Raw genomic sequence first — 72,089 nt, forward strand, 5'->3', positions numbered from 1 at the left:
AGTTCACTGCCATGTTCCACAGGAAGGCCTTCCTCCACTGGTACACAGGGAAAGGGATGGACGAGATGGAGTTCACCGGAGCCGAGAGCAACATGAATGATCTCGTTTCTGAGTACCAACAATACCAGGATGCCACTGCTGAAGAGGAGGAGGATTTCGGTGAGGAGGCAGAGGAGGAGGCCTGAGGGAGATAACCTACCACCTCAAGTCTTCTCAATTCTTCCAACATTTTCCCCCATCACCCTTTTCCCCTAAGGTTTGCATTTTTGGCCTCCATCCTCTTTTTTCTCTCCTTTGTGGGTGCTGAGCTCTCTGTCCTCTGTTTTTCTTTCCTTTTATGACCTATCACCTCAATACTTTCTTCCCCACTCCCAGATTTCTCTCCAAGAAGCAGAATGTCTCCAACCCCAGAGCCTCAATTTAGGAGTCTTTGTGTCCACTAAGTGCCCTGAACTAAAATGGTGACCAAGAGGAAAGGTCCACGACTCTTTGGCTTCCATTGATGAAGAAGGGGACCAAAATGTCATATTCCTACTGGAAAGAGTTCTCTTGGTGGGTGTTTGGGGGGAAGGGAGGAAATGGAATGTTCCATTCCATAAAAGTCTATTGGGGGAGCCAGGCTTTCTAATATAACTACCATCTCCATATTCCCCAACTTGTCATATTACTATCTTCAGGTGCCCCTTCCCCTTTATATCTCTCTACCCCAGCTCTGGGGGAAGTGTTGACAGTATTATTCCTCCCAGTTTTAGTTTCTCTCCTAAGTGTTTGTTTTTCTTTAGAGGGGTCTGTGCCTCACTCTGCCAAGTGGGCTTCTCCCCTCAGCTCTTTATCTTCCCCTCATTTTGGGACCCACCCACCCTTCCCCAGTTTGAGAAGTGAGAACTACTTCAACTCCCAAAATTCCAGATCAAGTCTCTCATTTGGGGAGGATTTCAATTTTCTTCCACTCCCCCCCAAATCAATTCCCTCCAAAAGAAGGGAGTAGGGGCAACAGGACACGTCCCTTCCCATAATCAAACCTTTTATTTTCTCTCATCTTTTCCACTTCTACAGTTTCTATCTTGGGCTCTTCCCCCTTCCCACTTCCTAGATTTCTGTTTTGTGTTGAACTTGCTGCTTTTTTTCATATTGAAAAGACGACACTCCCAAACCCAAAAATAAACAGGAAATGAGGAAAAAAATTGCAAAAAAAAAAAAACTTTCAACATACACTGTTGACATTTTCATTCTGTTTTCTTTCCTAGTGACCAAGATCATAATATACTCTGGGTTTTTTAAGACAAAATTCAATTTCGTTGGCTTCTTGTAAACTCTTTTTTGGCTTTTGATCCCACCCAGGTTTCTCCCTTAGCACAACAATTTATACTTTCTAAGTACTTTAATAAATGCTTTTTCATTAATTCTCCTGGAAATCCAGACTATGGCTGGATTGATAGCTTGTTTAGGTCTTCATAAATGTGGTTTAAAGGGTCATGCTCCTCTAAAACTATTTAAAAAATAAAAGATATGGGACAATTTTTATTTCATCTAAAAAAGAATACAAATAATAATAAGAGTTACATCTAGCATTTATACAGTGCTTCAAAGATTTGCAAAACATTTTACATGTTATTTTGTTTGGTCTTCGAAATAACCCTGTGAAGTAGAGGTGTTATTATCCCCATTTTATAGATACACATACATATATAGGTTATTTCTTCTCTTTCTATACAGGCCTTTTGATTCCCTGACAGGATTTGGTTAAACCACTTCCCTGCCCTGTTCCTACCCTCATATTACAAATGAAGAAATTGAGACCCAAGGGGTAGAGTGACTTGCTCAACGTTACAGAGGGAGTGGTAAAAAGCCAGGACTCCAATCCAGGTCAGCCATTAGATCCAGCACTCATTGTAACAACTGGTTACAATGGTCTAAATTTTGATGTTGTTGTTTGTTTGTTTGTAGGCAATGGGGGTTAAGTGACTTGCCCAGAGTCAAACTTCTAGTTAGTATTTGAGGCTGGATTTGAATTCAGGTCCTCCTGACTCCAGGGCTGGTGCTCTATCCACTATACCACCTACCTGCCCCAAGTTGGTCTAATCTTTAGCCTTCAAGGGATCTTCTCTCACCTAAGAAACTGGCAGTCCTCCAAAGTATTGGTTTGTAACTCAGCTGGAAAGATATTTTGTATTCAAGGCTGTTATAGAGCCAATGCCTCATTTTCTAGTGAGCCCTACACTTCCCCTAAGGTCCTACACAGCCATTTGACCTGACAGTAATAACCGAATGGATTATGGACCCAGATTCCCTCAAAGGGGGTACTTTTCTCTTTGGGGTTCCTGGAAAGCAACCATGAGACCTCACAGAACAACCAACTCTCAGTTGTAGGAGGACAAGGCTCTGCTTTGCTTCTCCGTCTTTTTTGGCTACTTCTCCATGTTCAGTCACTTGCTTGCTCTTTTTCTCATTATTCCATAGCTACCATCTTTGAGGTCATGTAATTGGCTCTCTCCTTTCAGTAGGAAGAAGCCAATCGACACTTTTGCTTCTCTGTACCTTGGATCAGTCTTTATCCTCCAGGGTGTGTGCTCCTCTTCTCTCCAAGCAGTTGGGTTCAAGAACTCAGGGCTTCTAAAACTCTTACCTCTTCTTTCTAAGAGGCCAGGTCTCAGACTTTCAAAGTGGTTCTCTGTCCCCTCCTTAGGCTTTATGGTTTCTTTTCCGTGGGCTCTACTCAAATGGCTTGAATTGTGTGGCTCTGCTCTACAACTGCCACTTCTAAGTCTTGAGAAGGGATATCAATTCTTAGGTCTGTAGTCTATACAAAACATTCTGAACCTCTGGCAGATCAGCTTGTCTTTTTTATAGGCTCAGGTCTCAGGCTCAGGGTGAGACTCTGCTCTAAAACAGACTGGTTTAACCACCTCAGAGATGGTTCAGGAAATATTTGGTCCAAAGTCACCACAACTTCAAGATTTAGCATTGAGATAATAGCATCTGTTAGGCAGACAAAAATAAAAGTCTTGAACAAAGGCATTAGCTTTAAAAAAAAATTTCATGTGTTTTGTTCATTAGAATGGCGGGTCCAAGTAACCAGACACTCTAAATATTTAGATTGCAAAAGAGGACTATTTTAAGAAAGTGTTTATACTCATCTCTTCAGAAAAGTTTCTGAAATCATAAAGAAGAAATCTTATGCTGTCAGGGAAATGTGTTATTTTTAATAATCAAACTAAAATTTGAGAAAGTATTAATTCTAACTGTCCTCATTTTTTGGTTGTCCAACAAAGCTGAACTCAGTCCATTCTTTTCATATGCTTATAAAAGAATTTAAAGGACAATCAAAAATCACTTTGTAACCTTGCTAAAATGATATGATGGCGCATGAAATTTGCCAAGTTTTTTTTTTTAATCGTGAGTCCTCTTGTTGTGGATGTAAATGCTGAGGTTGTGTAAAGACCAGGGTTCTGTTAGCTAATCTTTAAACTGGAAAAGTAGAAATAAACTAGTATTCAAGCACATCAGGATTACACAACATACTCACACACACATCACATAATCTGAAGGCAAAAATAACACCATTTAAAAACATTATCCAGCTATTTGCTAAGAGTCTTATACCCATAGATTTAGAGCTAGAGGGGCCCATAGAGGCCATTGAGTCTATTTTGTAGTGAGGGTGAAGAAGGCCAGTACTACATTGAAAGAAACTGTTCCTGATATTTGCTATCCACTTTATAATTGCATGCACTGTTACTGATGTGTCATGTAACAAAAAAGAAATAAATGTTTATTTGCTTCATGCCTTCTCCCTCCCAAACCTAAAGCTATGGAAAAGGTAAAAATAGCACAGATAGAAACAGCATAGGGTAAAACCATTCACTGAAGCCTTAGTGATAGATGCTGCCATGTTTTCAGTATAACAAGCTTTTTAGGAAACACAAAAAATTGAAAGGGCCAGAAATGTATGCTTCAAATATTTATCAGATTGATTGGTGTAGACAACCAATTCCACAAAAGTTGCAGGCTATCCTATTTGATTAAATATCTAACAGCCAAGTATCCCAAACATGCACTTATTTCCATTTCCCTTTCTTGGCCCTCCTCATGCAAAGAAAACAAAAATTCTTGTCTTCCCCAGAGTAGAAGTTTCCCTAAACAACCTGATTCTATAATGGGAAGCAAACAGGGAAGATCCTAACTGGCTTTCAGGGGGAAATGTAGCAGAGAGAAATGTTAATTAATTTTAAAACTTCTGTTTTAAGTCCAGGTTCTGTCCAATATAAATGTTTTTTTTAACAGTACTAAGAGATCACTCAATGGCTGCTGGCTGGCAGTGAGTCTACAGCCAGTCACTTCCCTGGTGCAGGCCACAGTTTCCTCACTAGTCAACTGAAGGGGTAGGATTAATTCCCCCCCCCCTCCCCCAGATCAGGCATTTATCTGTTTTTATTAATGGCCACTCCCACGACTGAAGGGTGAGTGGAGGGGCCTACCAAGGAAGGTGGATTGCCCAAGGTTTCATGGCCCACTGTGAAAACCAGAACTCACTCTTCCCTAACAAAGGCTGCTAGATGGCTCAGTGGTTTGAGTGCTGGACTTGGAGTCAGCAACACCTGAGTTCAAATGTGGTTTCTGACACTAGGGGTGTGACCCTGATAAAGTCATTTAACCGGTTTGCCTTAATCCATTGGTGAAAGAAATGGCAAACCGCTACAGTATCTTTGCCGAGAAAACCCCACCAATAGTATGGTACATGGGGTGACGAAGGGTTGGGCAGGACTTAACAATAATACACTTCCCCTTCAGGTTCTCCAAGCCATCAATAGCTGAGGGAGCGATGAGGCCCTGAGTTCGAATTCCAGTTCTGCCATTGTGAGGTCTTGAAGAAAGCACTCTTTGGGCCTTCGTAAAATGAGTTGGAGTGATTAAGCTGACTGACTGCTAAAGGCTCTTCAGGTTCTAGATCCAGGACTCCGATCTCAGGATCCAGGAGGGAAACTCGAGGGTTAGAAGGTTGGCAAGCAACTCCAGAAGTGATTGCACCTAGTGGTTAAACCAGTAAGGGAAAGCAGGAAGCGGGTATCGCGCTTTACGCAGGCGCAGTGGCCCATTCGCTGCGCGTGCGCCACGCCAAGCCCGTCTATTCTCCAGCGGGTACTAAATTCCCCAAGAGTGGCCCGGCTGACGGTTATATAGAGCGCGCATCCGCCCCTCCCCTCCGCCTCTTCCCCCTTCCGCCTTTCCTTCCTCTGGCGCCCCCAGCTGACGCCGGTTTCCGGTCAGTGGTAGCCGGCGCGAGGGCGTCCCGCCCCTTCCGCCCCGACAGCAGCGGTGGCTGCTCCTCCTCCTCCCGGTCTCCTGTCACATTCGGCGGCTGCGTCCCCTCGGAGGCTCCTCCGCGTGACCGGGAGCCGGGCCCCAGGGGTTGATGGCGATCAACTATAACGCCAAGGATGAGGTGGACGGCGGGCACGGGTCGAGCCTGGTGGTGGGCAGCCATGCAGGGCCCGGTAATGCGATTGGGGGCAGCGGGCCAAAGAGCAGACGACCAGACAACACGGCCTTCAAGCAGCAGCGTCTGCCTGCTTGGCAGCCCATCCTGACCGCGGGCACCGTGCTACCGGCCTTCTTCATCGTCGGCCTCATCTTCATCCCCATCGGCATTGGCGTCTTCGTCACCTCCAACAACATCCGTGAGTTTGAGGTGAGGGACTGAAGGACGGAGGAGGGGGGAGGGGTCGTGGGACACCCGAGGTCTTGGTCCCCACAACCACCTCCCTTGCCTGCCTACATGTCTGTTTATCTGTCCTTCCTCTCGGTCCTGGTCTCCTGTCCAGCTTGCTCTGGTGTCTTCCGGGATTCCCCCCAGTCTGTGACTAATGAGGATAATGATTGGATGAGTGTGATAGTGGAGGGGTTGTTTTTTCGGTTTTGTTTTTAAAGGGGATGAGGAAAAAAACCTCTTTATTATGAAAAGTGTATCTTGACACTTTGCTGATGGCGGATTTCTGAAGCCTTTTGACTTGACCCGGTGAATTTCTTGCGCTTTGTATGACAGCATTCTGCTGTTAACAGCCTTACTGCAGGAAGTGAAGAAAAGAAATGATATCTAGCTGGACGTGCAGAGGGAATTTGAAATGTCATAGTATAATTACCTGGCTGTAAGTTTGTCTTGGACACCAGGGTTAACAACTGGATTGTGGGAAAAAGGAATCAGAAACACATAGATACTGGTGATTTTTATCTAAAACATATAAATCAGCTGTTAGATCAAATGCCGGTTCATGAAAGAACATTGCACAGATAACCCCTGGGTTTGGGTAGAAACAGATCTTTTTAGTTATAAGTTATGAGATCAGTAAAACTTTGAAATGTCATTTCTGTTTTAAGGTTTTAAACGTTTTATAATGTAATTTAGTCCTCTTATTACTAGTCTTGTTCATCTTAACCCTCAGAGATATGATCCAAGTAGTTCTGCAGATTAAAAGAAGACTGGTCTTGTAGTGGGGAGAGAGCGTCATTTTCAAGCAATGAGATGACCACTGTTCTTTTGTTAGTAGTTTAGTAGCAAACTTTTATTGCTAAAACCGGATTATTTTCAGACAACCAAGAACCAATATCCCACTAATGACTTCTTTGAAAACAGTAATCAGTAAACTTTTATTAAGTGCCTACGATATGCCCGGAGCTGGGGATAAAAATAATAAAGCGAGATAGTCTCTGCCTTATAAATAAAGGATATATATATATATAATATAATATAATAATATAATATATATTTGAAAGTGGACAGTGATGTCAGGACCAGTACCAATTGTGGGAATAAGAAGGGGCCTTGTAGGAGGTGACTCCAGTTTAGCCTTGAAGGGAAGTTAAGGATTCCAAAAGGCATAAGTGAGATTGCAGCACATTCCATGGGGGAGTGGGAGGGAGTCTAACAGATAATATGTAAATCAAAAAATTAAGATATGGAATGTTAGAAAGGGGAATGGCAAGTGGGCCAGTTTGACTGGAAGATAGAATGTTTGAAAGGGAGTAATCTGAATAATTCCAAAAAAATAGGTTGGAGCTAGATTGTGCAAGATTTTAAATGCCTAGTGGAGAAATTTATATTTTCACCTAAAGGGAGTGGAGTGTTACTGAAGCTTTTTGAACAGAGGAGTGGTTTGGTCAGACCTGTCCTTTGGATGTTCAAGTTTGACAGTTGTATGGGACAGTTCAGAGAGATGCAAGGAGATCAGATCACTGTCTTGTGCCTTTACTTCTGGCTCTCTGTATTGGTAAAAATGGGTTTAAAGTGCCATTTTAGAATCTCCATTCTACCAGTAAATAAATTATATAACTGTCCATTCAACCATATGTTTTATTTCTGCCTATTTGAAATAATTTTGTTACTTTTAAAAGGAGAGGGATTGATGCAGCTAGGTGACTGGTTAGATGGAGCATTGGTCCCAGAGTCAGAAGGATCTAAGTTCAAATTTGACCTCAGACAATTACTACATGTGTGATCCTGGGCAACTCACTTAACTTTGATTGCTTCCCCCAAACAAGACCAAACCCAAAAAATAACAGGAGAAGGATGAATACTGAAGTTTTTTGACCCCCCCCCTTTTTTTTGTTAACTGCTTTATCTTAACCAATTTCATGAAAAAGTACAAACAGCAGTATAGTCCTTTTGTGTATTCTAGTAGGGATTAGGGTTATTCCTTTTTTTAAAATTGGTATATGCCTTATTGAATAAGGGCACAGGTGTTTGTTTTCATTGTAATTTTTTTCTTGTTTAATTGCTAGTGGAATTAACTGCTGAAGACAGGTTCCATATATGTGTGTGTATACACATATATTTAATGTTTATTTCTGTGTTAATAAAGTTCCATATATGTGTGTGTGTGTGTGTGCGTGTACACATGTATTTAATGCTTATTTCTGTGTTAATAAGATCAGCATTATAATATAGAGCAGTGTTCTGGGAGTCCAGAGTGCTGGGTTCCAGGACAGGCCCTGACACTAACTGGCTTTTTGACTTTGGAAAGTTACTTAAGGTCATTGTGCCTCAGTTGCATCATTTGTAAAATGCGGGATTATGAGGTTGCAAAAGCCCTTTACAGCTTTACAAGGATATTTCACAGCGTGTCAAGGAATTTTAAAAATCTTTTAAAAAATTATTCAAGTTTATTGATACAAATAATCCTTACATTTCTAGTGCTTTTAATTTTTATGAATGTTTTGCCTACATTGTCAAATATTCTTAAAATTACCCTCCAGGATTATTAATAGGTGAGATATAGCCTTTTTACAGATAGGAAACTAAAACCCATTAAAGGTAATAGCAAACTCATGGTACACCTGAAAAAAAAAAAAAGACCAAGATGTTTGAATTTCTAGACCAAGGCTCTTTCTCATACTTTGAAATTTTATCTAAAATAACTATCTTTGGCTAGAAAATAGAATTTCCTAAAATGTTCCAGAGTCATTGAATTCAAGATGATGGGCAATAACTTTATAAGAACATATGTTAGTTATGTTTACTAGTGGTATTAAATTTTTGTTGAGAAGTAATTATAACTACCATGATTATGAAACTAAAGTTCTATTCCTATTTCTTAGTGACTCTTGGAGGTGACTTGCATCCTAGAATGCATGTGAGACCTTAAGGTCTAGGTATTTGGCTGAGAACTTGGTTACACAAATTCAGAAAGGTCCATTGTACTTCCTAGGGTCAAAAAAATCATTACTAGGTAGGCAGGCTTCTGGTAATGAATATCTTTGGTCCCCAAAACTCATGAATTTATTTGTGTCAGGGACAGAGAAAGTACCAACATTAGTGAAAATAAGTAATAGAGATAGTGAGTAAGCAGAACTGGAACTTGAACCCAAATCTATTCATTTCAAATCCAGGTCTCTTTTATTATAGTATGAAAAAGTTACCATTTTAGCTTTGGTTTTGTAGAATGAGAAAGTTGAATTAAATGATCTCTAACAGTTATTTTAATTTTAACATATTGTGATTCTAATTTTTAGCTCTCTTTTACAGATTCTTTATTTTAAAATTTTGTTATTTTTGGAGACTCGAAGAAATGATTATGTAAAACAAAACTGTCTTCAATCTCTTTAACATAAAAAAAAATCCAGATAATTTCTCCAAACACTGCCCATTATACCCAGGGTTTTAAATTTGTTTAACCAAGTGTGTAGCCCAAAGTATGTTGTGTTTTCATGCAGCTATATAACAGGAAGTTCTTGTCATCAGTAAGAAACTGTAAGCCTCCCACAACTTTTAAGTTTATTTCCCCATTTCTCAATTTCTTTGTCGTCATTTTGTTGTACTGTACCAGAATACCAGGGCAAAGTAAACTTGGCACTTTTATATAGGGTTTCATTTGAAGATTAGGATATTCTTGCATTCTGCTTCAGATTTTCAAGTCTGAGATAAAATCAGTTGATAATTATCTGCTACCAAGGAATGTTACAAAAAGAGTAATTAATTGTCTGTACGTTATCTTGAACTCCCCTGAAAAAGGTGCTTGTTCTTTCTGTGTTCATTCTAATGCTTGTACCTGACAGCCTGCTTTTTTAAAACTCCCATCAAATCAATCAATCAATCTATCTATCTATCTGTCTGTCTGTCTGTCTGTTTTGTGAGGTTTTTAGATTTGCCTAATATAAATAAAAGAAAATTAATAGGAATAGTGCAATTCTTAATTTATCTGCGTTCATATTTTGAAGTATATTTGTCAATGGATCTGTGTTTTCATCAATGTATAGATACTCTAAATAACCAAGCTGATATGACCCTTTTTTATATCCTCCAGTAAATCCTTTGCTATCTCTACTTCTCTTGCACATTTATTGATTGGTACTTTTTGTAATCTACTTACACCCACCATATAACTCTTCATAACCCTTTGAGTGAACCTTATCTTAATTTGTATAATTGAAAATGTTTTTAATGTTTAATCATGTCACAAAATTTTGAAATATAGCAGAGAATAAATTAATATTTATAATATATAATGATAGGTGGGAGATAATTAAACTTTTGTTTAACGAAAGTAGCTTTTTTTTTAGGCCAAGGCCTTAGTGTAAGTTATGGCTCAAGAATACTGAATTTGTAATATAAGCTGTATTGAGCTAACTTGGAGGAGTCTAAGTGAGAATATTCTTGAGTTTAATGTAGATATTAACTGGGACATGGTCATGTCCTTGAATGTAGTCATTTTAAGTTACTGTCTGCAACAAGATTAAAAAGACATCAAGCAGTATTATGGTATCTTTGTAGATTGTGGTATAAGTGGAAAGAGTATTGGAGTCAGAACACTTGGGTTTGAATTGGAGCTTTGTCACTTGCTGCCTATTTTACTTTGTTAAAATCAGTTAACCTTTCTGGACCTCACTTTCTTCCTTGTGCAGAGGTAGGACTAAACATATGAGGTCACTTGCAGCTCTAAATCTTTGATCCTACGAAAACTTTGAATGTATTCTGAATTAAGATACCATTTTGACAACCTAAATTTTTGTACCTTTTTATCTTCAGAGCTATTTAGCCTTAAAGGGCTAGTTCTACCTGATTGTAATAACTTTTATAGACCTGCCTCCATGATCTCAAACTAATCATAATCTTCTTTCTCTCTTGTAACACGCCCACATGTTTATTATTGGTTCTTTTGTATCTCCCTGGTTATTTTATCACTTGTGTTGAAACAATATGTATTGGTGTATGTATATGTGTGGCTGTCTGGTCTCCAAGATTCTCTTTAAGTATCATAAGAACAGATTTTTTTCTAACTGGCTAAGTATTTTATTTTATTTTTTATATTTTTTATTTATTTTTAAGCAATCGGGGTTAAGCAACTTGCTCAAGGTTACACAGCCAGTTATTATTTCTGGGTGTGGTGCTGAGTGTCTTGAGCCCGGGATTCGATCTCCAGGTCGTCCCAACACTGGAGCCGGTGCTCTTACTCGCTGAGCCACCTGGCTGCCCCTAAGCAATTGGGGTTAAGTAACTTGCTCAAGGTTACATGGCCAGGTGTTTCTGGGTGGGTGCTAAGTGTCTGAGCCCAGGATTCGATCTCCAGGTCAGTCTGACACTGGAGCCGGTGCTCTTACTCGCTGTGCTACCTGGCCACCCCTGGCTAAGTATTTTAAAGAAATGCTCTATGCATAATTGGTATTAAAGAAATGTTTTTGACTAGGTTTCAGAAAAAAAAGTTAGTAGAAATTGATCCTTTAAAATTCGGCAAAATTATTTTAAAGTGAAAATTAAAGCCACAGAATTTTAGACTCTTTCATATGTAAGATAATCTTTGAATACAGTTCTGTGACATTTCTGTGTTGTGATTTTTTTTGCTTACATCTAACACTTGCTTTTTAAAAAGAAATTTAAATCAAATATTGATTATAAATGAAATATAATTCAGAGTATTTTAATGTAATTTTTTTTTATTTTCTGAATCTGCTGGAATTCTATTACCTTGTACATATGTAGGAGAAACTAGTAAGACTAAATTAGCACCTACTTGGGATCAACCAGAAATAGTTCATTCAAACAGAATAATATTTTTCCATTCATTACTAAATACTTTCATGGAATTGTGTGCCTAAGATAGGACATAGAATTCCATTTTGATATTAATGTACTTAAATTCTACTAGTAACATACTTTGTTACTCAGCATTTTGTTGAGTTACTTAATACAGACCTTATATTGATTTCCTTTAGAGCTGAGTTACATTCAGAAATAGAAGTTTTCCACTACTTCTGTGCCGTGTAAAAAGTGTATAGCCTTTAATTCTACCTTTCTGTAGCATTGGCCTTATACTCTTTTCCTTAGGAAACAGAACATGTTTTTAGAATTACTAAGAAGAAGAATTCAATTGGTTTAGGGGAACAATTACAATGATAGGAAAACAAAACTCAGAAACCCAATAACCCCATAGCGAATCTATTCATCCACATCTGTTGTTCTGTTTTGCTTCTGGTTTATTGTCTTTAAGACTTAAGCCTGCCTGGCAGGTATCTAGCCAGTCATTGTATGTTGCATTGTACCTTTCATTCTTTTGACATTTAATAAGCATGAATTTTTTAAATAAATGGAACCTAAGCTGCCCTTAGAACTCCTTGAAACTTGTTATTGCCCTGAGTACTTTTTTCTTTCTAACTATAATAGAAAAGATCTGACTTGTTATCTTTAGTATGAAACTTGTTTCATTCACAGGTATTATATCCAACCTATTTCCTTACATAATGGACATCAGAGAAAACCAGCTACCCTTGAAGTTTCAACTGATGAAGAACCCCTTACTTGAGTAAGGGTGTTGATCTATTAAATTTGTAAGAGATTTTAATCAGTTAGTAAATTTGTAGTGTGTGCACCCCCAAAACTGTGTGCAACAGAAATCCTTACCCAAATAATGCTCAGAGGTTTCTCAAGGTAGGAAGCAGAAAAGAATGGTTTATTTACAGTCTTGAGAAAGGGCCACCCTCCTGACAAGTGGTCAGGGAGGAGAAGCAGTTTACAAAAGGAAATGGTCAGGTGACTTCTAAACGTAAGCTGAAGCCACTCTAGATTTGATTTTTCAGAATGGGGAAACTTCACTGTAAATTATTCCTCACAGTAGTGAGCATCAGTGTATGTAGGTATTGTAGATACTACAAAGTATAAGACATGGTCCTTGGTCCAGGACACATAAATCTATTTGGTGAGATAAGGGGAAGGGAACTTATATATAAGTCTTCCAGTCCATGTTAGTCCAAGCCTCTCATTTTTTTTTCCTATTTGGAGGGGCGAAGATAGGACAACTGGGGTTAAGTGACTTGCCCAAGGTCACATGGCTACTCTTGTGTTAAGTGTCTGATGCTGGATTTGAACTCTGGTCTTCAGGACTCCAGGGCCGTTGCTGTATTCACTGTGCCACCTAGCCCTCCTGAAGCCTCTCATTTTACAGAAGAGGAAATAGTGATTCAGATAATTTAGATACCTTGCTCAAGGTGATTTATTAGTACAGGTGAAACCAAAAATGAGCTCTTATATACAAATGAATGCTATTTCTAGTATACCATACTGGAGGCGGTTTTTTAGCTATCATTTTTCTCTCCAGGATAGAAATAGACATCAAATTGGTGAGACCCGTTGTTTTGTAAATTATATATTCATTATTTTAAATGGCTACTTGTAAATAGTTGCCTCTACAAGGAGGCAGATTTTCGTATTAGCAGTACTGTCTGTATACTATAAGCAATAGTGTTTGCCCTCAGTTCTTTCCTTCCCCTTCTGTTAAAGAGGGGTAGTAGGATTAAGCAAAGATTTCTTTAGGTCTGTTTTTGTAGATTGACTTCCAACTTTATAGGCTTAAATTTGGTCAAATGTCATGCTCCTTGGTCTGCCACTAATAGTAGAAAGTGTTCAAACATACTGAGTGTTCACTTATTAAAAATATTGAAGAATTTCACACATTAAAGATGGAAAGTTGGATGAGATGATGTGTAAAATCCTTACAAACTTTTAAAATTCTAAGAATTATAAGGCAGAATATAAATGCCAAACAAGTAAGAATTTTGGAGTCCAGAAAAGAGCAAGAACTTGCTTCTTTAAAAACATCTTACTGCTTAACTATTGTTTTTATATCATCTCTCTAGCAATTAGCTTTATCTTATGTTAAGTAAAACCAGCTGACATAGTAACCTTATTTGACAGTGTATGCAAAATTATCAGCCCATAGTTTCTCATATCTCTAACAAAAGATGATTATAAGGCTCATAGATGTAGAGCTGGGAGCGATTTAGTCCAATACCCTCATTTTTTATATGATGGAGCTAAAGTCCAGGAAAGACTTTATCAGGTCTCATAGTAAATTCCATTCAGTTGTTCTTCAGTCACGTCAGACTCTTTGTGACCCCATTTGAGGTTTTCTTGACAAAGATAGTGGAGTGGTTTGCTGTTTCCTTCTCTAGCTCTGAGGCAAACAGGGTTAAGTGACATGCTCAGGGTTATACAACTAGTATGTAACTGAGGCCATATTTGAATTCAGGAAGATGAGCCTTCTTGACTCCAGATCCACCACTAAATCCACTGTGCCACCCAACTGCTCTGTCAAAGTAACAGTAGAGGTAGAATTTGAACCCAGATCCTCTGACTCCAGAGCCAGTACTCTTTCCATTGTATTATATTGTTGCCTCATCTCTTTTCTATGGCCTGTATTGGTGTAATGGCAAGCAAGGAAGTAGTTAACACCTTGTTTCATTTCAAGTTTCTTTTGAGCCTCGTATCAAGTCTGTTAAGAAACGGAACATGTGAACCCCACAAATTGTGAACCCTAGCACCTGTGAAGGAAGGAGAGGAGCTAATGACCATATATATATAAGGAGAGGCCCAAGCTGGAGAGAGCAGAACTGAGAAGGGAATTCTTGTGGTAGAGGAGAAAACTTGTGATATCTTGGCATTCTATGTTTGTTTATTCTGACTGTGTTGATGTTTATTTGTGGTACTTTGTACAAGAAGCCCTTGGGACTGGAAAGCCCTGAAAGGATTTTCTGGTTGTGTTTACCGAAGTCCTAGAGGAGGGTTTTGGAGGTCTTGGGACTTTACTGATGATTTGTCTTGACCTCTTGGACATTGTTTGTGGGTCTGTGTTGATTTCTATACTGATGATTTGTGTTGATTCCTCAGACCTTGTTGTTGGGTCTATGTTGATTTCACATGCAGAAAGTGAATTGATGAGGATGCCAGCAATATGCATGAATGTTGTTTTGGCTCTGTTAAGCTTTGTCTTCCCAGAAACAGGAACTATGAAGGACTTGGGGTAGACTAGATACTGTGAGCTTCAATATGGAATGGGAGCTGGACAAGGAGCTGAGAGCTGTCTGCCTTTGAATCCAGGTGACAGTTGGATAGATTTGATGCCATTGAGGTACAAAAGAAGAGTTAATAGGACTTAGTGACTGCCTTGATTTGATTTGGGGGAGTAAGGGAGAGGAGACAGGAGTCAAAAATTGAGCCTGGGTGATGAGGAGAATTAATGATACTAATAACAGAAATGGGGCATTAAGGGAGGGGAGCCTTTTAAAAAATTATTGGGGAAGTGAGAGGCAAAGTGTAGTTGAATGAGCATTTTACTAAAAGTCAAAAGACCTGATTTCTCATTTAGCGACTCTGTGCTTTGGTTTCCATATCTTTAAAATGAAAGGATTTGACTATATGTGTGTGTGTGTGTGTGTATGTATGTATGTATAAGGTCCCTCTATATCTGAAAATTAATGATCACCTTGGTTTAAGGTTGAACTTAAGGTGACAGTAGGACATCGATGGAAAAAAATGTATAGAAAGTATTGGAAATGTTGAACTTATGCTTAGAAGAGAGCTCAAGGCTAGAGAGATTTCCATTGTGCTTCCACCTTCCCTGCCCCCTTCTCCTCCAAATAGATAGTACAAATATCATCAGTCCCATTTTACAGAATAGGGAATTGAGGCTCAGACAGGTGATTTGCTCTCAACATCACAAAGCTAGTATTAAGGGCTGTTAACTCCTGAGTTTGTCTTTTTGAATTCCCATATTTTCCAGAAATACTGGATCCAGAGCATGCAGAAGTTCTGAATGTGTTAAGGGTGAGACTCCCTGAGCCAACATAATTTATTGTTGCACCCAAACTGGACTACCTGTGTGTCCTTGGGAGGCAAGACAGGTGTCAGTCAGTCTGTGCCAGGCTGGGATAATGCTTGTGCAGCTGGGGTCCTTTGTAGAAAGCAGACCCTCCTATCTTCATAGTGTAGCAGTTCCCAGTAGAAAAAAGAATGAGGCTTTTGCCATTACATTATCTTGCTCCTCCCTGTGGGAAGTGGTCGGTTTTTTTTCCCCCCACCTTTTCTGCACTGTAACCTGTTTTCCCATGTTACGCCCTTTCCTGGAATTCCCCCTTCCTTTCGTCCTGCTGTTATAAAAATGTAAACTTCTGTAAAGACTGGGAAGTGTTTGCATGTTCATTTCTCTTGCAATAAACCTGGTTTTCACATAAGTCTGATCACACTGTGATTGCTGGTTGACACTAGTAGATGTTGAGGTTGAAACTTGAGTGCAGGTTTTCTGACTAAGTCTATCATTGGTTCTACTACACCAAATTTGACCGCTGCCTTCACCAAGATAACAGCCAAAGACATAGAATTGAATGGGATATTAGAGAAAGAGAAGATCAGAGTACAAGGCTAAACCTTGAAGGAAAAGGAATATTTCAGGACACAGGAGGTAAGAAACAGGTAAGAGGAGAACTGGTCATATGTGACCTTAGAAACCAAGGGAAGGAAGGATTTCAAGAAGCAGGCGCATGATGCACAATGTCAAAAACTACAGAATGTTGGAAATTGAAGATTAAGGAAAAAGCCTTGTTAGACATTTATTAGAGAATTTCGAGTGCAATGTGGTATAGTGAAAAGAGTGCTGGCCTTGAAGTCAAATAGAGCTGGGTTTAAATCCTGACTCCCAACACTAGCTGTATGATCTTGGAGTCATCCTCTCAGTTTCAGTTTCTTCATCTTTAAAATGGTAATAATAATAATAATGTAACTACCTGCTTTATGGAGCTTTTGTGAGGAAATGACTTTGTAAACCTTAAAGCATTATGGAAATACAAAGATTTTCTTTTTTTTTTTTTTAAAGCAGTCGGGGTTAAGTAACTTGCTCAAGGTTACATGGCCAGTTATTTCTGGGTGTGGTGCTGAGTATCTGAGCCCGGATTTGATCCAGGTCATCCCAACACTGGAGCCGGTGCTCTTACTCACTGAGCCACCTGGCTGCCCCTAAGCAATTGGGGTTAAGTAACTTGCTCAAGGTTACATGGCCAGGTGTTTCTGGGTGGGTGCTAAGTGTCTGAGCCTGGGATTCGATCTCCAGGTCTTCTCAACACTGGAGCCGGTGCTCTTACTCGCTGTGCTACCTGGCCGAAAAGATTTTCTTTTGATACTACTTAGTTTCAGTATTTGGAGAGAGCAAAAGCCAGTGTATAGAGGATTAAATAGCAAAAGTAAGTGATGAAGTTGAGGCAGCAGGTATATATATCAGCTATTCTTGAAGTCTTGCAGTGAAAGGGAAGAGCAGGGTCAAGTGAAGGGCTATTTTTTTCCCCAAGATAAATGAGTTATTTGAATATTTGAAAATAGAAGGAATTTAGTAGCAAAAGAGAGAATGCTAGAAAGAGATTAAATTTATGAGAAGCAAGTTCTGGGGGAAGTGGGGTGATACAGGAGTAAGGGCATGAGTAAAATGATGAATCTTGGCAGGGATACCTCTTCTTCTGACATAAGAAAGAAAAGAGAAATGACTCAGGGTTGGGGAACCTACAGCCTAGAGGCCCTTATGTGGCCTTCTAGGTCCTTGGGTGCAGCCTTTTGACTGAGTTTTACAGAACAAATCTTTTTATTAAGGGGATTTGTTTTGTGAAGTTTGGATTCAGTCAAAGAGCCAAACTTGTGGACCTAGAGGGCCACATGTGACCTTGAGGCTGCAGGTTCCCCACCCCTGGACAGATATTTAGAGGTAAAATTGCTAGTTTAGAGAGTTCATCCTTTATAATCTCAGTTTTCTCAATAAAAAAGGGTGAAATCATTTACTGAAAGTGGAACTTTGATGGGACTTGAGAATAGCAGAAAATTTTGGCATCATTATGAACTTATATTTTGAATTATCAAGGAAAGAATAAGGTGGGGAGTGAGGGAAGAAGCATTTATATAGCGCCTGCTATATGGTAGGCACTATGCTAAACACTTTACATCTGTTATCTCATTTGATCCTCATAGCAACCCTGTGAAGTACATGCTATAATTACGCACATTTTGCAGTTAAGGAAACTGAGGCAAATAGTGGTTAAGTGGCTGGCTAAGGTAGTGAAGTAGTTGTAGTCAGAGATCTTGGTTCAAATTTTGCTTCCATTTCTTACTAGTTGTGAGACCATAGATAAGTCATTTCATCTTCTTTGGCCTCAGTTTCCTCATCTGTAAAAAAATGTGAGGGGATGGGGGAAGCTAGGTGGCACAGTAGATAGAGTGGCTGGACTCAGAGTCAGAAAGACTCATCCTCTTGAGTTCAGGTCTAGCTTCAGACACTTACTAGCTGTGTGACCCTGGATATCTGTAAAATGAGCTAAGCAAAGGAAATGGCAAACCACTCAAGTATGTTTGCCAAGACAATTCCATACTATAATTGTGATTTGTGAGGGTTGAAGAGTTAATTCAGTGGATATAGGAAAGTAAAAGGTTAGAAGGTAGTAACTTGAGGAGGGTAGCTCCAAGTTCAAGATTTAGTGATTTGTTTATAGGTTTAGCAAATCCTTTATCTATATTATAGATCATCAACATAAACATGGTGATACCGTTTAAAACCCCCTTATAAGCTAAAAATTGATATACCAATTTTATGTTATTCTTGCAAGAGGCCTTTTTAGGTCTCTTCACCTCCCCCCAGTTTTACTATCTATACCTTAATATTATACACATAGTTGTTTGCATGTCGTATCCGTTAGATTGTGAGCTCTGTGGGAGCAGGAAAGAGGTTTTTTTCTTTCTTTGTATCCCCAGCTCTTAGCTCAGTGCCTGATACATAGTAAGAGCTTATTGAGTGATTATCCATTCATTACTCCAGTGAATCTTTAGTCTCATCCATGTGGATATTCCAGCAGTGCAGATGCAGTGCAGATGCCACACATGAATACTTGTCCATTCTATATTTCTCTTGTTCATTTATTTCCATGACTTCACCACAGGGATCCCACCCATTGTGCTGGGGTCCTTTCTTCCTCATGGTGTGGATACCAGTGGAGCATGTAGGCTGCCCATCAGTTATTTCTTGCTCTTATTACATTGCCGGACCATGAAAAGATTAAATTGATTCTGTATAATTTTTATTGATCCTGTTTGCAGTTAATTGATTTTGTTCTGTAACTGCTTAACTCATGGTTCTTTGCCTCTGGACTTAGCTCAGAAATTCAGTTGATCTGTAGGGAGTCAAGTTTAGAAATCCAGTTCTCCTGCTAATTGCTGTTCTATTCTTGCCCCAAGGAAATCTACTATCCTTGAGGGATACAGGTGGGCCCAAGGGAGTCTGGTGTAGTATGGTTTGCTATTCAAAGAAGTCTGGCCCACTATCTTTTAACCTTGCAGGTGGACTCAAACAATGAACTTTTCTAAGTTACAGGAGGGAAGAGAGGGCCGTTGCTAGACCCTCTTTTCCAACTCCCAACCAATCATGTTGTCCCCCACACCTCAGCTATGCAAACCAGTCATGTTGTCCTCAACCACGATGTCACTTGCCCTCTTCTGTTCTTTGTTTTAACCTTATTATGAGTTAAGTCTTCATCTTAGGGTCTTCGGCATAAATCAAGACAAGCCACTGACTTTTATTAATAGGTTTGTGCCTAGTTAATAAAATATTATCTTGCCTGGAAAAAACATGCCTCAGACTACTTTTGTTGAATTTTACTCATGATAGCCACAGCCATTATTCTTTTTCAAGTCATGTTTCTTTACCCTTTTCCTTTATACTGTTCTTTCTACTTAACCTTGCTTATATTGTGTTGCAGTCTGCTCCATCCCTTGTGTGAGGTTTAATTTCAGTCTGTTGGAGATTGTAGCAGCCATCCAACATTACTAGAAGAACATTGGTATTAAAAAAGACGGTCCTTTGTTTTAAAGAAATTCTTGGGGTCATTAAAAGCACTTTATAGTTTCTCAGTGACAGTTCACCTCAACTCATTGTTCATTTTCATTACCTTTCAATCACATGTGTGTGCATGAGCAAACTCTATAGGGTGTCCATCTCTTGTATAGCATACTCTGGACATGGGCATTTTTTTTTCTCCACTTAGTTTTTCCTCTAGGGAGAACTGTCAAACTCTTTAAGTGATTATGAATCTCATTTAGGATTCTGAATGTTTTTGCCCTATCAAATCAAATACTTCCATTAGTGGTCAACATAAGTATTCTCTACATCTTTCAGTCATGTATAGGATGGAAAGATGTGGTCTACTATGGAATATCTGTTGCCAAAGCCTGTATATTTCCTCTGCTATCTTCATTAAGGACACCCTCTTTGTGTATATAGATTATTTTAATAAAAATTTTATATAGCCTGGAAAGTAGATATATAGGCTACGGGTTAGTGATTCCTCATACCTATTTTGGGTAGTAATAAAGTTTGAGATTTTCCCTACACCTTTGGTATTTTTTTCTTTTTTTCAAATACCTTAAGTATCATTCCCTCACCACCCTCAAAATTATATGGCCCACTTTATGAGCCTCTTTCTTCTTTGTAAACGTGGCCAAGACTAGTTGTTTTCCCCATCTTTGTTTTCTTTGGGACCATACCACTTCCTCAAGAGGTTTATCTGGCACTATGAAGTTAGATTTCAAATATGATAGCTGCTCTGTCCTTAGTGATAAAAAGAACCCTAAACATCTTTTTTATGTCTTTAATAATTTTTATGTTCTTCCAATTTCATCCATAGATACCCTTTGATGAATACCCTTCTTTAGTTTGCTCAGAGATTTCTTTAAACTTCTTTTCCCCACACTATTTCTTGATGTTTTATGAAGTGATATTGCTCAAAATCGTTCACCATCCTCCGATGTGAGATTTTACATGAGAAGAAGTTATGTTCAAAACTAGTGTTGAGGCAGCTGGTAGATAGTGCTGGGCCTGAAGTGAGGAACACTTGAGGTCAAATCCAACCTCAGACATTTATTAGCAGTGTGACCCTTTGCAAGTCACTTAACCTGTGTTTTCCTCAATTTCCTCAGCTGTAAAATGGAGATAATAATACTTAGTACCTTCCTTACAGGGCTGATGTAAAAAGTACTCAGAACAGTGCCTGGCACATAGTAGGTGCTGTAAAAATGCTTCTTTCCTACTCTTTATCCCTTTCACATTTTTGAGAGCAAATGAATGAAAGAGCATTTATTAAGTGCTTGCTGTATGCTTAGCACTGTGTTAACTGGGGATACAAATATAAAGCAAATATAGTTCCCACCGTCAAAGAGCTTAGAGTCTAATAGAGGAAAACAAGATGTGTAGAGGAATGGTGGCCAGGAAAGGAAATTTTGGTTTGGAAAGTTATAGGGATAGTGAATAGAGTTGTAGAAGAGTAGAGTAGACTGTCAAACTCTTTACAGGATTAACAATTTAAATAATTCTCCTTGGAGTTGTTTTAGTTGTTATGTGCATTTTTTATCTCTTACCTTTTTTATTCTCGTTTTATATTCTTATTTTTAAAGAAATCAGGCTTTATCATCATTCAATCTAGTATTTTAATATATTAAGATATTTCACATTCATAAGAGTATGATGAATGTAAGGGGTATGTAGAGGTATCATAAGGTGATAATACTGTTATTAAAAGGGAACATATATTTACCACACTACCAATGAGAGATATGATTATTAATAGCCAGTGATTTGGGGAGATCCAGAGTTCCCCCCCTTTTTCTAAAGTCCTGATTTCAAAAGGTCAGTCTCCTGAAGGAGGCACTGATATTAAGATTGGATTAATTTTAGTCTTGTTCAGACCCCACACAGGTGGAGAAGCCATTGTGTTCTACTTAGGTTTGGGTGAGGGTAAATTCTTTGAATAGATTTCCCAAAGCTCTCTGAAGTGGTGTTACTCCAAGACCCTCATTGTAATATTCGTTTTCTCATTAATTGTTAACCAGAGTTGATTGCCAACCTCAGGAACACCCCTTTTACAAGAATATAAAAGTTGTGAGCCCACTACCATGATTGTCTTTGGTTTAAGAGAGAAACAGCCAAGTGACAGTCCTTTTATTGACAAGCATGCTGGCACTATTAGTAAAATGATTAAATTACCCAGAAATTATGTCTCAAACTTTTTAAATGTCACAATTCTAAGGTAATAATAGCACCTTTTCCTACCTATTCAGTATGGTCTTTCCTGAGCCTGTCCTGGACCTTGATCATCTTATCAGCTTCCATGGATTTAGTCTATACAGATAACTGCCAGATTTGTATGTCTCTCCCAGGCCCTTCTTCTGAGCTCTAGTCACACATCACCAACCATTTGCTTGCCATCTCTGCATGAATATTCCATAGAAATTTTAACATGTTCAATTTTAATATGTCTTATGCCACTTTTTATGTCTCTAGCACAGTGCCTGGCATGTAGTAAGAGCTAATTTTTACTGATGATTGAAAAATGGAACTTATTATATTTCTTTTCAAACCTATCCTTCCTCAAAAGTTGTCTTTCCTTTCACTCCCTGCCACATTCAGTAATTTACCAAGTCTTCTTGCTACTACAGCCACACCATCATTTGCATCAGTCCCCTTCTCTTCAGCCACATACACATAGCTTCTGCTTCTACTCCTTAAAGGGAAAACTGTAGTAGCAGATCCCTTGCTTTAAGTCTTCTCCCTCTCCAATCCATCCTTCACATAACTGCCAAATTAGTACTCTTAAACCATAGACTTGGCCATAATGCCTGGCATATAGTAAACACTTTAAATACTTATTGACCTATTGGCCATCTAATTTCCTGACCTCAAAATTTGTTGTTTCTAGGATAAAATATAAAATATAAAAATCTTCATCCTCATATTTCTAGCTCTTCCCACATGCTTTTCCAGATTTATTTCATATATCCCATTCTGGTCAAACTTGCATGCTGGTGATTTTCCGTACATATTATATTTCCTGCCTCTGTGCCTTTGCACAGGTAGTTAGTTCAACAGTGTTTACAGTGTACTCTAAAAATGTTTAGCTTCCTTTAATGTACAGCTCAAGTGTGTTTTTTTCTACAGGAGACTTTTCTTGACAACTTCCCTATCCTCTCACCCCCCAGTTTTTACTTTGGTGCATGTATCTATATACACAAGTTGTCTTTCTCTAGTAGAATGTGAGTAAGCTCCTGGAGAAATCTTTTGTTTTAGTTTTCTCAGGCTTAGAATATTGCCTAGTTGGTCAGGACACTTAAACCTAAGGTCCCCTTTGGGCTACAATGAGGAGTCTGAAATAGGACCTTAGGGAAGGCTACTTATAGTAATACTTACCTTCTAATTATAGGCTGGGGGGCAGGTGTCGAGGAAACCAACCCTTTATTTGAAATAACAAAATCTGTGATTTGATTTATGTAGGGAGCCGCTTTCCATGAGGGAACTTCTATGAATGTATTTCCTCTGCAATAAACAATCAGAGGGTTGCCCAAAACTTGAAAGGTTAAGTGGCTTGCAGAATCACATAGCCTTTGTATGTCAAAGTGGGGACTTGAACCTAGGTCTTACTAACTTTCAGCCTGGTTGTTTGTCGCCTGCCACATTGCTTCTCATCTAATCATAGAATTAGAAATTTAGAGCTAGGAAGGGACATCTAATCTATCCCTCTCACTTTATAATTGAGGATACTGGGCCCCAGAAAAATGAAATGGCTTCCCTAGGGTTACACTGGTATTAGAGAGCAAAACTCTGACTGACTCAGAATAGTCAAGATGTAATATACTGGGAACAACACAGGATTAGGAGTCTTAGCCTTTCCTGGTCGTAAGCTGTAGACAAATCCCTTAACTAGTTTGATACTATTTGATTGTCTTTCTCTATAACACACTTTGGAAGATGTGCATTTCACAAGTGTAAGGTGGCATGATAATAATGACATTTTATTAACATAACACATTCATAAAAATTTCCACTTGTTCAGAAGCATTCAGTGTCTCTCCATTGCCTCCTATAGGATAAAGTCTAACTTCTTAGCTTGGTACCCAAGAACTTGGATAGTCTGACTCCCAACTCTTCTGGACTAATTTTTATTAGGCATTTTCCTTTATTAACTCACCATTCCAGACAAACCGGTCTTATGGGATCTACCACCTTTTCTCCCCTTCCCCTAAATAAAATGAAAAGAAAATACCTAAGGGTCCAGTTCTCCTGCCTTTGAAATTTTTTTTTTTTGTTGAGATAAGTGGGGGTCAGTTCCTGTGTGTGGAAATTCCACTGGTAGAGGTCAGTCAATGACTGTCCATCCTTATAGTCTTAGAGAGTTCCCTGGGGCACTGGGAATTAAGTGATTCATCTTTGGTTTTACAACCACTACCTCCTTATACTTAGCACTTGATAATTAAAAAAAAATAACTTGATATAGACTATCACATTTGATTCTTATAATCCTATTAAGCATTTTTGAGAAGAGAAAACTTAGGCTATAAGTAATTAAGTCACAGAGGTAGCCCATGGTTCAGCCACTGAACTAACTCTGGTTCTCTGAAGGGCAGTTCTGTTTCCACCACATCATGATAAATATGTTGTCTCTCTTGCTTATCTTTTTCTTTCTACCTACCTGTATCTTTGAAAATACAACTCAGATCCTTTGCCTCTGAAACTTTAGTCCCTACTGTCTATTTTCTGAGCTTCTTTAGTTAGCACTTATAGTTTCTACTAGCCATTTGGCATTCTGCTCTATTATATTGTTTAGCTTTGTCCTGTCTTGCCCAACTATCTTTTTGAGGGCAGGAGTCATATCTAAGTACCTGCACTGAGACTTACAACTAACTAATGATGCTTAAATCTTTGTGACTGATGATTATAAACATTTGACTTATTTCATTCTAGGTTCTCCAAGACCAATATTTTCAGCTGTATCAGAACAGTACAGTATGCATTATTTTCATTTCAGCAAATGTCACTGACCCTTCTTTTGGTTTTACCTAAATGCAGCTTAAATAATTTTGCACAATATATGTTTGTGCCAATCATGTTCTTTTATCATGGTACCATATAATTCGTCAGATTTGTGAAGTTTCTAAATTAATTATGTTGGTTCAGCCAGTGAAAGAACACTGCTATACAAAGGCTATACTGTTTTTTACTTCTGAAGGACCCAGAACTTGATTCACCAATATGCTCTACTTATGTATCATAGGATATTATAACTAGAAGGAACCTTAGAAATCATTCCTTTTAGTCCTCTCATTTTGTAGTTGAAGACCCTGAGATTAAGTAAGTCTAATTGGTGATTCAGTTGTATTAGTTACCATTTTGCTTGTTGTCCTACTCTTTGTAACTCCAATATGGGATTTTCTTGGCAAAGATATTGGTTACCAGTTCCATTGGGATGCTGTTGTCATTGCCAGCTCATGTTTCATTTGAGGAAACTGAGGCAAAAAGGGTTAAGTGACTTGTTGAGGTCTGAGGTCACATTTGAATTCAGGAAGAAGAGTCTTCTTGACTCCAGCACTGGCACTCTATCCATTGCACCACCTAAGTGCCCCGCTGTGTGTTGTATGTCTACTCTATTTCATTGATCCACCATTCTGTTTCTTAGCCAGTACGAGATAGTTTTGATACTTATTGCCTAATAACACAGTTTAAGATCTGGTACTGCTGTTTTGATAATTACTGCCTTATAAATACAGTTTAAGATCTGTATATTGGCTAGACTTAATTCCTTTATATATTTTTTCATCAATTCCTTTGATATTTTTAAAATTTTGTTCTTTCAGATGAATTTTATTTTTTTCTAGCTTAATAAAATAATTTTTTTTGTAATTTAATTGGGATGGCACTGAATAAGTAGATTAGTTTAGGTAGAATTTCCATTTTTATTATATTGCTTTAGCCCACCCATGAAGAATTACTATTTCTCCAATTACTTAAATCTGACTTTATTTGTATAAAAAGAATTTTCTGATTATCTTCATATAGTTCCTGGGTTTGTCTTGGCAGGTATACATCTAGCTATTTTATATTGTCTATGGCTATTTTAAATAAAATGTCTTTTACTATTTCTTATTTCAGAGCTTTGTTGATGATATATAGAAATGCAGATTAAGTGTGTTTATTTTATATTCTGCTACATTGCTAAAATGGTTGATTGTTTCTACTAACTTTTTAGTTGAATCTCAAGAATTTTCCAAATATACCATCATATTGTCTGTAAAAAGAGATAGTTTTATTACCTTATTGCCCATTCTGATTCAGTTTTTTTTTTTCTAATTGCTATTGCTAGTATTTCTAGTACAATATTCAATAATATTAGTGATAAAGGGCATCCTTGTTTCACTTCATTATCTTATTGGGAAGGCTTCTAGTTTATCTGCTTTACATATAATGTTTACCAGTGGTTTTGGGTAGTTGCTTCTTGTCATTTTAAGGAAAAATATATTTATACCTGTGCTTTCAAGTGTTTTCAATAGGAATCATGTGAAAGCTTATAGGATTGAATTGTTTTTAATAGGTATGATGTGGGAGCTTTCCTCTCCCTGCCTGGACCTGTACTTTCCATTCTGGTTGTTTTTGAGCTACATTCTCTACTAGACTAGAGAGTAACAGCTGATGTTGCCTTTATTTGTGATATTGGCTTTTCACCCAGGACCATGAGGTATAGGCCAGGGGTGTCAAACCAAATAGAAATAGGGGCCGTAGGGACCACATTATGACTTAGTTTTAAAATGTAATCTATCTATGTTTTATTGAATTTCAATATTTTGTTAATTATTTCCCAATCACATTTTAATCTGGTTCTCCACATTGGGAGTGGGCCCAGTGTTTGACAACTCTGGTCTACTCTAGCCCATCACAGTCCTTTTCCCTGACTTCCTTCAAGCCATTATATTCTTTAATTTTTTTAAAATTTTTTATTCTGAATTCTCTCTCCCTCTGTTCTTCACCCACCTATTGAAAAAGCAAGAAATATGATAGTCATTATTCATATGAAATCATGCAAAAAATTATTTTCTTTCTAAGCTTCCGTCTCACACTCCCTGTTAACACTCCCTGTTAAATTTCCTGGAAGCTTGGCTCCCAAGTCATTGGTTAATTAGGAACACAACCTGGGAGCCCTAAATAAAGAAAAAGTAAAAACCTTTTCCTGACCTTTTGATTATTCCTTATACCTTCCTGATGGCTTAGAATGAGTATAAATAGTAATTGTTTTCTGTTCTGGCCAGAAACTCTGATGATCCCTCCCTCTTCCATATTGATGTCTTAAATTGAGCCGTCTTTTGTCTCTACTCTTACCTCACCCTTAGTCATTGAATGGGCATGTCCTCAGACAAATTGAGAACTGGGAAAGACCTTAATTTAAAAAGGTCAACATCACCCATCACATACTAGGCCACTGCCAGTTGTTTTGACCTTTGTCTTACAACTGGATTTTAATGTAGCTGGGGGAGGAGGTGAAGCTGACAACTTTGAACAGCCCTGCCTTGCTTATATCCAATTCATACAAGTCAAGACATCACCCTTATGTTGTTATTGGTTGTCTCCGAGAATGAAGGGAAGAACAGTAATAGTCTACATAAGGAAAAAATGGATGAAAATCATCTTAATGCCTAGACCAGGCGTGGGGAACTTTTATAATAATAATCCTCACAATTAAAAGGATTTGTTCTGTGACATTTGGATTCGAAGGCAACACTTGGGGACCTAGAGGGCCACATGTGGCCTCGAGGCCACAGGTTCCCCATCCCTGGCTGGACTTTTGATACATTGGGAAGGACATTCAGTTGTGTTAGTACTTTCATATGTATTATAAATGTGATAGGTACTTCACAATGAAGATAGTGAGTTAAATTCAGGACTAAAAAGGGGAAGAAAGTAGGCTGGATTTTATTTGTGAAATCAAGCAGTAGTTTTTTTTTTTTTTACAAATTTTTATGTTTATTTTTAGTTTACAACATTCATTTCCACAAAATTTTGAGTTACAGATTTTCTCCCCATCTTTCCCCTGCCCAGCACCCCAAAACAGACATCCCCCAATCAGCTCTCTCCTATATCCTCCCCCATTTCCCCTCTGACTTTCCAGTAGGGTAAGGTGGACCTCCACACCTCAGTGCCTGTATATCTTATTTCCCAGTTGCATGTAAAAAAAAAATTGTTTTTTAAACATTTGATTTTAAAACTTTGAATTCCAGATTCTTTCCCTACTTCCCATCACCCACCCTTACTGGGGAGATAAACAGTTCGATATAGATTGTACATGTGTAGTTATGCAAAACATTTCCATAGTGGATATATTGTGAAAAACTGACTATATTTCCTTCCATCCTCTCCTGCCCCCCCCACTTGTTCAATTTTCTACTTTGACCCTGTCCCTTTTCAAAAGTGTGTGCTTCTAACTATCCTCTCCCCCAATCTGCCCTCCCTTCTATCATCCCCCCTCTTCTCTACTTCCCCCCTACTTTCCTGTAGGCTAAGATACCCAATTTAGTGTGTATGTTATTCCCTCCTTAAGCCAAATTCAATGAGAGTAAGTTTGACCCATTCCCTTTTGTCTTCCTGTTCTTCCCCTCCATTGTAACAGTTTTCCTGTGCCTCTTTTATATGAGATAATTTACCCTATTCTGTCTCTCCCTATCTCCTCTCATTATATTATTCCTCTCTCACCTCTTAATTTTATTTTTAAAATATCATCCCTTCCTATTCAATTGATCCTGTGCCTGCTATGTATACCTGTACACATACATACACACACTCACATATGTATTAATATGCCCATATGCCTTCCTATATAGACATATATGTATATATATATATATATATGTGTATGTACATTTATATTCCCTTCAACTGTCCTCATACTGAGAAAAGTCTCATGAGCTATAATTATAGTTTTTCCATGGAGGAATGTAAATAGTTCAACTTTGATAAGTTCCTTATGATTTCTTTTCCCTGTTTACCTTCTCATGCTGCTCTTGCTTCTTATATTTGAATGTCAAATTTCCTGTTCAACTCTGTTTTTTTTTTTTTATCAAGAATGCTTGAAAGTCCTCTATTTCGTTGAATGACCATATTTCCCCCTGAAACATGATACTCAGTTCTGCTGGGTAGGTGATTCTTGGTTTTAATCCTAGCTCCTTTGACCTCTGGAACATCATATTCCAAGCCCTTCAATCCCTTAATGTAGAAGCTGCTAGATCTTGTGTTATTCTGATTGTGTTTCATTGTTTCTTCTTGGCTGCTTGTAATATTTTCTCCCTGATCTGGGAACTCCAGAACCTGGCTATAATATTCCTAGGAGTTTTCTTTTTGGGATCTTTTTCAAGAGGTGATCAGTGAATTCTTTCAATTTCTATTTTGCCCTCTGGTTCTAAAATATCAGGGCAGTTTTCCTTGAGAATTTCTTGAAGGTTGATTTCTAGGTTCTTTTTTTGATCATGGCTTTCAGGTAGTCCAATAATTTTAAAATGATCTCTCCTGGATCTATTTTCCAGGTCAGTAGTTTTTCCAATGAGATATTTGACATTGCCTTCTGTTTTTTCATTTGTTTGGATCTATTTAATAGTATCTTGATTTCTCGTAAAATCATTAGCTTCCATTTGCTCCAATCTAATTCTGAAGGAATTATTCTCCTCAGTGAGCTTTTGTAATTCTTTTTTCACCTGGCAAATTTGGCTTTTTGAGGCATTCTTTTCCTCATTGGATTTTTAGGCCTCTTTTGCCATTTGAGTTAGTCTATTTTTTAAGGTGTTATTTTCTTCACTCAGGGTGTTGACTGGCTTTTTCATGATTTTCTTGCATCATTCTCATTTTTCTTCCCAACTTTTCCTCCACTTCTATTACTTGATTTTCAAAATCCTTCTTGAGCTCCTCCATGGTCTGTAACCAGGTTTATATTTTTCTTGGAAGCTTTTGGTGCAGGAGTTCTGACTTCGTTGTTTTTTCTGCTTCCAGAGAGGAGAGCTTTGTCCCAAATCTCTGGGGTTTTTGCAGCTGCTGGAACTATTAGTTGGGTGCCCTCTCTGCAGCTTGCACAAGCTCTGGCCCACTGGCCATACACCCCAGGACCTCCACCCAAGACAGTGATCCAGATCCAAGCAGGTTAAAGCAAGAGTGATTACTCTCTGAATGGTCTCTTGGTCCCCCTATGATCTGTAGGCCAGGAGCTCTGAAACAGCCATGTGGCAGCTGCTGCACCTCCACCACTTCTCGCCCCAGGGGCAGGGGCTTGACTGCACTCCATTCCCTTCCTCACCCTCCTTCAGTTCCAGCAGAGTTCCACAGTGACCGTTTACTTTGTCTTTGGCATTTATGGGTTGATAATTATGGAAACTGCCAGGGCTGCTTGTGATCCAGTCTCGGGAAGTCTGCTGTCGGGGCCGCCCTGGGGCTAAAACCCCTTACTCACACAGAGCTGGCCTCAGCTCCCAGGATGCTGCCATTGGCCCTTCCTGCTGGCCTGTTGGGCTGCCTTCAGCAGATTTATTTCTCTCTGTCACTTTGTGGGTTCTGTAGCTCTAAAGTTTGTTTAAAATCATATTTTATAGGTATTTGAGGTGATTATGGGGAGAGCTCACAGAATTTTCCTGCTTCTATGCAGCCATCTTGGCTCCACCCCTCAAGCAGTATTTTTAACCACTTCAAGCTTCTGTAACACAAAATCCATTTTTTAAATACAAACATTTTCCTGGTGATGCTCTATGGTTACAAATTTTGAAACATTAAAATCTCTGAAGAATCCAGAGTTATTAGTGGGTAACTCATTTTGAAAATTCTTTTGGAACTATACCTGAAAACTCACTAAACTCTGCATAGCTCTTGATTCAGTGATTCTACTACTGGTCACATCTCCCAGAGAAAGAGGGGAAGGACCTATGTGTACAAAAATATTTATAGCCATATTTTTTTTGTTATTACAAAGATAGGAAGAGGGTGTGTGTACCCTACATCTTATTTATAATGAAGACCTATATGTGAGCAGTGATTTAAGGGCTACTCTACTAAAATACTCATAGATTTCAGAGCTTATCCATGTCATTATTTCTTATAATGATGATTGCAAACCATCTATGCCCACCTCTTATATGTTCATGATAGTAGGCCATGTGTTAGGGACCTTTGCTTTCTTCTAACATCACTAGTATACCAGTGGATCACATGAGCTTTCCACTGTGTTATCCCTTGCTCATTGTTATACAAAGTCATATGACTCATAATTTTCTATTAACTTTCTCCCTCAAATTTTACAATTGAACTTACATTCTAAGTCAGTATTGTTCTTGATTGCTGAATATCTCCCCTTGCCAAATATGTACTGATTAATGTGCTTTTTTGGTCTCCTTATTATGGTCGTAGAGTTTATATTAGTTAAACTTTTATGTGAAATTGTTATTCATGTTGTTTGTCATTTCTTCCATTGATATTGTATTACAGGGAAAGGAAGTAAACTAGCCGTGTAGCAAAAATGAGAGTTAATAGATGGATAATTGGGGTACTGTGATGGTGACCATGAAATGTAATAAGATCTAGAGGAGGAATTCTTGCCTTTTTTTTGGAAGGCAGTTGGGGTTAAGTAACTTGCCCAAGATCACATGGCTAGTTTTTGTGTTAAGTGTCTGAGGCCAGATTGGAACTCAGGTCCTCCTGACTCCAAGGCTGGCGCTCTATTCACTGAGCCACCTAGCTTCCCCTAAGTGGAGGAATTCTTAACCTGGAGTCTGTAAACTTAAAAAAAATATATTTTGATAACTGTATTTCTTTATATAATTGATTTCCTTTGTAGTCATACAATTCAATGTATTCAGTATTATGCCTTTAAAGACATTCAGAGGGGTGACTAGGTGGTGCAGTGAGTAGAGTGCCGGCCCCAGAGTCAGGAGGACCTGAGTTCGGATCCGGCCTCAGACACTTCACACACACACACACACACACACACACAACCTAGCCATGTGACCTTGGGCAAGTTACTTAACCCTAATTGCCCTACAAAAAGCAAAAAAAAAAACAAAACAACGACGTAGGTCACTAGGCACTAGGTTGCCAAAGGGGCCCATTAAAAAATAGTTAAGAATACCTAATGGAGAGAAAGGATCATCTGGATGAAAAAGAAGGGCATCAATAAATGCCAACTATAATTTTTACAAGTTTGCTAGTTTTGTCTTACAAAGGCAGTAATAAACATTATTTCATAGAACATTTGCTTATCTTAGACTGAAGTGCTCATGATAAACATTGGCCTTTTTTTTACCTTTTAACTTTCTTTTAGTTTATTCACCTCCTTGCAATTTGTGATCTAACCATAGTGGACTATTCATTGTTCTGCAAATACTATATACACTCTTGTCTTCCACCTTCATGACTTTGTACTTTCTGTACCCTGTCCCTGGAATATGCTTCCTCCACACCACTACATCTTGGAATTCATCTGGTTTCATTCAAGACTCACTCACTTCAAGGACCAAATCCTCCATGAAATCTTTCCTGATTCTCCTTAGCCACAGGTGCCCGCTCTCCTAAAACAACCTTATATTTTGTTTTGCACACATTCTTTGTGTACAGATTGTATTTACCATTAAAATGTAAGCTCCTCGAGGGCAAGACCTTGTTTTCCTTGGTCTTTGTATCCCCAGTACTTAAGCATAGTGCCTGGTACAAATTATGCACTTAATAAATCTTTGTTGATTGATAAATATTTGCAAGAATATTGATAGGAAAGTAATGGCACTTTCTATATATATTTTAGATGATGAGAAGATAGAAAAATTCTATAAAGTTCTATAAAGGGCTTAAGCAAGCCTTGGAATGTAACAGGAGAGATTGTTGAAAAATTCATTGGAAAACAGTCAAAATTAAGTAACAAATGAGATATCAGTTAATTTATCAATAAGCATTTATTAAGCTACTACTATTAGTCTACTACTTACTAGGCTATACCTACTCTGTGTCAGAGTCTGGTAGGCAATAGAAATGCAAAGAAAAACAAGATAGTTTTTACCCTATGATAGCTAGGGATAGGAGTGGATAGGAGCTGAACCTGGAGTCAGGAAGACCTGAATGTGAATATGCCCCAAATATTTTACTAGTTGTGTGACCTTGGATAAGTTATGTAACCACTCATAGACTCAGTTTCCTTATCTGTAAAATAGACATAAAAAATATATACGGAACAAGGTAGTTGTATCAAGTGATATTCCATGTAAAGTGTTTTACAAACTTTTAAGGACTGTATAAATGCTATTATTATTATACCTTCCAGAATTTATTCTGTTGATAGAAACATGTACACAGAAATAAATACAGTGTAATAGTAAGAAGGTACTAGCAGGCTGGGGAGTTAGGAAAGAACTCATGTAAGTGGTGGTATTTGAATTGACCTGTAAAGGGAGCTAGGGATGTTAAAAGGAGGGTTGTGAAGGGAGCACATTCTAGGACTGAAGGACAAATTATGCAAAGGTACAGACATGAGAGATGAAATGTTGATGTAAAGAACAGCAGGTAGTCCCAGTTGGCTTGGAGCATAGAGTGCATGAAGGAGAATAATGAATGATAAGCCCATAAGATAGGTTGGAGTTACATTGTAACAAACTTTGAAATCCAACTAGAGGAATTTGTGTTTTATTATAGAAGTAATAGGAAGAATTGGCACTTTTTGAGTAGAACACCAATGTGATTTTTATTGGTGCTTTAATAATAATACCTGGTCCAGCTCATTTATAGAGGAAAAGGGGGGGGGGAGAAGAGGAAGGAAGAAAAGTGGAGTATACCTGGAAAAGGAATAACTTGTTCAGGGTACAAAATGTATTAATATTATATAAGTAGTTTTTTTAATGACTCAGACATCTTAACTTACACTTTGTGTTTTCTTTAAGTATTTATAAACTTGTGCATTTTATCCATAAATATGTTTTCACTAGAAAAATTGTGATGGGGTTGTATAGAAAGAAATAAATCTATGTCTAACAACAAATTAACGTGTATAAAATGTTTTTAGGTTTTATTTTTTCAGTTTAACATTCTTTTGTTACTTTTTTTTTCCCCTATTACTATCTACAAGTGACAATGTTAAAAAAATTAACTCAGTGATTTTAAGTTACTTGGTGTGGACTAAATTTCTGTCTTTGTAATAAACTATTTGAGTATTTTAGCAGGTTTTTTACTTATTAGATAGTGATTATCATTTTTTCTTGCAGATTGACTATACTGGAACAGATGAAAAAGATCCCTGCAATAAGTGTTTGTCCTGGAATGATACAAAGCCCTGCATTTGTGACATAAAGTTCACATTGGAACAGCCATTTGAGGTCTGTATTTCAAAAGAGTTTGAGTAGAAAAAAAGCTATTTAAATTTGTGCTTTTATAAGATATAAAAATAATTTTATATTTTAGTAATTTTTCCCCTTGTAGAAAAAGTACCTTATCTTTTTTTAGGAAGCTAAAAATATACATGGACCGTATATTCTATTTTTTTGTTTAGTTCTTTGTACATTTTAATAATCAATAGATATTAAATCAACCATGAAATAATGTTTTCAAATCCTCTTTTTCCAAATAATTCAATGATTGTATTTTTATATTTTTTATCTGAAATGTTGACTAAAGGCAGCTTATTTACTTGCCTGTGCAAAAACTCTTGTACTTAAAGCTACATAGCAGTAATTTCTACTTGAACTCTCATTCATAATTTCTGTACTTTCTACTTACCATTCCAATAAAAGTTTTCATATCAAAACAAATTTTATTTTAGAAAGCACATTATTGTCTTTATCTGTATTAATTTTTTGTTAGATACAAAGCATAAAAAAAGAAACACAAACATTATTGGTCTCATCAGCTTTTTGTCCTGTTTTTTTTTTCCCCTCTCTGCTTTTCAACTTTATATCCATTTCTTCTGATGAAGGAGTTAACATAAAAACAGTCTTTGCAATCTGAGTGTAAAGGTATAGAACTTCCTGTGGGATTGGAGAGCCAATATTACCAATTTAGTCTCCCTAGTCATTTGAAAATAGAACTTCAGTTGATTGTTTCTCAGTAGGTTAAATTATATTCATAATTTCACATATCACATGTGTTTTCTGAATGTGCCTGCTTGATTCCTTTGACTTAGAAACAGATGTAATTTTTCTCCCCTGTAGAATTCTAAGGCATCTGCCACCTTGTGGCTATTAATGCTGTTGTACCAAAATGAGAGATGGATAATATCAACAACTCAGGAAACACTTGAAAAGTACAAACCTATAAAGAAGGCAGGAATTCAAAGCCCTTACTATTTATCAGCACTGATAACATGTAAACTCAGCTAAAAATGTTAATTTTTTAAAATATTAGGCATATTAAGAATTTTACATTCTTTCTATTGTTAGAGCAGCCAACCTAAGATGAAAGAGTACTGAATAGATTTTGAGACTCCAGTTTCATATTCCTCCCCATTCAAAACACTTATTTCAGACCATCTCTTCTGCAAAGTTGATTATCCACAGATTCACTCTTGTGGGTTTTGTGTTCCATCACAAGCCCAAGCAGACTTTGTGAATGGGACTAAAGTACTCTCAGGTCACCAAAACAATACAAGTAAGTTATTTTGTCTCAGTATTCATTGGAAGGTGCTTAATTTTTTTTCTTTTACTAAATTAAATTTACAATGCTGTTTCTAAAATTGAATTATTTTTCATAGTTTCATTATTATAGTTTCATCACATCATAGTTTCATGAATATTTGTTATATGAAATTTTGCTGTATGAATTGCAAGGTTCTTTTAAACAATTTTTTTTTCTCCAGAAAGCCAAGGCTTTTATAATTTGACAGTTTTAAGTGGAAAACCAAACGTCTTTGTTAATATAGGAAAATGTTAGTGGAATAAGATCTCATATATGCAGTCAGAATTCCCTTTTTGTGGAGTACAAGAATTTTGATAATGTAGTAGGAACTAAAAGACAGAAAAAGCCTCAGTATTTTTGTAAATATCTGTTCTTTTAAGAGAGATTCTGGACAGTGCCTCAGTAATAATTTAAATAATTCATTTAAAAATCATTTTTTTCAAAGTTGCCTTTACTGAACATGTTAAAATGTTTTATTTTGCTCATTGTTGAAGTGTAACATTAATTTTTGTACTTATAAATATCCTTAGTTAAGAAGTTTCTGTACTTTACATATAGATGTGGGGAGGAATGATAATCAGACTGGTACTGAAATAAAGTAAAACTTTTCTGTTTGGGCCAGTTGGGGAGAATTCTCAGTTGAAATTAGAAAAAAAATCAGGAACTACATTATATATTTTTAAGATACAGTTTAAAAGTTTGATTCTGGTGCCTCATCATTATATGGATGGTGACCCTGGGTCATCAAACATTCTGCTAGTAGTTCACATGCTCTGCCAGGTTCTGCCATGCTGAGAATGCTTTGAATATACTTCTCGGGACAGACTATATTTGCTTTTTGAGAAAGGGCCTGGCTAAGTACCGAAAATCCCAGTACCAGTAGGCCAACCACTTAATGAATTTTTTAGCCATGGCAAAACATGGAACAAAATTATAGAATGGTCTTCTGTCCTGTGTAACTTCCCTTTCACTTGTGTCATAACAGTAGCAAAATAGTGGATGAAAAGGCAGTGGGGGCTAAGAGCCATTCGTCTCATAGAACAAAGATGTCAGACACATGGCTTATGGGCCAAATGTAGCCCACCACACTGTCAAGTACAGCTCAAACCATATTAAAATATAATTGGGAAATATTTAATAAAATAAGTTAAAATACAATAAAACATAGATAATGTTAGTATGTGGTTCTCTAAGTCAATATGCAACCCATAGGGATCCTTAAGTACTGGTTAACGGCCCCTGTTCCTATTTGAGTTTGGTATCACTATGATAAAGCATCTGTAAACCATAACTTTATTGTTGGCATGCTAAATGTGAGATTCTTATTCATTGATCACAGAGTAGATAGATGTACTGTTTAAGAAATTAAAATATATTGATCTTAACGTTCTTGTTAATGATGGATGAAACCAGACAATAAAAGAAAGTTTCAGGTATGTGAAAGTATGGCTTGCAGGTTTTCTTTGGAGAGGCAATTAAAGGAATTTATAGAGTTGGTTTATTGCACAATGAACTACCTCATTTCATGGGATATATAGTCATCTAGTATTGCAGTGCTCCTAATGACATTTTTTTTTTGTTTTAAATTTTTGTTGATCTTTCTTGTTTTTGTATCACCTTTATTCCCAAATATATTCTTCCCCTTCTCCTAAATAGCAAGTCATTTCTTGGAATAAAGAATGAAAAAGGGAGGGGGAAAGCAGTTGAACGAAACAAATCCATCAACTAACTGTGATTATATATGTGTGATATTAGATAACCTTAGCCTCCAACCTCTGTTAAAAAAAGGAGACTGGCCCATTTCCTCATCTTTGAGGCCAAACTTGGTCATTATAATTATATGAGGTAGATCTTTATGTATGTTGAAGATCCTAATAAGAACTGCAAGACAGGCTCTGAACTCAAATGAGAATGTTATAGGGATTAGAACTGAAAGAGAAGGCCCAATTGTGAGGATCACAAAAGGCCAAAGGGGAAGTAATGTACAATGTGGTTGGATAGATTGAGGCAAGCTTGTAAAGGGCTTTAAATGTCAAGGAGAGGAGATTGTATTTGATCTGAGAGGCAAAAAAGGGCTTTGGAGTTTGTTGAGTAAAGGAGTAACATCCAGATATGTGCCTAAGGAAAATCACATCTCTGTCAAAGAGACCCTTCACTGTCTGCTCATAGTTACCCTCCTTTGGATACTTGCCAGCATATCAATATCACTCTTAAATTGTGGCATCTAGAATTGAACACAGTACTTCAGATATGGTCTTACCAGTGTTGAAGAACTGTTAAGCCCTCATTCCTGGAAGCTATGCTTCTCTTAATGGAGCCCAAGTCTGCATTAACCTTTTTTGGCTGCCCATATCATTCTGCTCACTTGTTTTGAGTTTGTGATCTATTAAAACCACTAGATTTTTCTCATCCTATAAAAATTATATTTTAATCTTGACTGTCATCCAGTATGTTATCTGTTTCTCACAGGGCTGTATGGGGTATTCAGGGAGGAATAGCACTTCTGGTGTGAGGGCTTGCCAGGCCTTTTTCAGGGCTGCTCATCTACCTTTGGTGTCCACCTGGCACTCAAATTTTACTTGTGGTTCCAAGAAGCAAGCACAGTGGCCACACTCCAGTATAACAATCTTGGCAGACAGCTAAACCACACTAACAGTAACTGATAGGCCTTGAACAAATTGATGAGTTACGGGGATGTCTACCCTAAGCATGTGAATGGTGGAACGGACAGTTCATTCTAATGGCCATGAAGGCAGCTGAAGCTGCTGTGGATTTGAAGATGCCATGGTCATCCACTGCATTCTGGTCCATTACAAGTTATGTTGACTTTCATCTTGCCACTGGACTTCAGTGACTCTAGTAGAGAGAGTAAGGCTGACAACTTTATGCAATTCTGCCTCATTTAAATCCAGTCTACAAGCAAATCAGTACATCACTCTGTGATGTCGTTGGTCCTCTTTGGAAATGAAGGATGAACAGCAATATTTCTCACACAACTGCAAATTTGATAAGCATGCTATCTATGCCTGTAACATTGATAATAGATATTAAATAGCTTACAGGCTAACATTCCTTGTAATAGTCAACTGGAGATAACCTTCCAAGTGAAGGTTGAACTAAATGAGTGAAGAATTCTTATTGTTCAGAGTATGATAATCCCATAGCATTTATCCATCTGGATTATATATTTTCTACCCCCTGGCTTCTTCTGAATGACACTAACTCCCTAGCCAGATTTAAACTGTACTTAGTGTACTCTTATACCTCCAATCTTTGTGGGAGAGTCAGAATGCTCCTTTTTCCTCATTGCCATTATCAGACTCCTACCAACGTCGTTCAGTAACATTTTTTAAATAATCCTTTGAAGTTCATTCTGTCCAAATTTATAACCCAATTCAGATCCTGATGACTATTTTCTACCACCCCTCCTTCCCCCACAGGACATTGTTCCTTCTTTTTCAGTGAGTTCTTTGTCTGGCACTCAGTCCCAACTCTCTACCCCAGATTGTTCCCTCATACTAGGGGACTTCAATTTACTTGATGATGTTTCTTCAAATACTCTTAACTTACCAGTTCTTCAGTCTACTCAGCTCCCATTACTACATCTCTGTTCCACCCCAGCTGCATACAGGAATTACCATACCCTTACTCTTACCACCTACAAGAACTCCAAAATTCTTCTATCATAATCCACAGAATTGCAAGGGACCTTGGTAGACCTCTAGTTGACTCATCTATAGGAATCCCCATAATAATATACCAAACAGGTGCTTCTTCTTGAAGAGGTCCAGGGAGGGGATACTTAACCATTTCTTGAGGCAAATCACTCCACTTTTACACTGCTCTTAATTGCTTCCTGAAATTAAATCTAAATTTATCTCTTTGCAATTTATTTCTATTTGCTCCTGGTTTTGCCCTTTGGAACTTAATGGAACAAATCTAACTTCTTTTCCACAAGCCAGCCTTTCACATATTTGAAGATAGCTATCTTGTTTCCCTTCTGAGCCTCATCTACTTTTCCCTAAACATGCCCAATTCCTTCAGTCCTTCCTCATATATCATGAAGTCAAGGCCTTTCACCATCCTGGTTGCCCTCCTCAGGACAGTATCCTGTTTATTATTGCCCATGCTTCTTGAACCATAGTGTATAGAACTGGACACAGCATTCCATATAAGATCTAAGAAGAACAGAGTAAAGTGGGATTATTATATGCCAACTCTTGGAAACTATGCACTCTCTTAATGGAGCCCAAGATTGCATCTCCTTTTTGACTGTCACATCATATTGTTGATTCAAATTGAATTTGTACTCCACCAAGACCCACACATCATTTTCAGAATAATTGCTATCCTTGCCTTCCTTATTTTTTTGTGGAGTTGATTTTTTTTTACCCAAGAGCAAGACTTTTATCCCTATTAAATTTTATCTCACTATATCTTTAGTCACTCCATCTATCCCTCTGCTTTATAACTCTTAAACCTATGCTTCATCCTCACATTCACCTCTGATCCCTCCATTCCTGAGTATTTTCCTAGGCCATCACTTCTACTTTGTTGATATTCTCTTCCCTTCCCAGTCCCAACTCCTTGTGAACCATATGCTGTTTTCTGTTTGTGAATACCTTGTTCTGTTCTACTGTCTGCTCATACTTTGCAAAACTCAAAACCTGGATTAATCCTACTGTTTGCCTTCACTGATACTTAAAAGTAGACAAAAGGACCTGGAAGAAGTCAAGCAATTGTCCTGACTGGAGCCATCACAGAATTATTGGACCCTCACTAAAACAAGAAAATCTTTTTACTCTTTCTTAATTGATTCTCTATTCAGCTTACCACAGTGGCTATACTAAACTTCTCTCTTCTCTTACTTTAGTTCCTAGAGAAGTAGCCCTTCTTGGAAGGGTCAGCCTCTCTACACATAACTTTTCTTTTTTCTCCTGTATAATACTCTCTACTCTAATCCACTATCTAACTCCTTTCTTTTTTTCTGACACCGTCAAATATGCCTGACTTTCCCCCCATCTTTAAAAAAATGCCCAGGGGTGGCCAGGTGGCTCAGCGAGTAAGAGCACCGGCTCCAGTGTCAGGATGACCTGGGGATCAAATCCGGGCTCAGATACTTGGCACCACACCCAGAAATAACTGGCTGTGTAACCTTGAGCAAGTTACTTAACCCCGATTGCTTTAAAAAAAAATGCCCAGTAGTTATCTTAGATCTCTCTTCCTTTTCTTAGCTAAACTCCTTGTAGAGTGAGGAAGAAAACTCACACTTGGTACCTCTACTTACTATCTTTTCATTGTCCTCTAAACCTTCTACTGTTTTGACTCCTGATCTCAATACTCAACTGCTTTTTTGAAAGATATCAGTGATATCTTAATTGTCAAATCTAATGGCCTTTTCTCAGTCCATATCTTTCTTGACCTCTTTGGAATATTTGGCATTGTCATATACTCTCTTCTTGATATTTGCCTCTCTGAATTTCCTTGGTTTTCTTCCTTCCTGTCTATACGTTCCTCCTCATTCTCCTTTGCTGAATCTTCATGTATGACTTAGCTTCTTAAATTGTGGGTCGCAACCCAGTTGTAACCCACAATTTAAAAAGCACTGAAGGGGTTACAGATGGAAAAAGTTTTAAGAAGTGCTGAGTAATGTTCATATATGCTCCCAGGCCTTTGTCCAGAGTCCTTTTTCTCTTTTTCTAAACTCTCTCATTTGATCATCTCATCTTCTGTCAGTTCAATTATCATCTCTATGCCAGTGACTTCCAGATCTATATATCTAATCCTAGTCTCTTTAGCACTAGTCCCATATTACCAGTTGCTTGGATATGTCAAACTGAATGTCACATGGTCATTTAAAACTAAACATGTCTAAAAAGGAATTTATTATCTTTCTTCCCAAATGTACCTATCTTCCAAACTTCTCTCTCTTTTTCCCAAGACACTACCATGGTTCTAGGTTACCCAGGTTTACATTCTTGGCATCTTCAACTCTTTTCTCAGCCCATATATTCAATTGCCACATCACATCTTGTCATTTCTATTTCCACATCTCAAACATTTATCTCCCCTTCTCTTTACTTATATAAACACTACCCAGAGTTTTGGCTCTCATCAACTCTTGCCTGAGCTATTATAGTTGACTAATTGGTGTCCCTTCCTGCCTTCTTCTCTCTCCAGTTCATCCCATACTGCCACCAAAAGTATAGTTCTGACACTATTACCTTCCTACTCAGTAAACTTCAATGATAGGCTACCCCTGGGATCAAATCTAAACTGGATTTATATTTGTGATCATATAAAACTTAACATGTTTTGATTCATCAGCATTCAAAGCTCAACTTAACCACTTTCTACCTTTCTATTTTTCTTACATATTTCTCCTGTGGCTGGTGAAAGGTGAAATGACTGAGGAAACAGAAGGTTCAAGCTTCCAAGCATATTGATTTATTATTATTTATTAAGTGTATGCCAAACAGATTGGGACAAGGTCCCTTAGCTTTGGCACTAGATCCAGAAAATGGGGAAACATATTTTTATGTACTAAAAAAAAATCAAATAAGACAAATTAATTAAAAGAAAACAATTAACCAGGTTATAAAATTAGGTAATGTGATTTCTAATTACAGGAAAGATTAGGGACTTTTCCAAGTTGAGAGGGGAAAAGAGATGTCCCAGTTTCTGTATTCAATTCAAAGGAACATGGAAACAATAATTGATTGACCAGAACAGGGCCAGTTTTCAGAGAAGACATATGGGGTGCTTGTGATGTATAATTTTGAGAAAACTCTTTGCATCAATGTATGAATCTAGGTGCTTAGATAAGTGTCTCTGGACAGCAGGTAGACGTGGTCCAAGCTTCCCAGTCTCAGAAGGCTAGGTTCAAACAGTGCAATGAAGTTTTCTCACAATTCCCATAACTGAATAAAGTTTTCTCACAAGGTAGAAATTGGACTAGACCCATAATTGAATAGAAGGGGAACTGAGCTAGCTCCAGAATTGAGTCACAAGATGGAGTCAGTGTGATTTATTCAATTTCCCACTAATTCTAATTTCTTCACTTTCTTCCGTGCACTATAAGGTCCAATCATACTGGCTTACTTGCTATGTTTTTCATACACAACACTTCATCTCCCATCTCAGTGCCTTTGGACTGGCTGTTGCCATGGCTGTAATGCTCTCTCTCCTTACTTCCACTCTTTGGAATTTCCGATTTCCTTTAAGATTCATCTCAAGATCTACCCACCTTCATTCAGTAGGAGGCCTGCCCATGTTTTCTAACCTATTAGTCCCTTTTTTTAAGGAACTACTCTGCTATAAAAATAATTATTAAAATTATGAAATTATGTAAAGCTGTATTTACATTTTTGTATGAATTTTGTACATACCTTAACTTTTAAGCTTTAACAACTTAAAACCTGCCCTGAGACTTTTGGGACACCCTGTATATACACATATCTCCCCAGGTGGAATGTGTGCTTCTTGAGAGTAGGGACTATTTCATGTTTGTCTTTGCATCTTCAGTGTCTGGTACATAGTAGACACTCAAAAATGCTTTTTGTTTTATTGCACAGATTCTGAAAATGAACTAGGATTTTGGTCCAGGATTGCATAGGAGGAGAATAGATTAGTTTGTTTTTGAGAAATGGTACAATTCTTTTAATGACTCCAATCTTCTTCCTGAAACAAAGGCCCATCCTTTTTAATATTAATATTTTTCTGGCATTATGTGTCTTCAAAGAATTGTTGAAGCTGGAGATTACCCAAAGATCAGTAGTCACATGGTGGTTATAAGCAGGCAGCAACACATTACAAATGAGTAGTTGTGCAGTAGAATAGGTGTAAAGGATATTGCCAAAGAAATGTGTGACCAGAAGATAGATGCATCAGTCACACAGTGAGACTGAATACGCTACTTTCTCCATCCATATCCAGGCACTATAAAGATGTGTAGAGGAATATTCCCCAGCTTGTTGGTTGGATCCCTTTTGGTGAATTTCTGAGAGGATATGGACTAGAATTGCACAGGATAGTAATGCATGAATGGATTGCAATCGGCATCACTGGAGGGACTACCCACATTGAGGAAATTATAGATCTCTCAAATTGCAGGTTTTTAAATTTTTAATTAAAGTTAGTAACATCATCTAGGATAAGAAAGTTTTCCCTGTTAGAATCCCTCAGGTAGGGTGATTTAGTGAACAGATGATTGATTTCTTAATACCTCAGTGGATCTGTGATCTCATCAATGTGGGTATTCCTTCCATCAGTGTTGATAGCAACCCATCCACACTTTCTCATCCTGTGTATTTCTTGTCCATATTCTATCATAGATCCTCTACAGAAGATCCATCCAATGTGCTGGAGGCCTTTGTCTAGGTCTTATACCATTTCGTGAGTACCAATGTAGCACTCAGGCTGTCCATCTTGTCATTACTTTCATTATATGACCACCTCACCTCTTTTTCCAATCATGTATTTACTCAGTATCATCATTTATGTCACTTCTTGTACATAAGTCATCACTGGAAATAAACTGAAACCTTGTGTCCATTTTCTCTCCATTAACCTTTGGGTCAACTCAACCCATGAAAGAAAGATCAATTGCTTACTGATGTCCCTTCTAACCTGTTTAAGGTTACTTTAAAACAGTTTTCCTTAAAATATTGCAAACATTTACTTTCAGCCTTGTTTACTTGTTTAATTTGCACTATCTTCAAGGAAATAGCTTGCTTAAACAAAAGCAGAATTCAGTTCAGAACCTAATTAAATTATCTCATATTTTGAATTAAATTGGAAGTGAAGGAAGTATGCATATTAAAAGTCATCCTTTGCTGACAACTTATTCAGTGCTTCATTATGTGGAGGTGATTCCTCTCAAAGCCACACCAGTGTCACAAAAGCCTTAGCAGGCCATCCTACACTGAAACGGCTTCAAGTCCAATAAAAGTTTGGAGATATGTCACCAGGTTTGATTGTAGGATAATTAATTTTTCAGCCACAGCAACTCACGAAGACCATCTACTAAAGAATAGATGGTTTGCAGTCTATGTCAGTGGAGGGAATGACAAAATCATGGATCCCTGAAGTTCAAAAAAGTCATGCTAAACATAAGGCATCATTCATACTGAAATATGTATTTTGCTTCAAAATTTTCAGTCTTTGAAATAAAATATTTTTTCCCCTTCAATCTCCACAGGGATATGTGTTTATGTATTATGGACTATCTAATTTCTATCAGAATCATCGTCGCTATGTGAAATCTCGAGATGATAGTCAACTAAATGGAGATCTTAATTCCTTAAAAGTAAGTAAAAATAATGAAATACGAGCTAGTTGCACTAGTGATGTCACCACTTACAGTTTAACAACCAAGGAAATTATTTGTGGGAAAATTTAATGTGGAATTAAAGGATAATATTTTGTTGCATATATAACAGTTTTTGTAATTAAATTTTCTAGAATTTGTGCAGATTAACATTTTTTTCCAGGGAAGAATCTTCAGGTTGTAGCTAGTACGCTTTTGGAGGATTTAACTTTTTATTGTCATATTTTACAATATAATGTTGAAACCTGGAATTGGAATGAACTAGAATTCATTCTTGTGCTAGATTTAGGTTACATTTTGGATGTTACCATCTATTTTAAAAGGTTTATGTAAATAAGCTTGCTTTGATGTTGGAATTTTTATTAGAATTATACTTGTACCTGTGCTTTGTTTTCTAAGTCAAGTGCAAATCAGGAGACCCTATATTTCTCACTGTTTAACTGTTTTAGTGATGTTTTGTGTCCTTTATTTCCTGTTCTTGACAGTTTCATTAGTATCCAGAATACCAGGCATTTTGGAATGCTCTTATTGACCATGAATTGAGACTTGAGAATATGAATTAGGAAGTTTATTGTTGCCCAAATTCATGTGCCTTGGCCTCCTAGATCCTCATCTATAGAAAACCAAGAAAGGCTTGATTTAAAGACCCTTTCTATATATTCAGGGTTCTGATTCAGTGTAGAACATTGGGGGCCCATAGGATGCTCCAGGGGATTCTTGCATCTCTGAGTTTGATGTAGGAGTGAAGAGGGTCCTCTAAAATACTGTGGGATACAAAAGGTTCCCAGGACCATATATGACTTGATGGATTTCATTTGAGGAGTGATGATCCATGCTTCTAAAAGTGGATAGAAAGGAGCTTGCCTTGTCACCTTACAATAAGAAGAAAAAAAATTTTTTTTTAAAGTATCATTTATTGATGTCTTTTCATATCAGATTTGTTTCTGATTGTGATGCTGAAACAATATGATGTTGTAGATAAAGAGTGGTCTTGAGACCAGGAAGACCTAGCTTCAAGTCCTGCCTCAGATGCATACTGGCTGAGCAACAAGACACTTAACCTTTCCCTGCTCTAGACAACTCTCTAAAACTATAAGTTATAGAGGAGGTGCTGAATTGTATTGGTAGAGGGAGTTCCTTTACCTGGAAGTTCCCTATAGCAATGAAATCACAGGTCTCGTAACCTGCCTTTGATCTAAATATATCCCTCCCCTACCAATGCAACCCATGTTACAAAGAATAAAAAAGAAAGAGGGGAAAAAATAGTTGAAGAAAACTAACCAACATGTCATCTGATTCTGACAAGTATTTGCAGTATTCTGTGCCCATAGACCTTCCCCTCTATAATACTGGGATTAGGAGGTATATTTATATATTTTCTCAGCTTTTCTTGAGGGCCAAGATTCTTGGTTATTATAATTTTAAGATTTTCAGTTTCCCTTGAGGGAGGAAGTGGTTTTTTCCATTTACATTATTGTAGTTATTGTGTATAATTTTCCTGTTTTTACATTGTTCATTTCTTAATAGTTCATATATCTTCTCATGGTTCTCTGAATAATTTTCATTCATCATTTTTTATTGTACAGTAATATATCACAATTTATTAATATCCCATCATTAGGCATCTGCTTTGTTTATTTCTAGTTCTTTGCTACCACAGAAATTACTGCTATGAATATTTTGGTATATACAGAAACTTTCTGTCTTTAACCTCCTTGTGGTTTATGACTTGCAGTGGGATCTCTGGGGCAAAGGTATGGATATTTTAGTAACTCTTTTAAAAAACTGTAGTTCCAAGTTTTTCCCAGAATAGTTGGACCAATTCACATCACCAGCAGTGTGGTAGTGTACTTGTTTCCCTGAAGTCCTTCCAACATTGGCTATTCCTATCTTTTGTCATCTTTACCAGTTTTGTTGAGTATCAAGTGGAAACTAAGTTATTTTGATTTGCATTTACTCTTTTTAGTAATTTGTAGAAATCTTCATATAGCTATTAATAGTTTCTAATTCTTGTTTTATCAGAGACAAATCTTTTTTTTCAAATGGGTGCTTTCTCTTATCCTTGTTTCAGTGATTTATACAAAAGGTTTTCAATTTTGTGTATGCAGAGTTGTCTTATTTTATTTTCTGTGATTTCTTCCATTCTATGATTAAGGACTCATTCCCTAGCCATAACTGGGAAAGAGCTCCCTCCACATCTTTTATGGGGTTACCGTTTGTGTGAATTTTTAACTTACTGTGATATACAACTTAAAAGGTTGGCCTAAACCCAGGTTCTAACAAACTGCTTTCCAATTTTCCTTGCAGTTCTTGTAAAATAGAGTTTTCTCCCAAATTGTTCATGGTATTGTGGTTATTGAGCACTGCATAATTAAGTTCAATTATCTGATGCTTATTTACATGACTGGCTGTTCCACTGATGTTCTTTTTTGTTTTTCTAACTAGCAACAAATAATACTAAGTACTTTTTGCAAAGATCCAAGTAATGTTACCAGGTTTTACTTAAGGTTTTAGTCATGAAACTGAATCTTTTTTTGTGTGTGTAGATAGCAGATATCATGGTGGAACGGTCCTATTATGTGTACATTTTCATTCAGTCTGCAGGTTACTTTATAGGTGTGAAAAAAAAAAAAAAAACCTCAGACCAACTTGTTTATCAGAAGTAATGGGAAAAACTAGCACTGGAAATAACTGGTGAGGTTTATATATTCTTTCTACTCTGCCACTACCCTATTTTAGGTTCTCAGTATCTCTTACTGGAATTTTGCAGTAGCTTCCTAATTGAACTCCAGTTTTTTCTTTCCGCTCTGCTCTGTGTTTCAGTTTCCAATCTAACTTAAAGCACAAGTATAACAGTAGTATTCCCATGCTCAAGAAACTTCAGTGACTCACTATTGCCCTAAGGTAAAATACAAATTCTTCAGCTTATTAAAGTGTCGCTCCAGCCTAACTTTCTAAGCTGATTGCATATTATTTCTCTTCATATACTATATGTTCATATACTTTATGTTACCCTACTTACTGTTTCTCAAACTTGGTATTCCATCCCCCATCTTTTTGTCTTTGTACAGCCTTTGCCCCATGCTTGAAATAAATTTCCTCTCTCATTTCTTTCTCTTAGAACTTGTAGCTTCCTTCAAGCCTTGTGTACCACACACATATCCTATGATAAGCCTTTCCTGATCCCTCTAGAGCAGTGGTGGCAAATTTAAATAGAGATAAACTCTACATAAAGATCCCTGAGAGCTGCATGTTAACTTAGAAAACCCCAAATTAATATTGGCTGTGTTTTATTGTATTTGTATTTATTTTGTTAAATATTTCCTACTTGCATTTAATTTGGGTCTTGACTGCGATACTGTGTTTGATGCCTCTGCCTTAGAACACCAATTAGTTGTTAGTTCTCTCTCCTTCCTCAAATTATCTTGTAATTATGTTTTCTTGTTTATATTCACCAATAAACTATATGCTTCTTGAAGGCAAGTACCTTTTTTATTTTTGTTTTTGTATCTTCAGTGCTTTGCACAGGGCAATGCAAATAATAAAATACTTATTGAATCAGAAGTATCAGAAGCTAATAAATTTTTGTCATAAAACATCAAAATGCAATAACTACAGCAAGGTAATTGAAGACAACATTAAACAGCAAGAAAATTGAACTAAAATATAATGGACTGCATTGTTAAAGTACACATTTCCCCCTTCTCTTATAAAATGTTAACCTATAAAATTGGAAAGTATCACGTGTTTTTTGTTGCACTTCTTATCAGGTGCTTATATTTAATTATTTTCAAGGAATGCACATTCTAAAGGAATTTCACTTTGTCAGAACAATACATCAGTTAAAAGCAAATTTTAGAAATAAAAACATTTCATGAGGTAGTGTGATATAATTTTTCATTATATAATGGAAAGAGTCCTGGATTTGAAGGATAGGCTGGACCCAACATCGAAGAGAATATAACACTTCTGTAGCAAAGATACTTGTATAAAGTTGTGAAGCTTTCTTCATTAATAGATAGGATGTGGTTCTTTGCAGTACTTAATTGGGCCTGTCAACAACATATTATTATATTGTATTTATCTCTGTATCTCATCTTGTTCTGTGGATTTGATACCTAATAAATGCTTCTTGTTTTCCAAATGATGAATTCTTTAAGATTAGATTGTATTTTAAATAGTAGATATTATCCTCTTAATGTACCTTCAGGGCTTCCCTAAGGATTTAATAATATGAATGATATACATAATTAGTGTTAATTTACATTCAGTAACTGTATCACTGCAGAAAAATGCAACTAATTTGTGAAATCCTTTTAAGCTTTTATTAAAAAAATGTTAAGGAAAAAATAGTAATGATTCTTAGCTGATGACTGATACATTTTACTGAGAAAATAGAAACCTGTTTGCTGTGGTCCCTTTATTCTCCCTTTTTCACATCTCAAAGTTCCTTGATGTAATCCTTCCTTTTTTCAAGTATCTGATATTCCATCTCCTCCACCTTCTAAAGCAGATTGCCCTCTGCTGTCATCCTCTCCCCCACTATTTTTTAATCTCTCCCTGCCTACTGGCTTCTGTACTGCTACATACAAGAGAACTCACTAGATGTGCCATCATCTCAGCCTCTTATCTTGTTCAACCAACTTCTCTCCTCCATAGAAACAGTTTGGCTTCTGACCTCACTCAAATGAAATTTCTCTCTTCAGAGTTACTGGTAATCTCTTGTAATTACCAAATGTAATGGCCTTTTCTCAGTCCTCTTCCTGACCTCTCTGCATTATTTGACACTGTTGCCTACCTTGTTTTCCTGGATGCTTTGTGTGATACTGCTCTCTTGGTTCTCCTATTTTGTGACACTTCCTCAGTCTCCTTTGTTGATTCCATAGCATGTTCCTTAACTGTGTGTGTTCTTTAGTGCTCTGTCCTGGGTTTTCTTTTCTCTCTACCCTTTCTTTTGATAACCTCATCAATTCCCATGTGTTTAATTATTATTTCTGTGTAGAGGACTCCCAAATCTTTTCCTATTCTAGTTCTAGCCTCTTGTCAGTCATGTGTATCCATATGCTTACTGGATATTTGAATCTGAATGTCCCAATGACATCTTTATCTTTTCCTCAAATCCTACCTTTCTTCAGAATTTTCCCATTTCTCTTGGGAATACCTCTATCCTTCCACACACCCAGTTTTACAACCTTGGCATTATCCTAGGTTCCTAACTCTTCACCTCACATATCCAGTTAGTTGCCGAATGTTATTTCTACCTCTAGCTCACATCCATTGCCTCCTTTCCAGTTATGCAGTCAACCATAGTTCAAGCCCTCATCATCTCTTACTTGGACCATAGCAACAGCCTTCAGTTGGCTTCCTACCTTAAATATCTCCCATCCCCAAGATATTTTCCCCAATAACAGCAACAATAGCTAGCATTTATATAGTGCTTTAAGGTTTGCAGATTACTTTATATGTTAACTCATTAGATTCTCTCAACCACCCTTACTAGGAAGGTACTGTTATCATATCCATTTTGCAAATAAGGAAACTGAAGCAAATAGAGTGCCTTGGCCAGGGTCACACACCTAACAAGTGTCTTAGATTGCCTTCAGTTGGACCCAGGTCTTTCAGACTCTCATGTCCTGAGCACTATCCACTGCAACACCTAGCTGCACTCCCTCTTTACCTCTACCTGCTAAAATCCCTTGTTACCTTCAAAACTCAGCTCAAATGATATATTCTCTATGAAGCTTTTTCTAGTCTCCCCAGGTACTAGTACTTTTTCCCCTCAAAAAAAAATTACCTTGCATTTATTTTATTATCTATATATTAAAGTACATTTTGTCTCCCACCAATAAAATGTAAGTTCTTTGAACCCTGAGGGTGTTTCATTTTTGACTTTGCATCCTTAGTACCTAGCCCTGTGCCTGGCAAAAAGTAGACACTTAGTAAAATGTTTGTTGTTTTTTAAAATCACTCCTCATAGCTCCATTGTGCTTACTATATATGTACAGATTGTTGAAGGAGCTGAATAAATAAGAAACCTGAAATATAGTGATGTGAATTATCTTTCAAACTGTCTTATCTCATCTACCTACTTCTGTTTCCAGCATAGCCTTTTGGACTGTGATTGCAAGTCATCTATGTTTTAGGGATAAGGAATATATTTTCCTTCTTTCCTGACTACCTCAGGGAACTTGGTAAGGGAAAGGAGGTTCAGTATAGGGGATTTTAATGATATATAGCAATGATATATGTCAATAAGCATTTATTAAGTGCTAACTATGTGTCAGGCACTGTGCTAAGTGTTGAGAATACTAATACAAGCAAAAAGAAAGTGTTTGGTCTCATGGAGATGGATTTTTAATGGGGGAAGACAACACATGAAAGAGAGCTGAAAAGCAAAGATAGTGGTGGGAAAAAGAAGCTTGGAGGCTGGAGAAGAGTGAAGGAAGGGGCTGCAGGGGCAGTGGAATTTTCCAGGGTGAGAAAGGACCACCAGGACACGGTGGAGAAGTCTGGTGAATTATGAGCAAAGATGGGAGATGAGTGGTCACAGAAAAGATCACAGATTCAGGGATTGTAGAAACCATCTTTCCAGTCCCCCCATTTTACAAATGAAGAAACTGAGGCCCTGAGAAGTTGTGACTTTATCAGGGTTATACCATTATTAAGTAGTAATGCTGAGATCTAAACTGAGTTCCTCTGATTATAGAGTTATGTCAATTCCTAATTCTTCTTGTTGCATAGACAAAATAAAAAAACTGATTCAAAAATGTGAAAGATATGAATGAAAAATTAGTGCATATTAGTGCATTTTTCATATCGTTTCAGTTATTATGTAATAGTACCACCATAAGGCACTTTTTTGGGAGTTCTTAAAAGGTAAACATGTTTACAAGCTAATACTTAACTAGTATGTCAAAATTGGAATTATTTGGGGGGTAATATTTATATGGCAGTATTAAATACCTACTTATTAATATTTTCTAGACAGATTTAGAGAATTTAGACCATGGTTTAGTCAATAATGTTTGTCTTGCTCTTCTTTCTTTATAAAAATCAGAACCCCAGTAAGGAGTGTGAGCCCTATCGCAAGGATCAAGATAAGCCAATTGCTCCTTGTGGAGCTATTGCCAACAGTATGTTTAATGGTATGATCTTTTAAACTGCCACTTGTTTTGAAATCTTATGACATTTTATATAGTCTGTTACAAATTTAATGTTTTAGTAACAAATGCATAGAACTGATAAATTTGACAGTTTTGAGTATAAAAAAAAAATCTCTCCAAGGCTTTATTAAATAGAAAATAACAGTAATATGTCTTTACCTTTTGAGACTCACTAGAGAATTTTGAATACTGGTGACTTTTAGCAAATTTTGTGTGTATGTATATATCACACATACATAGATACATGTACGGAGAGAGAGAGTTGATGAATCTTTGTCCTCTTGTTCTACTTCTCAAAATATTGTAAAAACTTTAGTATTTTGTGACTTGTTCAGTAACATATTTCTCTATCCTGCTGGGAAACCTTTTATCTATGGGGAAGGAAAGGATGACCAGCACTTAGTGAAGGACACACATACTTTGTTAGCTTTCTGTCCTATAGTAAATATAATTAAATGGCCCACTAACTATTAATATTACTAAATGAGAGGAGCAATGGATAATACAAATGCCATTTAATTTAGCAATCCATTATTGAATTTTGGGAGTAGTTTGGTGTGGGTGGGTGGATTGTGGGTGTGAGTGTGTATTTACCTTTCTAATTTCATTTTATTTGGGTATTTAAAAAAAACAAAAACTTGAATTCTTTTTTGTATCAACTAGTAGTATGAAAAAGTATCCAGAAGTATCCTGGTAATTGTGGGAAATTAATGTACAATGAAAAATGTATTACATAATATACTCTAAGAAAATACCTAAAAAGAAGGAAATAACTTTTTATATACTGATGTTTATTGTGATATTATATGTAGTAGTGAAAAACTTTAAATAACCTAAGTGCATAGTGGTTACACAGTGACTAAAATATTGTATTCTGTCTTATGTGTATCATTTTTCAAAAATGATAAATATCTTAACAGTTCAGAAATAGACAGTACTATATGAAACAAACCACATTGTCAAAAAGCAGAACTAAGAAAACTGTAAATATTCACAGCTATGCTGTGTCAAAGAATATTATCAAAGACCTGTGATTTTGGAAATTCACTGTAATCCAGGATTTGAAGTCTTAGAGTTACCCAAGGCTCAGGGAGTTTCACTGACCTGCCCATGGTGAGGGGTCAGAATGTTCCTGCCAAAGACTCCTATGTCATATTGCCTTTCTCTTAAAAACTTTTTTTAAGGGTAGGTTTTTGGATCAGAAAGGTATATATAGGTTTATTGATAAGTTGCCATTGTAGATTGTATGTTTGTACTTTTATGATAAGATTGAATACAAAATAAAAGATTTATCTGATATACTAGAAGTCAGAAATTTTTTTTGTTAATATTCTCAGAATATAGTTTTAAAATATATTAAATCAAGTGAACTGGATAAGAAAAAAAATCTTTATTTTCACTAGGCTTTAACTAAAATTTAGCATTTCCTTTAATTTTGAGTGTAGATAGTAAAATGTATTCTGAGGAGTCCATAGGCTTCACCAGAATGTCAAAGGAGTCCATAGCACAAAAAAGGTTAAGAATTCCTGTATTTAATATATTTGTTGTTTATCTTTCCTAATTCATTCCAGAGATATTTTCATATCAACCGCATCTGTACTAATTTATAAATTTTTAATATTTCATTTAATAAAATACAACAGAAATATCAAATTATTATTATTATTTCTCCCCATATTGTCTTTGTAAAAATCTACATGTATGGCCTGAAACTAGAGGAAATTCCTTAAGGAGCTCCTATATCTTTCTTTCATTAGTTTAATTCGTTTAGCAAATTAGCTGATTGTCTTCTTGAATGGTAGGGAGAGCCTGACCCTAGGAGATGAAGCATAGCACAAGAGAGCGTAGAGAGAAAGGAAGCACAAGAGCAGTAATCTTGGATGGCTTTAGAATGAAGCATTGTCAAGTAAGAGCATAAAGTAATTATGTCTTTTTTTGTCTCATTTTTAGATACATTAGAATTGTTTCAGATGAATGAAAGTTCACTTATACGTGTTCCTCTGCATAAGAAGGGTATTGCTTGGTGGACAGATAAAAATGTGAAATTCAGAAATCCACATGGAAATAACCTGTCTGAAGTTTTTAAAGGTGAAAAAAAACCCCAAAACTTGAAGTTAAGATATAAATATTTTAATTTGTAAAAAAACAAAACAGAAATATATAACTTGAGGAATGCTAGAAGAGTCATTTGCATTTTGTCTTGTCTGTTAAAGCTTAAATATCTATCATTTTTACTTTTATCTGCCTAGGTCAATTGTAATATGATTTAGTAACAGTTTTGGTAATATATTATAGAGAACTGGCCTTGGGGTAGGAAGACCTGGATTCAAGTATTGCCTCTGGTACCTACCTAATGACTGTGTGATCCCGGGCAAGTCAACTAATTTCTCAGTGCCTCTTGTTTAACTTCATAAGACTATAGGTTGCAGAGAAGGTATCAGCCTGTACTGGTAGAAGGAGTTCCTCACCATGAACTCCTTATACCAATGACCCAGTCGCTGTCCCTGTTGTTAAGGGAATTATTTTTTTAATCCTGAAATTAGTTAACCCTTCCACATCCCAACTTTCTCCATTGTGGTTTTGATATATTGTGAGTTGACATAAGAAATTAGATGGGCATTTTGGGGGAGTTTTGTGGAAGCTACCAATGACACGCAAAGGCCAGAAGATGAGAGAAAAAGTTTAGAAACACAGAAATGCATAAAATTTATGTATAGGATTATATAGTATCAAAATATTTTACCTTTCAATACCAGAATAATTAAGATATCTTCTCTGGTATGAAAGGGAGGGTCAAAAAATTTTGCATGGATTTTCCAGATCGAGGGGGAGCTGTGCCTCTAACCCCCACAGTGTGGAAGGGATAAGTATAGTTACTATGGTTCCATGAATATTCTGTGTTTTAAAGTTCAGGTAAGTCTTTATATAATTGCTTTAGAGTTGTGCACAGAATATTTTCCTCATAACAACTGTTGAGGTTTAGGTAATATGAGTATTATTATCTGGCTATCACAAATAAAAAAAAAAAAACTAAGGATAAATTAAATGGCTTGTCCAAGTTCACACAGTTAGTTGATGTTGGAGCTGGAATTCAAATTCAGGTTTTCTTACACTTAAATTTAGTGAGGTTACTATTATATCATGATGTAGGTAAGTCTTCCCCTAAAAATGTGAGATGATATTTTTATCAGAAGTTTATTCTGCTCATGGTATCTCCTATTTTTACCATTGTTTTATCTTTATATTAAAAAAATTGTCTTTTGAAAGGTACTCCAGTATTACATTTGCCTATTTAAGTGCTATATATGTAATCATTATGTGTTTTGCAAAACAGGAAATTATGAATTCAGTATATGATTACATTTAAATGTTCAAGGTTTAGAAAAATATTTTAAATTAAGTATTGTAATTCTTCATATAGATGAAACTTTTCTGATGGGATGAAAATTTTCCTCTATTTTTATTTTAGGTACGACAAAGCCTATAAACTGGCCTAAACCAGTATATGAATTGGATGAAGATGAAGAAAACAATGGGTTCATAAATGAGGATTTTATTGTGTGGATGCGTACTGCAGCATTACCTACTTTTCGTAAGCTTTATCGTCTGATAGAAAAAAAGGGTGGATTGCATCCAACTTTACCTGTTGGACAGTACCTTTTGAGAATCACATATAGTATCCTTTTTTGCTACATTTTTTGAATTCATACCTATAAAAAGTCCTTTGAGATATCATTAAATTTAGTATTGGTTGAATAAGCAATCTTTTTAGTTTGTGTCACTGTAATATTATTTATTTCTATTTATTCAGGATATAGATAAGAATATGCTTTCTGTTTCAATTGTACAAATTTTAGCTTTCAGAAAAATTCCTTGAAAACCACCTGAATATATCTCCAGTGCTGATTTAGGACTTACTTCATGCACATTGCATGGCAAAAATATTTAAAATTTATCCATTCATAAACCAGCATGCTGCAGAGATCAGATATGTTAAATGTGTTGAAATACGATCTATGGTCAAGTTATGGATAAGAACTGGACCTGTGATTTCATTGATAGAGGGAACTTTCAGGGGATGAAATTTACACCAACAATGTAGGTTGGACCTTCTCTATAATTTAGAATTGTCCAGAGTGTGAATAGGTTAAATTACTTGCCCAAGGTCACAGAGCCAAGATATGTCAAACGTAGGACTTAAACCCATGTCTTCCTGGTTCTCTATCCACTATACCACATTGCTTCTCTGGATGGGTTATTTCATTTGAATGTAGTTAACCTATTTCATACTTGCTTTGTTTAAATTTTAAGAAACCTAATTTTTATTCTTTTATTGGTAACCATTACATCTCTGAAGTTTAAAATGCTAATTCATCCAAGGGGTCCAGATAATCTCTCAGTATTGTCTTATGTTCCTTACTAGTAGAGTAAGGGCATCTAGGTGGTGTAGTGGATAGAATACTGGACTTGGAATCAAGAAGACCTGAGTTCAAACTTGGCCTTAGACACTTACTAGCTGTGTGACCCTGGGCAAGTAATTTAATTAACTCTATTTGCCTCAGTTCCTAATCTGTAAAATGAATTGGAGAAGGAAATGCCAAACTACTCCAGTAGCTTTGCCAAAAAAACTCCAATTGGGGTCATGAAGACTTGGACATGACTGAAATAACTGAATAACAACAAAATTTTAGGATGACTGTTCTTAGTTAATCCTTAGCAAAAAAAAATTAACATTGTCAACAAAAAAATAATTCCTTATTTTCCTAAGTACTAGCTCGTTATTTAAAAATATTTTTAGAGATTAAAAATATTTTTTATACAACTGCTACTCACATTTACTGTTGGCCTATCACATGAATCATAAAATATATGTGTGTGTGTATCACACACACACGTATATAATTTTCATCAAGGGCCATATGCTAAATTAATATATCAATAATGCTTTCAAGTGAAGTGCTCCCTTGAGTCCTTATCTATCTGGAGTAACTAGTGGAACAATGTAAGCCAAGTGTATTTTATTGCATTAATAAGTACTCAGATACAGATACATAGCATCTGTATTTTATTTTTTTATTTATTTAAGATTTGCAATGACTGCATATATACATATATGTACATATATTCATATACATAGACACGTATTTGTTCATAATTTTTTATTTTGTAAACTGAACAATAAATCTTCATTTAATATTAAATACAGAAATAACCATATTAAATCACAAAATTAAAATGTTAAAATGGGAAAAACTGCATGAAAAATTAAAAATAAGACATCTGCAATATTAAAAAAAAGTCTTCATTGTTTTTACATGTAAATATTTTAGTTACTGCTAAGACAAAATCATTGTGTCAGTATTACTTATATAATTCTTCTGGTTATTGAAAATACCACAGGCTTGTTCATTTATATTCTTCTCCAGTTCCATAATCTAGCATGTCTGATAATTTTTTTAGGCATGTCAAGATTTATTTTCCCTTAGGTATTTGTAAGGAAGTTATATTCTGGTACCAGAGTACAACAATTTAATTGTGCTAATAAATAGAACGTAAAATGCCAATTTAAATAATGTTTCCAAAATAAGTTAATTAGTCATAGAAAAAAATATTCCTATACTATCTTCAGATTATCCAGTCCATTCTTTTGATGGACGAAAACGGATGATCTTGAGCACCATTTCATGGATGGGAGGAAAAAATCCATTTTTGGGAATTGCTTACATCGCTGTTGGATCCATCTGCTTCCTTTTGGGAGTTGTACTGCTAGTAATTCATCATAAATATGGAAACAGAAATAATAGTGCTGACATTCCCAATTAACTTTGTATTCTGAAAAGAAATCTGCATGTGCATCAAGGCCAGTCCAACTCAGCCTCGCTGTTGAATGCTAAATGTCTGGTTAGTATGTCATTTCTGAAGCTGGCTGCATAACTCTTTTTTTCCTTTAATTTTTGAAGAACCTTGTCCCATGCTTCTTCACTGTGGATGACTTGTGAAAATATGACGGGTATATCAACTGAAATTAGCTATAGCTATATTGATCATATCAACACTGTGACTGCTGAAATGGCTTTTTATGTTTGCTTTTTATTGGACAGGCCACAAGATGTATACAGCCTCTTTCCCATGTAATGTTATCTGCTGTTTAATGTTTGTGCTCTATGGGTAATATTATATACATATATAATGCTATGTAAGTATGCTTATTGTATGAAGAAAAGGATAACAAGATGTAAAAGGATATATTATGACTTGGTATCCTTCCAGGAATCGAAAGGTTGTAAGAAGATAAAGAAAGCTAGATCTAAATAAAACATTTCCTCTCTTTCATATGTTGTATGTATAGGCTTTAAGTACCATCTTTATTAAGGTGGTTAATATATTCACTTTTATCCAGTAGAAACCTATGTCAAGCCTAGCTCTGAAGTAATAGGACAAGTTTAACATACGTAGCATAGGAATAAATTATTAGTCATGTCTAAAGGGATTAGGCCACTTACCTTCTGGATAGGATTTTTAAATTCTTACTTCCATTTGTTTAAGTCAGTAAAGCCAGGTGTCCTAGCCAACTTTAAATGTTTCACGTCTTGGTCATTTATTTCCCTTGGAGCTTCCTCTTTACAATAGAAAGGAAGCTGAAATGGGAAAATAGTACTCTTTGGTGTCAGAGCTATACCTTTTGCCTAAGGATAAACCAGGTTTAAAATACTCAAAAGGCTGTTAATACTTCGTTACGGGAGATGTTTAGCATTGAGAAATTTGCCTCACTATTGGAAATATCTCAAACTAAGTTTATTTTTACAGGTAAGTGTTTTGACTTGTGTACTAAAGCTGTAGTCCAGAACACATTAAGAATATGAATCTTTCTACCTAGGAATTATTCCATTTCCATAGATGTTAAGTATGAGTAAGTTCTTGTATAATTAAGATGCCAATTCCTTTGGTTGGTTTTCCTAGGAGTTAACTTTAAACAAAATTCTTTAAAACTTACTGATTAAATTCAGAGAAAGATTATGCATATAATAAATTATAATGTATATGGTGGAGGTTATTTTATATGCAGCTATCTTGGTAAATTATACATATTCAATATTAAATGCTGTAATTTGTTAATGAAACTTGTTATTGAAGTGAATGTAAAGTTATTTTCTACATGCATGAAAAATGTGTGTTTTAATTAATAAGAAAAAATGGCTTAATTGAATTCAAACTTTGTTTTTGTTTACTAAATTTAATCTTCATTATATGTATTTGTACATTTACACAGAAAAAGGTATGTTTATTTTGAATTTGTGCTTTAATCCCATGTTATATTTTAAATCAAAAGTCTGGGTATTGTATAAATTTTCCTTAGATATGTTCATTGAAAAATATAATGGTTAATAGGATAAAAGGTGCCACATGTCTTAAAATTTTATATAAATTTAAAATAAGATTATATGAGTCATACACTGACCTTATTCCTTCATAAGAAAATTACTTGCATGGCATCCTTAACATGTCACTATCACGGAAACTTTCAAAAATCTGACACTACAGCTATATAATGTGCTCTTCATATGGAAACCTTTTTTCTTTTTTAAAGTTAACTCCCCAGATTTTTTTCACTTGTTTTCAACATTTGGAATATCCTAATCAACAAGTTATTTCCTTCGGGATTGCATTAATAGTTCTCTCTTTCTCATTTGTACAAATTGACATTAAGGAATGTAAGGAGAAATATCTTTAGTCTAATCTTGAGGGATCAGGGGTGCCATTAAAAGAACAAATGAAGAGCTTTTCCATGTCTAATGTGTATTGAAGATGTAATCCTAAAATGGCTTTGAAGTTTATCCATCTTACAAATATATTTTAGGCCTAAATCTTCTGTCTCTCCTCACTTGAGCCATATGAGAATTACTGTTGCCTAAATCTAATGAATATAGAATATTTATTTGCTCTTTGTGAAGGATGAGGGAAGTGAAATATTTTTATCTTACAGGCTTTATGCCAACTTTGGGGCTATCTAGATGGCATTCTACTTTCAAAAAAAATGAGCTTAATTTTAAGGCACCTAATTTATAGACTGGAGAAGATTAGTAAATACATTATAGATTGTGTGTTAACTTGCAGGAAATATTTTGAGGTGTTAAAAGGTTTCCCATTTTAAAGTTATGTAATAAATAAAGGCTAAAGAAATTTCATTGAAATCATAAGGCAGTTTTTTGTTTAAATTGGAAACTTACTCTATATTAGTAGAGGAGCACCTAACCAAAGGGAGAGTTAAGTTGGAATATAATTTGTTTATTGACTGGTAATGAAATTTCTTTATATTTTTGAGAGATTACTTTGTTAGCATCTGTTACAGCTTAATAAAAACGAACTGGATTTACTTTGGTATACTGGCCATGTCTTGTTGATAACATGTTGTTTTTCTTGATGAAATTCAAGTTCAACTGCAGCCTAAACTCAGTGAATAAATGTTAATAATTCCTTGCTTATATTTAATATTTCCAGTACTGTCATCTTCATTTTTAAAAACTATAGGTATTTCAAATTCAGAGGATACTAATATGAAATTAACTTTAGATGCTACAAAATGAACCATAACTGCTGAAGTTGGGGTTGTGGGGAATGTGTTAGGGTTTCTATGTTTGAAAACTGTTAAAGTCTAATGACCTTTTTCTTACATTTTTAAGAAATTATCAGATTCTCACCTGAATCTCTCAATTTCAAACTGTTTAAAGCTAATATTAGGTAGAAGTAAAAGCAAGCCAATAATGAGGTGAAGAAATGTGGCATATAAGAAAAGGTTATTTGGGATTGAGAAGTGTGCGGGTGGTTTTGAATGAATAGGAAGAAATTGTTAGTGAATGGGCATCCAATTTGTTCATTCTTTTTTGTGATATCCTGAACCTTCTAATGTCTAATTTGGAAAAATTGCTTTGGCATTATTATGTGATGTTATTCTATTTGTTAAGTAACTGTAAATGTATGTTTCTGAGATTTTTTTTAAGGCAAGATACAGTTTTTTTTCCTAGTCCAGTACTTTACCCTTGTGTGGAGATGACCCTGGGTTATTATTATCTAAGATTCTGCTGGGAGAGAACAAGAGAACAGGGGCCATTAGATGATGAATCTTTTAGCCATGCCAATGCATGAAACTGATAATGCAAAAAGAACTCCTAGTGCTGTACACTTCTAGAGATAGTGGCATAATGATATAAAAAGGTACAAAGAATTGCATAGTTCTTAGTTAGCCTATAGCATTATTTTAGTTACTGGCACTCTAAATATATGATTTTTATAGAAAAACATTAAGTTGACAAAACTAGAGGAATCAGACTATATACATACTGATATTCTTGCTATAAATGAAAATATAAGAAAAAGTTTATTTTAGTTTTATTGTACATCCATGTATAATTTAAAATGTAAATAAAACATTTCATGGGACATTTGATCATCTCATATTGCTTTGCACACACAGAACATTAGCAAATAGACTCCCATGAACATAACTATGGCTTATGTGTCCGTATCTTTGCAGAGGATGAAGTAGAGAAAACTCAATGATTTCAAAGCCAAGTTGTGCATAGGGAAGAATAATATGTTGGAAAATGGATAAGAATCAAGAAATAAAAGGAAACTTTAAAAATAACCCATACACTTTTATATCATGAATACCTTAAGAAACAGCTAGAGACACTTTCATATTACAAAATAAATCTGAAAGCAGCAATCATCAAAAAACATTTGGTATTGGTTAAAAAATAGAAAAGAAAATCAATAGAACAGACTAAGAAAGAGAGAAATCAGAAATAATAAAACTTAACGCAGTATTTGCTACACGACAAAATATAAATTACTTGAGGAACACACTATCTGATAAGAATCTCTGAAAGCGCTGGAGAGAAGTCTGGCAGGAATTAGGCTTACATTGATATCATATACCATACTGTACAATAAATTTCAAAGTGGAAATATGACCTGCATATTAAAAGGTCATGTCATGTAAAAAAATTAGAAGAGAAATAAGTATATCATTCACTTCATGGGTAAGAGAGAATTTTTTTTTTTAAGCAATCGGGGTTAAGTAACTTGCTCAAGGTTACACGGCCAGTTATTTCTGGGTGGGTAATAAGTATCTGAGCCCAGATTCGATCCACATATCATCCCGACACTGGAGCTGGTGCTCTTACTTGTTGTGCTACCTGGCCACCCCTAAGAGTGAAATTCTTAACCAAAGATAATCACTTTAGTAGTGGACTGGAGTATAGAGTAGGAAAAGGCTTGAGACAGAGACACCAACCAGCAAGCTATTACAAGTCTAGGCATGAAATAATAAGGGCCTGTACCAGGGTGATTGATGTCAATGTCAGAAGAGAAAAGAGGGCATATATGATAGATGTTGCAAAAGTAGATTTAATTTGACTTGGCAGTAGCGGGGACTAGTATGATTGAGGTGTTTAGGATGACACCTATGTTGTGAGACTGGATCACTGGGAGGATGGTGGTGTCCTCAACATTAATGGAGAACTTAGTTAGAGGGGAGGTTTTGGGGGAAAAGATGAGTTCAGTTTTGAACATTTGGGTTTAAGATATCTACAGGACATCCAGTTTGAGATGCACAGTAGAGAATTGGAGATTTGAGTTTAAAAGTTAAGAGAGAGAACTTGATAAATAGATCTGAAAATCATCAACTTAGAGATAATAACTGAATCCATGGGAGCTTATCCGCTTACTGAATGAAATAGTAGGGATGAAGAAGAGAAGAGCACCCAGGGATGAGGCTGGGGGTGGGGGAGGGGGCGGGCATCCACAATTAGCAGGTATGAGTTGGAAGAAAATCCAGCAAAGGAGATTGAGAAGAAACAGTCAGATAGATAGAAGAGCCAGGACAGAGTAGAGCTAGGAAAACCAAAGGAGAAGAGAGTATAAAAAAGAAGAGATTGATGAACAGTATCAGAGCCTACATAGAGGTCAAGAAGGATGAGAACTGAGAAAAGGCCAGTAGATTTGGCAATTAAGAAATCAGTTGTAACTTTGGAAAAAGCAATTTCAATGCAGTGGTGAGACTGGAAGCCAGAAAAGAAAGTTAAGAGTGAGAAGAAAGGAAGTGTAGTCAGTTTTCTCAAGGAGTTTAGCCACAAAAGAGAAGAGAAGATATAGATCGATAATTCAACTATAGATCAAATGAGGAAATGGGTAGTGGGGGTGGATGGGAGAAACATGGGCATATTTATATACAATATAGAAACAGCCCATAGAGATTGGAAATTAGTGAAAAGGTCGGGAAAGAGAGGAGGCAATCTGATGGAGAAGACAATATGGAATGGGAACACTTATGCATGTGGAGTATTACCTTGGCGAGAAGGATCACCTCTTTGTGCGAGACAGGGGGAAGGCATTTGAGCTATGTGAAATGGAGAGAAAAGGGAGCTATCTGCATATGGCCCCAATTATTTTTAGTGAAATAATAGGGAGTGTTCTCATTTGAAGGGGAGGTTTGAAGAGAGATCAAAAAGTTTGTAAAAGCCACCATAATTTGTGGGATGGTGAATTAATTAGGGAGGTGTTGCCTCAGTGAAGATTTAGTTGAAATTATGTAACAAATTTTAGTGACCCAGGAAGCACAGTTTCATGATAAAGGTTTGGTATACAAGATAAAGTCTATAAGATCAAAAGCAATTCTTCAAGTAGGCAAAGGATATGAGTATATAATTTTCAAAATAATTGCAAGATGTTAACTGTATGAAAGAAAGCGCCAACCTAATATTATAAGATAAATGCAAATTTAAAAAATTAGATTCACATGTTTAGCAAATTGGCAAAGATGACAAAAGGTAGGAGGGGCTGTGGAAAGACAGGCATAATGCATTGTTGGTGGAGCTGTGAACTAGTACAACCATTCTGGAAGGCAGTTTGGAATTATGCAGATAAAGTAGCTAAGATGTACATACCCTCTGAGCAAGAAATCCTTCTGCTAAGTCTATACTCCAAGGAGGTCATCACCAAAAAACAAAACAAACAAAAAAGGCTCATAGATATCAAAATATTTCTATTTGCTCCATTTTTTCTGGCAGCAAAGAACTGGAAACAGACATATTTGTTCAAAAATTGCCAAAAAATTATGGCACATATTATGGAATAATACTGTCTTTATAAGAAATGATGGCTGTGATGAAGAGAGAATCAGGGAAAGACATGAATAGATGCAAAGTGAAGTATACTGAGTCAAAAAAGCACTATACACAATAACTACTAAATGGAAAGAGCAATCACAAAATATCTTAAAATGAATCTTGCAAAATTATAAAAAATGGGCTTCGCCTCAGGAGAGATATGAGACACCACTTTATCATGTGTGGAGAATTGTGTGTGTTGTAAATTTTTTGACAAACTGATGGGTTTTGCTGATTTTTTTTCTCTCAAAAAAATTCTTTGTTATATAGGATGGGTGTCTGGGTGGAAGGAAGAGAGGGACACAGGTGGACTTAAGTAAATGTAAAAATGAGAGATCAATAAAATTTCATTTTAAAAAAGACTTGGAACATGCCATACATGATGCACACTGAATAGTACTACACACAAAAAAATGAAACCAATTCTTTTTTGACAAAATTACTCATTACAGATGTAAGACATTTCAGAACATGAAGTCAGCTCACAAAGATAAAAATCAACACCAGATTATAAAATAGGGCAATCTATTCTGTTCAGTGATGAGCATTTAATTGTCATGACCTCTTTACCCAATGTACTCTGTGTGGAAGAGGCAGTGGTACTTAGAAATATGTAACGGGATAATGTCTGGATCTAAACAAATGCATACAGAAAAAATCCATGCCAGAGACACCACCTTCGTAGGTATGCAAAGATAAAATTTCAAGTTCTAGCATGGAAAATCCTTTAAAAAAATGGAAACTATCAGAATATTATGACCTCAAGGCAATGGAAGAGAAATGAAATTACTTACCAATTAATATAACAACTTTTTATGAAATCTTTATGATCTACAGATCCTACTTCTAGAGTACTGATGAAAATATGAGAAAGAATAGTAGGAAATACTTTCAATCAATGTTCCTCTGATTATCAACATTGAGAAGGATAAATCAAGAAGATGCATTTGTCAAATGTGCTTATTGTCATGTAGGATATGCTATACAAAGTACAGAATACAAATATAAAAAATACAAAATATAAGTATTTCTTATGGAGAGGTTGGTTCTCTAAGTGGTCCTGTTCATGCAAAGCACTCTGCTTGTTCCATTGAATTCTAGAATACTATATGTTGTGCCAAGTCAGTTCCATAGACATTTATCTGACCATATGCACTGGAAAAGAAACATGCATAAGGAACGTTTATGTTTAAAGTAGCACTAAAAGGAACTATTAAGGAAACCCATTGGGTTTACTGGAAAAATTTGTCAAACTTTAAAAGGCAACATTAATACCTATATGAAACAAACTTTTAAAAAATTTAGTCTTTTATAATCAGCAAAAATCTTCCTCTCCCTTCCACCCTTAGTCCCCATTGGGAAAGAAAGAAAAAGAAAACCCCTGTTATAAACATAGCCATGCAAAACATATTCCCAATTTGGCCATGTTTCCCAGTCTCGCCAGCCCTTTAGAGCCTCATTCTTAACTGATTAGAGGATGTGTGTGTGCTTCATCATGAGTCCTGAAAAGGTGGCTGGTCGTTATAAGCTGAGATAAATACCATGTTTCATCATGAGTCCTTGAATTATGAGTGGTCGTCATGTTGATCCTAAGACTTTCAAAGTTGTTTATCTATTATATTGTTCTGTGATTTGTTCTTTGACCCACTCATTCTTTACTATTATTTAGTCTCAAATTAATTTTAATGATTATGTGGCCTTTTATTGAACATATCTATATATCTATAATATGACCCATTATGATCTATAAAAGATGTGTTTAATATTTTTTTCTGCATTTGTGAAGTCATATATATGGTCAGTTTGTGTAAAGGTGCCATACACAGCTGAGAAATAGGTATACTCTCTTTAATTCAACATTCTATAGAGATCTATCATATTTAATTTAAAAATGTTTTATTTCTTCCAATTACACGTAAAAACAATTTTTAACACTTGTTTTTTTTAAAACTGAGTTCCAAGTCTTCTCCTCTCTTCTCCTTGAGAAGGCAAGCAATTTGATATAGATTATACATGTGCAGTCATGCAAAATATATTTCCATAATAGCCATGTTGCAAAAGAACACACAGACCAAAAAGACAAGAAAAATAAAGTAAAAAAATAAGTGTGCTTTGATCTGCATTCATATTCCATCAATACTTTCTCTGGAGATGGATAGCCTTTTTCATCTTAAATCCTTTGGAATTGTCTTCTATCATTGTATTGCTGAGAATAACTAAGTCATTCACAGTTGTTCATTGTACAATATTGCTGTTACTTTGTTCATTGTTCTCCTGGTTCTGGTCACTTCACTTTACATCAATCCATATAAGTCTGTCCAGGTTTTTCTGAAACCATTCTGCTCATCATATAGCACAAATAGCATAACAACATTCCATCACAATCATGTACCACAACTTGTTTGACCATTCCTCTATTTCCACTTCTCTGCCACCACAAAAAGTGGCTATAAATATTTTTGTATGTATAGGTCCTTTTCTTTTTTTAAAAAAATTTTCTTTGTGATACAAGGTGGTATTGTGTTGGGAGCCAAAGAGGCCTGATCCAGGACTCTATAGATAAAGATCTCAATATGTTCCCTATAGAAGGCCCTTCTGAGATGCAGCTTTGTTAAGCTTGCTCCTTGGGTTTTTTGATATGGGTTATACTTAAAAGGATGTTTGAGTTCCAAGACCAATAGGCTCTGCCCCAAGACTATAGTTGTTCAAAACCAAAATATTTGAATTCTTAGGTGGTGAGTTCCTATGCACATGTCCTTGATGATGAGGCTTTGGTTTCTGGCCTTGAAGCCAGCTCTCAAGAGCATCCTTTGTAACGTGACTGCACATGAAAGGAGTTAACTGACTTTTCCTAAGACTTTCTGGCAACCAAAGCCTTGCAGCCATGCTACTTCCAGGATACGACAGACTAAGATAATGATAGGAATACTTGAGTCCCCTTCCTTTGTCTCATTGCTCTATAAAATCCTTGTCCTGAGAATCAGTAAAGGGAGTTCATGGTTCTTCCTTGAACTACCCACATGGCCTGGTCATTTCTTATTCATGTCTCCGAATCATGCTAAGTGCTAGACATTGAGCAGCCCACGGCAGTATTGCCGTGTCAAAGGATTTGTACAGTTTTATAGACTTTTGGGCATAGTTCCAAATTGCTTTCTAGAATGGTTGGGTCAATTCAGTTTTACCAACAGTACATTAGTGTCCCAGTTTTTCTATATTCCCTCCAACATTTATTTTCCTTTTCTGTCATATTAACTCATCTGATATGTGTGAGATGGTACCTCAGAGTTGTTTTAATTTGCATTTCTCTAACAGTGAGTTAGAATATTTTTCATATAACTATAGAGAGGTTTGATTTTTTCTTCTGAAAACTACCTGTTGGGGAATGACTACCCATCTACCCATTCTGACCCTATCTCATATGATGTGAAATGTTGATCTATACCTAGTTTCTGCCAAACTTTCCAATTTTTCTCAGTAATTTTTCAGATAGTGAGTTCTTGTCCCAAAAGTATAGATCTTTGCATTTATCAAACATGAGATTATTGTGGTCATTTACTACTGTGTATTCTGTACCTAATCTATTCTACTATTATATTTAACTTTAATAAAATTCTATTCGTGTTCTTTTTTGTTTCCTTTTTGTTTAGATTTATGAAGGTCTTTGAGGGATAAGTTGAGGTCCCCCACTATTATAGTTACTGTAATTCATCCAACTTTTCCCCTGTAACTTTTTTAGATTTTCCTTTAAGAATTCAGATACTATGCCTTTTGGTGTGCATATATTTAGTATTAATATTGACTAGGGTTCTTTTTGGCTAAATAGTTTCCCTGTTTATCTCTTGTTTATGTTATTTTGTCTATGGTGATGATTTTAACCTCTGCCTTTAAAAAATGGTACTTTATTTTTTTCCCCAATAACATGTGAAGAAAATTTTAATTTTTTTGCTTTTTGGAGGGCAATTGGGGTTAAGTGACTTGCCCAAAGTCACATGGCTAGTAAGTGTTAAGTGTCTGAGGCTGGATTTGAACTCAGGTCCTCCTGACTCCAGGCACAGTGTTCTATTCACTGCGCCACCTAGCCGCCCCAAAGACAATTTTTAGCATTCATTTTTACAAGATGTTGAGTTTTGCATTTTCTCTTTTATTTCCATTCCTCCTGCTTCCGTTTTATAGAATTCATCCCATTGACAGTTATGATTACTAATTGCATTTTTCTCTATCCTATTTGTCTCCTTTTATTCTTTACCTCCTTTTGTTTTTGCTTCTGTCTACTGCCTCCCCCAATATGCCCTTTTTTTCTGTCAGTCCTTCCCCTTGTACTGTTAACACCAAGGAAAGGCAACTTCCCAAGGTTCAAAATACCAGCATAGGTGCTCTCCATTTTATTCAATGACAAACCAAGAACAGAGAGGATCAAAACATGACATCATTCAAAATACAGCATTTACTAAGTGTGATTAAATCATCTCCAAGTACTACCCCACCCCAGGACCTTCCAATCATGCAATCAATTACAAAGTCCCTGTTCTAAATACTACTCCACCCCTAGGCTATACCTTCATTTAGTCCACCACAAAGTCCCTCTTCTCAAATGGAGATTAGTTTCCAAACATAAGTAAAGTACCTTCATTTGTCAATCACAGAGCACCAAAAGGTCAAAAGTTCCCCACCCCTGGATCTCAATTGAATCTACCCCAGAGTTACATCAAGTTTAAACACAGCACTTAATACCCAAATGGAGGTCTTTTCTTCATCTGAGGCAAGTTCTCAGCAATCTTAGTTCCTGGGGAGACAAGGCTTAGCAAGGCCACAAGATACATTGCCAGTCCCTTCATTAATTCATCCTCTGTCTGTAGAACAGTCCTAGAACCCCTGAAAACATTAGCAAAACCCTCTCCCAGGATTTCTGTAAACATACAACAAGAAAATCCTTCTTCAGGGCTTCTGAACCAACAGAAAGGTTCCCAGACCCCTGCAACAACAGCACTGTCCTTCACCAGCGGACAGTATTCACTGTCTGCAGGACAGTCTCCAGACCCCTGCAACAACAGCACTGTCCTTCACCAGTGGACAGTATTCACTCTCTGTCTGCAGGACAGTTCCAGGACTTCTTCAACAACAGGATTGTCTTTCACCAGTGGACAAATCTGGCAAAACAACATCAAAACAGACAGACAAAGTACCAGCAAAACAGCCATGTCTCCTCAGTCCTTGGCAGCTCAGGGGGCAGGTTTCAAAAGTCCAGGGCAATTCAAAGCGGCCACCAGCAATTCTCTTAGTCTCTCTCTCTCCACGAGGTGCTGCTTCCAAAAAAAAAAGTTCTTCTGCCTCTCACTTGTCTCTCCAAATCTCTATCACCAGCTCCTCCCAGTTCAGGACTTTCTTTTCACATCAACAAGTCCATCCCACAGGTGGGATTAACAAGCTCTGGGTTTTAACACAATTTGAAAACCAAGCCAATAGAGGGGAATCTTTATGTTCCATTACTATCACACCCCTCCACCCCAATCTTTACTTTTCTCCTCCTACTTTCCTGTCAGGTAAGATAGATTTTTATATTCAACTGATTGCGTACATTATTCCCTCTTTGAGTCAGTGTTCATGACAGTAAGGTTAAAGTGCTGCCTATCACCTCCCCTCCCATCTTTCCCTCCACTGTAATAAGTTTTTCATGCCTCTTCATGTGAAATCATTTATCTCATTCTACCTCTTCCTTCCTTCTGAATCCAGTGTATTCCTCTTTCTCATCCCTTAATTATTTGTCATTCCCTCAAACTCACCTTGTATAGGTACCCTCTATGTTTATTCCTTCTAGCTGTACTATTTTTAAGAATTACAAGTATCATGTTCCCATGTATAGTTGTAAACAGTTCACCTCCACTGAATCCTTTATGTCCCCCCCACCCCCCGCTTTTTTTGGATTCTCTTGGGTCTTGATATTAGAGATCAATTTTTTATTCAGTTCTAGTCTTCTCCTTATAAAAGCTTAAAACCCTTGCATTTTCATTGAATGACCATTTTTTTTCCTTTGAAGTATTATGCTTAATTTTACCAGGTAGGTGATTCTTGGTTGTAGTCCTAGCTGCTTTGCCTTTTGGAATATCATGTTCCATGACCTCTCATACTTTAATGTTTTTGTTTTTTGCTTTCTGGAGGGCAATTGGGGTTAACTGATTTGCCCAAAGTCGCATGGCTTGTAAATGTGTCAAGTGTCCGAGGCCGTATTTGAACTCAGGTCCTTCTGACTCCAGGGCCGGTGCTCTATTCACTGCACCACCTAGCCACCCTGCCATCCTTTAATGTTGCAGCTGCTAAGCCCTGTGTAATTCTGATTGTGGCTCTCTGATAATTGGATTATTTCTTTCTGGCTACTTTCCATTATTTTTTCCTTGACCTGATAGTTCTGAAATTTGGCTGTAATGTTCCTTGGAATTTTTATTTTGGGATCTCTTTCCTGAGGTGATTGGTGGATTCTTTTAATGCCTATTTTGCCCTTTTGCTCCAGGATATTAGGGCAGTTTTCCTTGATACTTTCTTGAAAGATGCTGTCTGGGTCCTCCTTTTGATTAGGTTTTTCAGTTAGTCCAATGATTATTAGTTCATCTCTCCTAGATGTTTCCCAGGTCAGTTGTTTTTTCAATGAGATATTTTATATTTTCTTCTATTTTTAAAATTCTTTTAAATTTGTTTGATTCATTCTTGATGTCTCATAGAGTCATTAGCTTCCATTTGCCCAATTCTAACTTTTAAGGAGTTGTTTTCCTCAGTTAGCTTTTGTACTTTTTCATTTTTCCAATTGTACTTTTTAAGTAGGTGTTTTCTTTGAATTTTTGTATCTCTTTCCATTCGTCCACTTGTTTTTTAAGCAGTTGTTTTCTTTTTACAAGCTGACTTTTTTTTTCATAATTCTCTTCCATCACACTCACTTCCTTTCCTAATTTTCCTTCTACCTCTGTTATAGGATTAATTTGACCTTTTTGAGCTCTTCCATGAGTTCTTTTTGGGCTTCAGATCACTTCCTGTTTTTCTTTGGGGTTTTGCCCATGGATGTTTTGATACTGTTGTCCTTTTCTGAGTTTGTATCTTGATCTTCCCTGTCACCATAATAACTTTCTCTAGTCAGGTTCCTTTTTTTGTTGTTTTTTTTTTGCTTATCTTTTTGGCTTTTTTCCTTTCTTTTAAATTTGAGTTAAGGGTGGAAGGGGCACTGTCTCAGGCTTCTTGTGGTTTACCTGGTGCTACACTAATTTTGCCTTGTGGCCCATGGGGGGACCCTTGTGTCTGGTACTGTGTTGAGGAGATGAGGTGGAAGGTGGCTGGCGTTGCCAGCAGTTGGTAACTGGCAGCTTACCTGGTGCCGAGTCAGGCTCCTAATGCTGTTGTCTGGTGTGTGCTGAGGCCACTGGGGTGATTCTGTGTCTCCCAGGAGTTACAATGAAGCACAGATGGTTTGGCTGCTGGGCTTTACCTATTTGCCCAGGGCTAAGTGCATTTGGTGGGTCTCAGAGCTGGAGTATGCCCATTCCTCTGGCCATGCTGAGGTACATGGGGGAGAGGGGGAGGTTGGGATGCTTCTGTGCTTCATTGTAGCTCCTGGGAGACACAGAATCACCCCAGTGGCCTCAGCACACACCAGACAACAGCATTAGGAGCCTGATCAGCACCAGGTAAGCTGAGGTGAGCTGCCAGTTACCAACTGCTGGCAACACCAGCCACCTTCCACCCCACCTCCTCAACACAGTACCAGACACGAGGGTCCCCCCATGGGCCACTGTAATGTAATACCAAGCAAAGGCAACTTCTCAGGTTCAAAATACCAGCATAGGTGCTCTCTATTTTATTCAGTAACAAACCCAGAACAGAGAAGATCAAAACATGACATCATTCAAAATACAGCATTTACTAAGTGTGATTAAATCATCTCCAAGGCCTACCCCACCCCAGGACTTTCCAATCATTCAATCAATTACAAAGTCTCTGTTCCAAATACTTCTCCACCCCTAGGCTATACCTTAATTAAGTTCACCACAAAGCCCCTCTTCTCAAATGGAGATTAGTTTCCAAACATAAGTAAAATACATTCATTTGCTCAACCATAGAACACAAAAAGGTCAAAAGTTCCCCACCCCTGGATCACAATTGAATCTACCCCAGA

The 72,089-nt window shown here is 36.6% G+C and overlaps 2 protein-coding genes, 1 long non-coding RNA gene and 1 pseudogene across 3 annotated transcripts in view; 3 read left to right on the forward strand and 1 right to left on the reverse strand.

The window, feature by feature from the left end:
- LOC138145365 (tubulin beta chain pseudogene) overlaps positions 1–1,210 on the forward strand; it is a 2,426-nt pseudogene extending 1,216 nt beyond the window's left edge.
- A 3,949-nt stretch (positions 1,211–5,159) lies between these two features.
- TMEM30A (transmembrane protein 30A) lies at positions 5,160–60,156 on the forward strand. Its single transcript, XM_069067006.1, has 7 exons — positions 5,160–5,689; positions 33,872–33,982; positions 44,476–44,583; positions 51,662–51,749; positions 53,718–53,855; positions 55,237–55,443; positions 57,397–60,156. The coding sequence occupies exons 1-7, from the start codon at positions 5,414–5,416 to the stop codon at positions 57,588–57,590; spliced, it is 1,122 nt and encodes a 373-aa protein (XP_068923107.1). The 5' UTR covers positions 5,160–5,413; the 3' UTR covers positions 57,591–60,156.
- Positions 60,157–68,360: 8,204 nt separating this feature from the next.
- The window catches only part of LOC138145368 (uncharacterized), an 8,222-nt gene continuing 4,493 nt past the window's right edge, over positions 68,361–72,089 (reverse strand). Inside the window, exon 2 of the long non-coding RNA XR_011164201.1 lies at positions 68,361–69,234. This is a non-coding gene — a long non-coding RNA (uncharacterized lncRNA). The remainder of the gene's footprint in view (positions 69,235–72,089) is intronic.
- Positions 71,482–72,089, forward strand: part of COX7A2 (cytochrome c oxidase subunit 7A2) — a 12,841-nt gene continuing 12,233 nt past the window's right edge. The window contains exon 1 of the mRNA XM_069067007.1: positions 71,482–71,485. The gene's annotated coding sequence lies outside the window, so the exon portion shown is untranslated. The remainder of the gene's footprint in view (positions 71,486–72,089) is intronic.

Source organism: Petaurus breviceps, unplaced genomic scaffold (assembly GCF_028583685.1).
Source record: "Petaurus breviceps papuanus isolate PSGF00001 unplaced genomic scaffold, PetGlider_PUasm1.0 90734, whole genome shotgun sequence".
NCBI classification, from domain to species: domain Eukaryota; kingdom Metazoa; phylum Chordata; class Mammalia; order Diprotodontia; family Petauridae; genus Petaurus; species Petaurus breviceps.

Coding starts and splice junctions, on each gene's coding strand:
- TMEM30A (XM_069067006.1), top strand. CDS start 5,414: ATGGCGATCAACTATAACGCCAAGGATGAGGTGGACGGCGGGCACGGG. Junction 33,983..44,475: donor CATTGGAACAGCCATTTGAG/GTCTGTATTTCA, acceptor CAATCTCCACAG/GGATATGTGTTTATGTATTA. Junction 53,856..55,236: donor CCTGTCTGAAGTTTTTAAAG/GTGAAAAAAAAC, acceptor TTTTTATTTTAG/GTACGACAAAGCCTATAAAC.